Source organism: Lissotriton vulgaris, chromosome 11 (assembly GCF_964263255.1).
Source record: "Lissotriton vulgaris chromosome 11, aLisVul1.2, whole genome shotgun sequence".
Taxonomy (NCBI): Eukaryota; Metazoa; Chordata; class Amphibia; order Caudata; family Salamandridae; genus Lissotriton; species Lissotriton vulgaris.
The window spans coordinates 1111639665-1111711753 of record NC_141699.1 but is presented as its reverse complement, the minus strand read 5'-3'; positions in this window follow the sequence as shown (position 1 = coordinate 1111711753).

The window sequence follows — 72089 nt, the reverse complement described above, 5'->3', positions numbered from 1 at the left end:
GTGTCAGTGACTTATGAATCCATACATGGACAGGGGTTTGACCTCATGGTCACAGGTGCGTCAGTGACTTACGAATCCATATACGGACCTTGGTTTGACCTCTTGGTCACAGGGGCGTCCGTGACTTATGAATCCATATATGGACCGGGGTTTGACCTCATGGTCACAGGTGCGTCCGTGACTTATGAATCCATATAGGGACCAGGGTTTGACTTCTTGGTCACAGGTGCGTCAGTGACTTATGAATCCATATATGAACCGGGGTTTGACCTCATGGTCACAGGTGCGTCAGTGACTTATGAATCCATATATGAACCGGGGTTTGACCTCATGGTCACAAGTGCGTCAGTGACTTATGAATCCATACACGGACCGGAGTTTGACGTAATGGTCACAGATGCGTCAGTGACCTATGAATCCATATATGGACCGGGGTTTGACCTCATAGTCACAGGGGCGTCCGTGACTTATGAATCCATATATGGTCCGGCGGTTGACCTCATGGTCACAGGTGCGTCAGTGACTTATGAATCCATACATGGACCGGGGTTTGACCTCATGGTCACAGGCACAAATCCTTGTCGTTCCACTGAGTTGGGTTATAGTAACACAGTCACTACCTAGAATGCGATTGGTAACTGTGTTTTTCACTCTATTTTTCAATGCAGAATGGGACTTTTCATCAAAAGTTGACGAGGATGGAGTTAGAGCTAAAATCTAGTGGCGAATGAGGGATTGTTAGTTCATGCAACTTTGGTGGAAGTTTACACACCACTACCCCTTCCTAGAATAAAAAAAAAAAACATAAACTACAGTGAAAAAGCATCGATCGAAACTTCCTAAGAGCCAGAAGTAGAAATGTAAATAGGTTTGTGACGCACAAATGCGCCACCGGGCGGACGGGCCAACTCCTAAGGCAGAACGAAAACAGAGAGGAGGCGCTGGATAAACAGGAATTATTACAAAACCAGAAAGATAATCCCCTTATACAATAAGCAATCTTGTCACGATGCCAGGTAATGCCTCTGAGGCAAACGGCAGCCTTGTTCCCAAAATACAGCTCTATGTTCATTGAACGCTCAGGTGCAACTCGGTGTATTAAGCGCTTTACAAAAAGGGCCCTAACTCTGTTTATTGTTTGTTTGAGTAGTGCTGTTCAGACTCTAACAGTTGTTTCCAGGCACTCTGGAGCTGGTGTTTGTTGGAGGTTTGGAGGCTTATGGAAGTGCTTGGAAGCTGGTGGAGTGTGATAGCGCTTTTCTTGTTCTTCATTTTTAGGTCGAGCATTCGAGACCTCTTGTATATACTTCTTTAGTATAGGCTTATATGTGTTTCTACTTTGTGGGCTCTGGAGATGAGCCCCAGGACTTGTCTGCTTCTGCTTAGGGACTTTTTTCTGTTCAAGTGTCTCCATTTAACTGTCTTGATCAAAAACTACCAGCAGAGGTCAGTAAACTACCAGAATCACTTTAGCATTCTCTAGATTCCAGTCCATGGAAACTGACTTCCAAGAGCACCCGTAGACAATAATATATTTTTCAAATCTTGTATTTTCAATGATGTGACCCCCGAAGGCCCCGATTTTTTATTAAAAACAGAGCTTTGGACTATACCATTTCCAGCTGAAAGGCAATATTTCTCTCCATGTGCTCCCATACCTGGCATGTCACGCAGTTTGGTTCTTACTTTACCTCCATGTTAAAGAACAGTAGGGGACAGATTTACGTTTCTTAGTGCATCCCTGCAAATCAGCAGGGATGCCACAGGAAAGATGTGTGACGTAAGTTTACCCTGGCGCCACCACCGATGCGCCGCATTTACAATGCAGCGCATCATGGCCCAAGGATAAACAGATGCGTGTCGCATCTGCCGGCGTAAGGTTGATGCTGTGCTGGAGTTGTGTTGGGGGCCCGACGCAGCTCCAGCACTGGTGCATCCTGGCCTATCCACAACATGGTGCTTCACTCCTTACGCCTGCTTCCAGCAGGCGCAAGGTTTTGACGCAGCAGCATTGGAAAAATGACTGAGTGAAATCTTGTAGATTTCACTCAGGCACTTTTCTGAGGCGTTCCTGCGATGGAACGCCCCCCCCCTGCACCAGAACGCCCACATGAAACCTGACGCAGGTTTCATGTGGCGCAGGGCTTTACAACGTGACGCATCTCCCTAGGGCGCATTGTGATGCATGGTTTATGCCACCGCTGCGTCACAGAAGTGATGCAACGGCGGCACAAATGTGGCACACAGGGCTTGTAAATCTGCCCCTAGAGGTTTCAGCACCCAGGCTAATGTTCTGCATAGCTGAATACACATAAGGTTCCAAAGGCTACACCGATTGCATTGCAAATGCTTGTTTAATCTTTGTTTGGAGTCTTTGAGACATCTGGGTGTGAGATTGGGTCCCGGGGCCTGAGGTGAATCCGTCTAATCGATACTTGGTATTTTAGGAGCAAAAAACACAGTTGATGGACAGAATGCAGAACAATGTCTTACATTCACCCCAGTACAAAGATCTGGGCCCAAATCCATCGTTTTTTTGCACTCCACGCCACCCTAGGTCAGACACTGGCTATATGCAAATCAGCCTTGACCCTGTGCCTCATGGGAACAGTCCAGCCCGAACTACCAAGTGGAGTGGTGTGGCTCACTGGTTAGAGGCAGCAGACCCAGAAGCAGAGAACGGCCCGGGACCATGGTTCAATCCCTTACACGGCAGGGTTGTGAACCAAGGTCAGCGGACTCGATAATTCTCGCCTCGGTGCCTACTCTAACCAGTGATCACACTCGGCAACTCTGGGCATTAGCTTGCCTCATCTCTACAACGGCCCCCCACAAACGCCGGGGATGCCTGGTTTCACCTTGGAGATACCCAGGAGGGAACATCTCACAGGGAAAGCCAGGACGGGTTCCCCAGCGGTCTATAGCGCCAGGACGCCTCCGGGTAGCAGTGCACTTTACAAAACACACACATTTACATTTACATGTCTTTCCTAGACTGGAATCAAGCATCCAAGGACCGGTTTCTGGCTATCAGCCTTCTTCAGCCTGGATAGCTTGACTCTAGTGATGTAGAGAGCCTGTGACTCACGTCTGAGCATACCCAGCCTGCTAGGGGTGAAAATTGCAAAAAACACAGTTGATGGACAGAATGCAGAACAATGTCTTACATTCACCCCAGTACAAAGATCTGGGCCTAAATCCATCAGTTTTTTTGCACTCCACACCACCCTAGGTCAGACAATGGCTATATGCAAATCAGCCTTGACCCTGTGCCTCATGGGAACAGTCCAGCCCGAACTACCAAGCCATGTCTTTCCTAGACCGGAATCAAGCATCCAAGGACCGGTTTCTGGCTATCACCCTTCTTCAGCCTGGATAGCTTGACTCCAGTGATGGGGAGAGCCTGGGACTCACGTCTGAGCATACCCAGCCCACTCGGGGTGAAAATTGCAAAAAACACAGTTGATGGACAGAATGCAGGACAATGTCTTACATTCACCCCAGTACAAAGATCTAAAGAACGGTGATGGATTAAACCCAGATCTTTTGACTGGGTGTGAGTGTTTGATTGATTCAGATTCTCTGTCCATCACCACCCCCTTTTGTACCGCTTTTGGCTGCCATAAGTGTGGCAGGGTATGCTCAGACGTGAGTTCCTTGCTCACTTTGCCACTGGATTCAAGCAAGCCGGGCTGAAGACGGCTGGAATGCCAGAAACCGGTCCTTGGAAGCTAGTTTCCGGTCCAGGGAAGACATGGTTTGGCAGTTCGGGCTGGACTGTTCCCATGAGGCACAGGGTCAGACTGATTTGCATATAGCCATGTCTGAACTGGAGTGGCAGAGTGGGCTAAAGAACGGTGATGGATTAAACCCAGATCTTTTGACTGGGTGTGAGTGTTTGATTGATTCAGATGCTCTGTCCATCACCACCCCCTTTTGTACCGCTGGTATTTTAGGAGCGCGCAGTATTCGCCTCAACATGTTTCTCTCTCAGCTCACCCCTTCACCACCCTTTGACCTTGGGCTGAAGGCTCTTTCTTCCCAGGCGTGCTTTCCACGTTCATTGGCCGCCAGCACCTGCCCTTTCAACAGAGCTTCGCCTGAGGCTGCTGTCCTCTAGCAGGCCTCTCTGCATCCAGGAAGGCAAGCCTTGGGCACTCAAGGTGGCTAGACGGCCCTCCTTGGCCAGTGACGTGTCTGGGAACTGCGCCAAAAGGACATTCTCAGCCCAGCCCTCGCCAGCTTGATGCCAGAACTCAGCTAGAGCAATGGTGAGCGTTGGTAATGGACAAAGGTGAAACCATTCTTCAAACTAAATATGTGTTGAGGGACCTTTGATCCTGCCTGCGGGTAGGTCACCGCCCCAGCCGCTACACGGTCCTCCTGCGAGGCCGTGACGCTGTCGCCTTGCTCCCGCTGCCTGCCTCGTGCTGAGTGAGTCCTTCTGGTCTCCTTTGGTAACCTGGTCCCTCCTTGTTTTCTCCGCTGCTGACCCTTGTGCCCTTGTGTTCCTTCCCTCGTTCTCTCCATGTGCCCCTTCTCTCACTTATTGCCTGGTTTCACCCCCTTGTTTTTCCGACGTTCTTCCTCTCTGTGCCCCCCTTCCCCCGTTTTGCCTTCTGTGTCCTATTTCTCCCCCCTCTCCCTCCATTCCATCTTCCCGCCACTGCGTCCCTGCGGCCCCGCCCCCCGCCGTCCCATTCACCACAGCGCTCAGGCCTCCTAGCTGCTCCGCCCTCCCACAGCCCCTCTTATGGAGGCCGCGCAGCAGCCGCACCGCGGCTGTGCCGAGGCCGCGCTGAGGGCGCGCCTGTTAGGGGGCATTGAGACTTCATGGGGCACAGACGGCGACATAATGGCTATAAACTACATTTCCCAGTATGAGGTGCGTCGCGCACGACATGATCGGATTGTATCCGGATCACGTGGGCGGAAACGCATATTGCTGGTGGAGTCGGGCAGGACGTTGCCGATTATTCTTGCCCTGCGGTCCCCGTGATGTGCGGCAGAGTTCCTGGTGCGGTAAGGGTGTTGATACACCGAGGATCCGATATATCTATTACCCCTGAGTCGGCATCAGCTGGTATCCGGACTTCAGTTGTGTGCGCCAGGATTGGGCACGGTTGTTTAGTATTGGATGCTGTCGGACTGTTTACTCTGCAATCTGAGTATAGCAGTCTGAACTATACTCTAGTCTTTCTTTTGGAAATTTCGAGACTGCGTCGGGGGACAGTGAAGTTAATACCAGGCATCTAGACGCATCAGTGTTCTTGTTAAAGGAACATAAAGGATATGTACATTGGATTCTTCTAGGTGCCTTCTTTCCCTTCATTGGCGGGCTTTACAAAACCGGCTGGTATGTGAAGTTCATGTGAGGGAGAGAATCGTGGTCGCAGGTTATGGTATTGACTTTTAGCCATCACTGATAATTTGAAATAAGCTTGATTATTATTTCTGAATTGTGGGTGAAGAAAATGTTTACCTCTAAATTGGCATGGTGCACAATGTCTTAAGAAATGGTATCAAAGTAATAGAGGTTTTGTGGAGGAGAAAGTAGATAAAGGATTTCTCTTTTTTAATCAGTGAGACAGATCACATGGTTATGAACAAATTGAATTTCAAGTGAAGCTTCATGCTCTTTGTGGCTGAGGTCAACGAAAAGGTGTTATTCCTACATACAGTTGTTTTAATCGTTGCCTGCTGTTTTCTTTTCTTATATGCAGGAGTGTGTATGGATAAAGAGGTTTCTTTCGGCATGAAAGGTATTTGGGTTTCTCTATCAGTAAGGATATGTGCTAAGAATCTTATATAGGATCCTTACGTATTCTGTTGTTGTTTCAGCTTCATGACCAGGAAAGATACTATGTACACTCCTTCTGCATAATTGATCATTGTATTTTTCTTTACAGGTTAGTAAGGGAGACCACAGTTCTGCGACACCATCGCCGACCTTGTCAGCACCCACGACCTCGCCTCCACGGACTACATCCTCCTCAGGGACCTGAACTTCCACCTCGAGAACAACAACAACGCCAACTCCACCGCCCTGATCGACAACCTCGCCAACCTCGGACTCAAACAGCTCGTGATGACACACACCCATGCCGCTGGACACACGCTGGACCCCATCTTCTCCACAAGCCCCCACGTCTCTTTCAACCACACCACCGAACCCCACTGGACCGACCACAGATGCGTCCACTTCACCTTCAGGAAACCCGCCACACACCACCGCACCCAACAGCTACGACGCCGTTGCTGGGGCAAGGTCACCACGGACCAACTGACTACCACCCTCGCCCTGAGACCACCTGCCCACCCCACCGACCCAGACACCGCCGCGACCAACCTCAAACAGTGGATCAACGACTGCGCCGACACCCTTGCCCCTCTCAAGACCTCCACAACCACACCAGCAAGAAAGCCACCTGGTTCAGCGAAGACCTCCGGATCTCCAAGCGCACCTGTCGGAAGTTGGAGAAGAAATGGCTCCACGACCGAACACCAGACAGCCACACAGCCCACAAAAGTGCCACCCGCAGACACCACCAACTCATCAGAACCGCCAAGAGGACCGCCTTCAAAGACCGCCTAGACAACAACCCACACAACACCAAAGAGCTCTTCAGCATCGTGAAAGAACTCTCCAACCCCAGCTCCAACACCAACGAGATCCCACTTTTGCAAGACCCGTGCGACTCCCTGGCCACCTTCTTTCACCGCAAGATTGCCAACATCCACGACAGCTTCAACTCCGACACTCCCGCACCCACTACCGAGTCCACCACCCCTGCGATCACCACCCGCACCAGACGCCTGACCGCCTGGCCCCATGTCAGCGACGAAGACACCATCAAAACCATGAACTCCATCCACTCCGGATCCCCATTGGACCCCTGCCCTCACCACGTCTTCAACAAGGCCAGCACAACCATCGCACCCCACCTCCGGAAAACAATCAACAGTTCCTTTGAGACAACAACCTTCCCAGAAAGCTGGAAGCACGCCGAGATCAACGCCCTTCTGAAGAAGCCCAAGGCGGACCCCAAGGACCTCAAGAACTTCCGGCCCATCTCCCTGCTCCCGTTCCCGGCAAAAGTGATAGAGAAGATTGTCAACAAACAGCTAACCCGCTACCTCAAAGACAACAACATCCTGGACCCTTCCCAATCCGGATTCCGCCGCAACCACAGCACCGAGACTGCCCTCATCGCCGCCACTGACGACATCAGGATCCTGATGGACAAAAAAGAAACAGCCGCCCTCATCCTCCTGGACCTATCAGCAGCCTTTGATACAGTCTGCCACCGAACCCTATCAGCACGCCTGCATGACGCTGGAAGAAAGGCCCTGGCCTGGACCACCCTTCCGCTCAAAAAACACCGAGATCTTCTGCGGCGTCTCACACGGATCCTCCCTCAGCCTGACGCTGTTCAATATCTACATGGGACCGCTCGCCCACGTCGCACGACAACATAACCTCAACATCATTTCCTACGCCGACGACACCCAGCTGATCATATCCCTCACCGAAGACCCCCACACCGCCAAAGCCAACCTCCACAGAGGAATGAAGACCGTTGCTGACTGGGTGAAGGGCAGCAGACTGAAGCTGAATTCAGCAAGACGGAGGTCCTCATCCTCGGACCCACCCCATCTGGTTGGGACAACTCCTGGTGGCCCACATCGCTAGGCATAGCCACGGAACCCATAGACCACTGACGCAACCTGGGGGTGATCCTGGACTCCACCCTCTCCATGACCAGGCAAGTCAACGCTGTCTCCGCGTCCTGCTTCAACACCCTCCGAATGCTCTGTAGGATCTTCAAATGGATCCCCCCGACAAGAGAAAAACCATTACCCAGGCCCTCATCACCAGCAGACTCGACTACGGGAACGCCCTCTACTCAGGAACAACAACCAAGCTCCTGAGATGAGTACAAAAAAACCAGAACGCCTCAGCACGACTGATCCTCGACATCCCCTGATGCAGCCACATCACACCCCACCTAAGAGGCCTGCACTGGCTCCCTGTCAACAAGAGGATCACCTTCAAATTCCCCATCCACGCACACAAAGCACTACACAACACCAGACCCACATACCTCAACAACCGACTCAGCTTCTACACCCCAACCCGAAGCCTCCGCTCAGTCAACCTCGCCCTCGCCACAATTCCTCGTATCTGTAAAGCCACCGCCGGCTGCAGATCCTTCTCCTATCTCGCCGCCAAGACCTGGAACGCTCTCCCTACCAGCCTACGACAGACTCAGGACCTGCTGGCCTTCAGGAAACTTCTCAAGACCTGGCTTTTCGATCAATAGAAAAATTTACAAAAATAACTACAACGCTGAAAATGTAACATACATGGCAACATAAAAATGGTACAATAAAATGAAACTAATAAATGTAATCAGACAGAAGAGGAGACATGAGTACGTGCTCTCATTCAAACAGCAAAATCAAGTAAACATGGTGGACGTTTAACTTCCCGCCCAGACCTAGTACTAGATTGCATTCCAACTTCTGTGTCTTTCAAAATCACTCTCTTCACTCAGAACAAGTCTTGATTCCTACGTCACCCCTCGCACCCTCCGCGTTCCAGATCACGATAATCCCTGCGCCGGTGACCCCATCCACCAACTCCCTCAGCCTACAAACTCCCTCCCCTCCTGCGCTCTTTGCCTCTCACACACCGATTCATGTTCCACACTCGTCCTTCACTCAGGCTTGCTGAATTATTGAACACTTTGAGGATTTCCAATTTACTTTCACCTTTCGTGACTCTCTTGGGCAACTTAACGCGCACCGTCTCCCCTTTCCTTAGCACACAATCTTAGCTCCTCTTTTCCTACCCGCATACGCTTTGTATATGTCCTCTGCCTTCTCCATGTTTTCTTTCAGCACTTCTGGTGACCACTGACGTTATCTGGAGTTCAGCCATCCATCCTTGGTTATCCTTCATAAAAGGCTCTCTGCCCCTCATAATTGGAAAGGGCTGTACCCTGTGACAGATGGTGAGGCGCGAAACATCCACACTGTTTTCATAATGCCTACCATCCAATCAAAAGGTTTAATTCTTTCCAATTGCATTGCTCCTTTCCCTACACAGTTGAATCTTTCTACTTCACCATTGTCACTGGGATGATACACTGACATAAACCTATGTTCAATCCCACTGCGGCGAAGGAAACTTTCCACGATCTCTCTTCTAAACTGTGAACCATTATCAGGAATGAATTTTGGGGGTAAACCCTCTCTTTGAAAAATATCGTCCAATAATGGTAGCACATTCTCTGCATCAACACAATTTACAAATTCAGCTTCTGGCCATTTAGGGAAGGAGTCTACAGCTACCATGGCGAAGCGTGACTCACCCGTTTCTGGTTCAATTGGCCCCGTGACGTCTACTCCCAAAGGTTCCCATGACATTTCAGGACATGGCACAGCTTTCATTTGATGCATCAACAATACCTGTGCTTTATCTCCATCTACAAACAAATCACATTATCAAACTGTGTTTTTCAATCTCTGCATCTATGCCAGGCCACCCACAAATCTCTTTGAACCTCCTCTTGCTTTTTACAATTCCTAAGTAGCCCATCATGGCACAAATTGATGATAGAATCTCTTAAATCCTTGGGCGGAACAACTTACGTTCCTCCCATGATGTTATCTTTCATTACTCTTAACTCACCACGCACCTCCCAGAAATTCCTGCAACTGCCATCCAACATCTTCTTTCCATGCCCCCTTCTAGCACAAAGTTCTTGAAGCCCTCCGGGGTGATATCCCTTCTATACGCGCCCCACCACTCTTCCCCAGAAACAGTTTTATCCCTTCCATCACCCAGCCTACACTCACTTCTTCCCAAATGCCAGTGAAACTTCTTCTAGTGGTAAATTCTACCTTATTTATGACTTCCAGGATCTATTGTACGTAGTACCTATAACCCAATAATCATATCAAAATCCTTGTGAACTTGGGTGTGGCATTAAATAATCCTCCTGAAGATAACACTTTTTTTTTGCAGAGTTTTATATAGCACAATCTTGACCCGAATCTGGTATCAGAGCACTTTACATAGCACCAGTTACGTTACATGAGGACACACATTCATTTTTGTTAGGCACGGGGAGATTAAGTGATTTGCCCAGAATCACAGGATGTTCAGCATCATTGCCAAGACTCGAACTCAGTTACCCAGATTGCTGCTGTTAGAAATGGGGATTTCCGGTTGGCTAAGGCTTGCGCCAAAGCCAGGCAGAAACCACCATTCTACATCAGGGTAAGGAAGTCACCCATCAAGATAACCCCTGCTCACCTTCTTGGTAGCTTGGCACGAGCAGTCAGGCTTATCTCAGAGGCGATGTGTAAAGCGTTTGCGCGTGCACCCAGTAGCAACACCCAAGGCCCACCACAAAGGAAACTCCACACAAGGTTATATATAAAAATAGCCTTTTTATTATACCAAACACATTATATAATAAACACACACTTTACAATGTGCCATAGGCACAGGCAGAATATACAGGGGATATATACACCGGATGGGGCCCCATGGACCACTGTCAGGAATAAGCACTTTTAGATCTAGCACTTTGTAGAAATAACACTTTGTAGGAATAGCACTTAGAACATAGTGCACTTGTAGCACCAAATAACAAGGGTAGAACACAACCAGTAACCACTGGTAAACGGGTAAGTACCACCTACGCAATCCTAAACACCTTAGGCAAATATCACGCAGGGAACCATGAACTCACTAGCATAACCTATACTAGGGAAAACAACCTCCTAAGCATGAAAACACATTCAGAGGTATAGGCAGGCAATCACAAATTGCGCAAAGATCACATGGGGCAAAAACATGTACCCCACGCAAGGGCCCAACACATGAAACTGCCCCCAGGCCAACTGGCCTCTCAGAGGCTGAAACGCCCTGTGTCCAAAATGTTAGTGCAGGCTGTGCAGGCAGTAGAGAAGATTGCACAAGAGGGGCAAGCCTTAACGAAGCAGCTGCCCGCTAAGTGCTGGGCAGCTGGGGGGGGGTCTCCTCTGGGCTTTCTGGAACAGTAGGACCCAAGAACAACGTGGGAGTCTCCTGGGATCAGGCACAGCTGTGCCCCAACCACACGAGAAACCAGATGCCCCTTGGAGCCTCGTGGGCTCGAGAAGTGATGCTGCCTACACTGGGGGGAGCGGCCCGCTGCCAGCTGGGGCCGCTCTACCACTCTAAATTCCCCTTTATCGTTGAAGTCCCTCTCGGGGGACTCGAAATCAATAAATGCCCCTAGGAGTGATGGAGCCTCCCAGGCTCTGAATACAATGGGCCCGGGAATCAACGTTGGAGCCTCGTGGGCTCTAAAAAAATGCCCCGAAATAGTTGGAGTCCCCCTTGGGGGATTCCAAATAGTAAGATGCCCCAGGAGCCTCTTGTGGGCTCTGAATGTCCAGGAATAAACGGGTGGCCTGCTGCAACGTGGGGCCGCCCGGGAAAACTCACATGGACAACCCAGAGCCCCCACCTTACCGGGCTCCTGTCTCCAGGCGTCCTGGGCCACTTGCGGTGATCCTCTCTTTATGCAGGGGTCTCTCTACACACGGGAGCCCTGCTCAGGAAACCGCCCGTCGTCCTGGATTTCCCGGGTGCACGCAAGTGCGCGGGGTAGGCTCCCGCTGCTTCCTGCTTCTTCTCCGGGCCCCGCGCTGCTTCCTGGGTGCGCGTGGGGAAGCCCTCGAGGTCCGGCCAATCCCTGCGCGGCCCCAGGATGACGTGGTGGGAACCCTGACAGCCGGGGACCAATCCCGGCGCGTCTAGGAGGCGGGCCCAGCACTCTACCCGGAAGCCCCTGGGCCGGCGGCGATGAAGTTTCTTGGGGCAGGCACCCTCAATAATTAAGTATAAAGTCCCTGGCGGGGTGGGCACCGGGCACCTGCCGGGGGCAACAAGGACTCGGCAAGATCGCGGGGTGGCACCCGCAGGGGTTAAAAAGTACATTAAGATAATGGGGTATAACCCCAGCAAGGTCAAAGGACCTGGGTATCAGATAGTATAGAAAACAAAAGTGGTCCGAGGCACAATTTATTCAGCACATTTAAGTGTACTACTCATTATGAATCTGAGTTAGTTCTTCTGAAATAATCCTGAAAAATAAGGAGAAAAGGCAACAGAGAAAACCAAATGCAATTCCGGTTTTATGGATGATACCCAAAACACAAAAATTCAGCATACAAGAGTGTATAGCAATTAAATTCACAATTTATTTCATATACATATATACAATATTTATTAAAAATCAAGGGGCTGGGAGAATTCTGCCAGGTGTAGTAGAAAGTGTAAAAGTATGTGCTCAAGTGAAAGAGAGAGAGTAAATGAAACAAAAATCCAATGATTAGAGAAGCTAAGGCACTATTCCCTTAGGATTACGCCTGCCCCATGTATATCAATCATACGATTTGTTCATAGTCTTTCAGGGTGAGGATGGGGAAGGGGTGCAGGCGTCAAAGATAGAGGGAGATCGTTGACGTTTCGACCCTAACGCTGCAGAGGGAGGATCAACACCTCAGCTACAGGTCTTCCTCAGGACGGACAGAGGGTGGGGTGACTTAAACTTCAGTAAGAAAAAACGCCCAAGAAATGAGGTTGGTCACCAATGAATGGTGTGCTTCAACGTTCCAAAATTAATCAACTGGTCAAAGTTTCATCCATGAATGGAGAAGTCACCAAGCGAAATGTATTCCACTCGCAAAAGGTGAATCTTGTTTCAGGCAACCCAAAGGGGATGTATGTATTAGCAAAAACATCTGGTCCTTGATTCCATGGTGTGGTTCTGTACAAAGTAACGATCTGAATCCTAACGGGATGACGGCATACTCGAGTATACCATCATCCCATTAGGATTCAGATCGTTACAGAATTAAAAGCAAAAAGTTTAGGGGTGAACCTGTCAGAAGGGCCAAGTCCAACAACCACCCTAGCCGTTAGGCCAACTCCTCTCTCCAAGTTTAAGCAAAGGTTTGTGGTCACATTGTTCTTCAACTTCAAATCCCCACACAAAATTTCTAAAATACTCTAAATCCCACATTATAGCAAGGACTTATTTCTCTATAAATGAGCATTGCTTGTCTGCTGGCGATAAGGCTCGTAATGCGAATCCTGGAGTGCACTCTTTCCCATCTGAATCTTTCTGACACAACACTGCCCCAAAACCCTTATTGCTGGCTACAGTGGTCAAATTACATTTAAGTTTTGACTCAGAACCATGCAAATTCTTTGCTTTACTAATATTATCTTAAATCTGTTCAAAATATCTCTGTAAGGTATCTGACCAACTGAACATTACCTTGTTTTTTAAGAGCTGGTGTAAGTTGTACGCTTTTTCCGACAAATTCTGGAAAAACTTAGCATAAAACTCCACCAGCCCTAGAAATGACGCAACTCATCTCTATTTGTGGTGCTGGTGCATCGCTCACAGCTTTAGGAGCTCTTTGTTAGGTTTCATCCCGTCTTATTTGACATCTTGTCCTAAGCAATCTAATGACTTCACCCCAAACCTGAACGTAGAAAACTCATCCGTTAACCCATTTTCACAAAGCATTTTCAGTATCTTACGCAACCTACAGTCACCCCGTTCCTTGTTTTCACCCCTAACCAAGATGTCATAATGAAAACATTTTGTCCCACCATGTTCTTGAATAATGAACAGAGAAATATGGATGAAGTGGTATAAAGATGTTCAGCACATCCAAAGACACCAGATATGTAAACAACGTACAAAGTAAAGTGTGCTCATTGGGCCGGAAACACTATGTCACCAAGCTAGTGTATGACATACACCATAAAGGATACTCCTTCATAGAGCTCAAAAACATTATTAAACCCAGAGCACTATAAAAAGTCTTTTGTTGCTCTGCTTATGAAGCAGTTCCAATTTTTCTGCTGAAGGGTTCAAAGGCCCAGCAGTGGTTGCATTGTTTGCACATTAGAAGACAGCTGACGTGTTTCATCTTAAATGACTTTTTCAAGACTGTTTATTGTGGCTAGCTGGAACGGTCAAGTCGCTTCACGAGGGCCCAAGGGGTACACCTGAACACTGATGCCGAATGAGTTAACAAAAGTTGTGTAACTAAGTGCTGGGCTAAAGCCGGCCCGTGAGTCTTGACCCAGATAAGTGTCCTTCTATGCTAAACGATTGTGTTCATTGCTCCCAATATATGAGACGTACTCAAGAATAAATCCGAGAACAACTGGTGACAAACAAAGTTGTAACTTTATTTATATTTTTAGAAACCAAGAAGTCCATTCAACAGTGAAGAAATTCTTTGTATATCGATTTTTATCCAAATGCAGTTTAAGACACAAATGCTTATGAGTTTCAAGTAACAATGGTCGCTACCGTCAGGAAGAGACCATCACAGTCAGGAAGGAGAAAAGCAAAGGTTTAGATAGCAAAGAACCACCAACACATTTACCGTCGTGGTTGATGGAAGCACCACTCTGCCATGGAGTTTTAAGGACAATGGTCGCCCAGAGTCCAGGAGAAGTTCTACTCTAGGGGAATCAGAGTTTCGGAAGTCCTAGGGCTCGGGCACTGCAGGCAATTCTTGGTTACCCGGGTGAGAGGTGCCAGAGGACTTGAGGTGCAGAATTGTTTTTCCACTGGCGACGTTCAGCTACCAGTGCGGTGACAGCTGTCCATGGCGTTTGTGGCAGTCGTGCCGAAGGTGCTACTTTCATGCAGTCGCACCACCAGAAAGTTGGTACAGGCTCACAGGAGCGGGGATGTTTCCACCATCGAACACAGGTACTGGCTGGTGGATGCGTTGAATGGGTCGTTACTGTACTGGTAACCAACAATCCTTGGCTGCCGCAGCTTTTGGTTCACGAGTTTAATCGCATCAACACGGTATGTGCCGATCTCAAACTCTTGGAGGTCTTTAACGGCGTTGTGCCGGGGGCTAGTACCATTAGTCCATAGGGAGGTCCCAGTCAATTGCAAAGGCTGGCTGGGCCCCCTGGCTCATGAAGGCTGCACAGGTTTGAGGTAAGGACCGCAGACCACGGTTGTCGAGTCCTTTTGTAGTTTCCCTGGTTCAGCAGCACATCTTCATCCATTGTCTTCTTTTGGTCCGTGGAATCTGAGGTCAAGAACTCGGAAGCCACCTAAATGATGAATTTAGGGACGTCTCAAGGGGAGACAGGTAGTAGCCAATGGCCTACTTGCGTTTAAGGGTGTCTACACCCTATAATGACCGCTTCCTGTGGGAAGGTGCACTACCCTAACCCTGATTGGAGTTTTTTTCACCATCTCAAGATGGTGTCATTTCAGGGGAGGGGGCTCATCTCTCCTCCCCCACCGTGGGGGTGGTGCAGGCTGAGGGGGACCCTCCTCCTCATCTAACTAATTATCCTGCCTTTCCTCCCAGCAAAAGTGGAGCATGAACGGTGGCTTTGCTCCCCCACTATCTGGGGTTCCTGGGTAGGATTTCAAAGGCGGCTTGGCCTTTGAACCACCCAGGAAGGCCATCCTGTCCGGGAGGTGCTATGAAACATCTCTTCCCAGGGCAGGTATTGTTTCTGTCCTCTGAGAACGCTAGCTCCCACCACATGAGGGCAGAAAATTGTCTGGTGGTGGCAGGTTGGGGAAAACCAGCCAGAGAACCATCTAGTGTTTGGTTAGGTTTCAGGGGACACTCTAAAAGAAGTATCCTATGTGAATTTATTAATAAATCCAACACTGGCATCAGAGGGGATTTATTAAGACGAGATGTTTTGTACCAAACATCTTAGAAATCAGTGAAGCCGTCATGGAGCTCAGAAACTCGTGTTGACAAGTATTCAGCAAATGTACTCTCTATGGCTACCCTGGTCACTTACAACATCTCACAACGGACGGGACATTGCAGGGGCTTGTCTGCTCATGCTGAATTGCCCACACACAGGATAAAGGGCACCCTGCCTTAGGGCTGAAGGCCTGCAGTAGGGGTGACTTACCTATATCTTATGCAGTGCATGGGCGGCATGGCAACAGGGCCGTGTGACACCTTGATTCTTCGGATTTCTCTGCCCCAAGACACACAGCCTGCAATGGCAGAGTGTATAGCCTTGGGGAGGGGGCCCTGGGGTGGTAAAAACAGTGCTGCAGCCCCACAGGACCCTCTTCAGTCCCCATGCCCTAGGTAACAGGGGTAGCACTTACTAGGGACTAACAGGGGTAGCTGAAGTTGTGCCAATTGTGGTACAGTATTTTTGGAAAGAGATCTGGCTTTGGGGACCTGGTTAGCCGGAACATAATGCACTTACAGTTCGAAATCACATTAGGCATTAGGCAAAAAGTGCGGCTAACCATGCAAAAAGAGGCACTTTCCTACCGATACCAGCACACATTTATTATTTTGATAACTAGATTGTGATCCTGACATTTCCGATTTGGACTCTAAGTCCGATCCTTCCTTAACTCTAGACGCACTCTTTCTTGATTCCCCTTTCCTACACACCCTTTAATCCCGCACTCCTCACACCTCTGATCTCTTGAAGGACAATTTGCACTGTAGAGCAGGTGGTCTTTGTTACCAGGCCTACAGCACTTCCTTTTTTTTACTTAGCGATGGCCTTTTTATTGTCTTCCTGAAACTTGAATTGGCTCCTGCTGCTTTAAACACTTATTAGAAATGTCAGCCTTCTTTGCCACAGAAAAACATCAATCAAAGATGCTTCCCATATATCCATTACCTCTCTCTAATATGTTCATTATTCACAATGCTAATTGTCTGGTCCCGTATGAGTTTGTCTAGTAATTTGCCAAATCTGCAGATTAGGGCCGGTTTATTCAGAGCCGAGACATATTCTTTGATGGGCTCCGATTTATTCTGTTTCCTGTTAAAGAAAGGGCGTCTGTCGATTGCAATACCCACTGATGTTGAATAATGTTTGTTGCAATCCTCCAACGCATGTTGAAAAACCTGAGAATCATCGGAGCTGGGAGGTTTCTGTTCCATGGCATTATACACTATGGGGCAGATGTACAAGCCCCTGGCACCACTTTTGCATCACTTTTCCCTTGTTAAAAGTGACGCAAAAGTGGCGCAAGGGGCTTGTAAATCTGCCCATATGAGTCCTTGAGGACCTAAAGAGTCTAACAGTATTTTATTGTAGATCAGTCATCCAGCTTATAAACTGTTATAAAAATGCTTTGCGAATCAAAAATGGCACTGAATTTTACATAAGCTTCCATTAATTCATATTTTTCATTCATTCTGCATCAGGTACTTTTAAACAAGCCCTGCGTAAAATATTGGATATTCTCTGAGTGTGCAACCTCCCTGGCTTTGATTACATTCAAACTGTGCTGGGTGTCTGGGCTGGTCCTATCTGTGGCCCCAAATGAAGCTGCCACACTGTTCGGCCTAAACCTCAATAAAGCTGCTCTTTTATTCCAAGTAAAATGCGTAAGAATGCCCGACCAGGAGCCATAATTCAGGCATTAATGGCCACCAGATGTAATCCTAGGTTTGAAACGTGTCAAGATGAGCTCGAGCTCTTGAGGGCCAAAACACTGCACACCCAGTCCAGGCGCGTTGCAGTAACAGCCCTGCTGGCTGCGTTTACTTCCAAGCGCCTTGGGATGTGTCAGACCCAAGGCTGCTGAATCTGTCCATTGGTGGGAGAGCCGAGCCTCACTGTTTCCGCTTCCGCTTGCTGTGTCAGAATCTCAGGGACAAGTAGCTGGCAGTAGCGTCTGGCATGACTTGCGGGTTGGGGGGTCGCATGGGAGTTCACGCTGGGGTAAGCGGGGAAATTTAAAAATAAAAAATACCTACCTTACCGGGTCCCGTGCTGCCTCTCCTCCTGGCCGGGTCCCTCGTTTTTCTGCTGCTTTCCTGCTCTCCTGCCTCCGGCTGGAACAGGGAGCAGGCAGCCTCCCTCCCCTCCCCTAAGCCAATCACAACGCTGCAATGGTAGCATTGTTGTTTATTTGGATTTTTGTACACAGCTACATTTTGTATTATGATGTGTTATTGTTGAACCTGTCGTTTTTTAAAATTTCAGCCTTTTATATATTTTGTGGATTTCTATCTGAAATAAATGTATTGAATGTATTGATTGATTTATTAACTGAGCCAAAAGACTAGCAGCCAAGGGTAAACCTATTGGCTTTGCAAATGCTTGTTCCGGATAGCCTTAGTTCCTCTCATCTCAATGATTCCTCCGCACATAGAGGATCAGAAATAAGATGTGCGCTGCAGAGAGGCGTCTCCTGGCTCTGAGGTCTTGAGCTGGGCACAGCCAAGGACACCTCTCTCTCCCATCTGCTGCCACTGTCCATGGAGGGGAGAATACACCTGCGCGCAGTACCCCTAATAGACACGAGAGGGCGGCAGAGACTGTACAATGAACGTGAACGGAGCTTTGGTTCCACCTGCATCTGCAGCACAAACCCAGGACCCTGGACGACGTATGTGGCAGAGAAGGACCGACGGATGCAGCTGGGATGAGAAAATTGTGCGGAGTCAAAGGCCAAATAATGCAGCATAACGCGTCACATATTTTGACAGTATTACTTCGTTTTTTGCCATTTTTACACCTGGCAACAGGGACTTAGTAAATAATTCACCTCAAGAAACAGACACTGGCACTGTACAGAGAGAATCAGACACTGGGACACAGAGATACAGACACTGGGACAGAGAGATACAGACACTGGACAGGGAGATACAGACACTGAGACAGGGAGATACAGGCATTAGGACAGGGAGATGAAGGCATTGGGACAGGGAGATGAAGGCATTGGGACAGGGAGGTGAAGGCATTGGGACAGGGAGATGAAGGCATTGGGACAGGGAGATGAAGGCATTGGGACAGGGAGATGAAGGCATTGGGACAGGGAGATACAGGCATTGAGACAGGGAGATACAGACACTGGGACAGGGAGGCACAGGCATTGGGACAGAGAGATACAGACACTGGGACAGAGAGATACAGGCATTGAGACAGAGAGAATCAGACACTGGGACAGGGAGATACAGACACTGGACAGGGAGATACAGACACTGGGACAGGGAGATACAGACACCGGGATAGGGAGATCAAGGCATTGGGACAGGGAGATGAAGGCATTGGGACAGGGAGATGAAGGCATTGGGACAGGGAGATGAAGGCATTGGGACAGGGAGATGAAGGCATTGGGACAGGGAGATACAGGCATTGAGACAGGGAGATACAGACACTGGGACAGGGAGGCACAGGCATTGGGACAAAGAGATACAGACACTGGGACAGAGAGATACAGACACTGGGAGGAAGATACAGGTATTGGGACAGGGAGATGAAGACACTGGGACAGGGAGATACAGATATTGGGACAAAGAGATACAGACACTGGGACAGAGAGATACAGACACTAGGAGGAAGATACAGGTATTGGGACAGGGAGATACGGGAATTGGGACAGGGATATACAGGTATTGGGACAGGGAGATGAAGACACTGGGACAGGGAGGTACAGGTATTGGGACAAAGAGATACAGACACTGGGACAGAGAGATACAGACACTGGGAGGAAGATACAGGCATTGGGACAGGGAGATACAGGAATTGGAACAGGGATATAAAGGTATTGGGACAGGGAGATAAAGACACTGGGACAGGGAGGTACAGGCATTGGGACAAAGAGATACAGACACTGGGACAGGGAGATACAGACACTAGGAGAGGAAGATACAGGCATTGGGACAGGGAGATACAGACACTAGGAGAGGAAGATACAGGCATTGGGACAGGAAGATACAGGAATTGGGACAGGGAGATACAGACACTGGGACAGAGAGTTACAGACACTGGGACAGGGACATACAGACAATGGGACAGTAAAATACAGGCATTGGGACAGGGAGATACTTACATTGGGACAGTGAGATACAGACACTGGGACAGGGAGATACAGGCATTGGGACAGTGAGATACAGACACTGGGGCAGAGAGATACAGACAGTGGGACAGGGAGATAAGGGCATTGGGACAGGGATATACATGCACTGCGACAGGGAGATACAGGCATAGAGACAGACACTGGGACAGGGAGATATAGGCATTGGGAGTGGGAGATACGGCCATTGGGACAGGGAGATACATACACTGGAACAGGGAGATACAGGCATTGAGACAGGGATATACAGGCATTGGGACAGGGAGATGAAGGCATTGGGACAGGGAGATACAGATACTGGGACAGGGAGAAACATGCATTGGGACAGGGAGATACAAAAACGGGGACAGGTAGGTACAGACAGTGGAACACGGAGATACGGGCATTGGGACAGGGAGATACAGACACTGGGACAGAGAGATACAGACACTGGGACAGGGAGATACAGACATTGGGACAGGGAGATAAAGACCCTGGAACAGGTCGGTACATGCATTGGGACAAAGAGATACAGACACTGGGACAGGGAGAAACAGACACTGGGACAGGAAGATACTGACACTAGGAGAGGGGGATACAGGTATTGTGACAGGGAGATACAGGAATTGGGACAGGGAGATACAGACACTGGGACAGAGAGTTACAGACACTGGGACAGGGAGACACAGACAATGGGACAGTGAGATACAGGCATCGGGACAGGGAGATACTGGCATTGGGACAGTGAGATACAGACACTGGGACAGGGAGATACAGGCATTAGGACATGGAGATACAGACGCTGGGACAGGGAGATACAGACAGTGGGACAGGGAGATAAAGGCATTGGGACATGGAGATACAGACACTGGGGCAGAGAGATAGAGACACTGGAACAGGGAGATACAGGCATTAGGACAGGGATATACATGCACTGGGACAGGGAGATACAGGCATTTGGACAGGGATATGCAGGTATTGGGACAGGGAGATAAAGACACTGGGACAGGGAGGTACAGGCATTGGGACAAAGAGATACAGACACTGGGACAGAGAGATACAGACACTGGGAGGAAGATACAGGTATTGGGACAGGGAGATACAGGAATTGGGACAGGGATATACAGGTATTGGGACAGGGAGATGAAGACACTGGGACAGGGAGGTACAGGTATTGGGAAAAAGAGATACAGACACTGGGACAGAGAGATACAGACACTGGGAGGAAGATACAGGTATTGGGACAGGGAGATACAGGAATTGTGACAGGGATATAAAGGTATTGGGGCAGGGAGATAAAGACACTGGGACAGGGAGGTACAGGCATTGGGAAAAAGAGATACAGGCACTGGCACAGGGAGATACAGACACTAGGAGAGGAAGATACAGGTATTGAGACAGGGAGATACAGGAATTGGGACAGGGAGATACAGACACTGGGACAGAGAGTTACAGACACTGGGAAAGGGACATACAGACAATGGGACAGTAAGATACAAGCATTGGGACAGGGAGATACTTGCATTGGGACAGTGAGATACAGACACTGGGACAGGGAGATACAGGCATTGGGACAGGGAGATACAGACACTGGGACAGAGAGATACAGACAGTGGGACAGGGAGATAAGGGCATTGGGACAGGGATATACATACACTGGGACAGGGAGATACAGGCATTGAGACAGGGACAGACAGACACTGGGACAGGGAGATATAGGCATTGGGAGTGGGAGATACGGCCATTGGGACAGGGAGATACAGACACTGGAACAGGGATATACAGGCGTTGAGACAGGGATATACAGGCATTGGGACAGGGAGATACAGATACTGGGACAGGGAGAAACATGCATTGGGACAGGGAGATACAAAAACGGGGACAGGTAGGTACAGACAGTGGGACACGGAGATACAGGCATTGGGACAGGGAGATACAGACACTGGGACAGAAAGATACAGGCACTGGGACAGGGAGATACAGGTATTGGGACAGGGAGATAAAGACACTGGAACAGGTCGGTACATGCATTGGGACAAAGAGATACAGACACTGGGACAGGGAGAAACAGACACTGGGACAGGAAGATACAGATACTAGGAGAGGGGTATACAGGTATTGTGACAGGGAGATACAGGAATTGGGGCAGGGAGATACAGACACTGGGACAGAGAGTTACAGACACTGGGACAGGGAGACACAGACAATGGGGCAGTGAGATACAGGCATTGGGACAGGGAGATACTGGCATTGGGACAGTGAGATACAGACACTGGGACAGGGAGATACAGGCATTAGGACATGGAGATACAGACGCTGGGACAGGGAGATACAGACAGTGGGACAGGGAGATAAAGGCAATGGGACATGGAGATACAGACGCTGGGACAGGGAGATACAGACAGTGGGACAGGGAGATAAAGGCATTGGGACATGGAGATACAGACACTGGGGCAGAGAGATAGAGACACTGGAACAGGGAGATACAGGCATTAGGACAGGGATATACATGCACTGGGACAGGGAGATACAGGCATTTGGACAGGGATATGCAGGTATTGGGACAGGGAGATAAAGACACTGGGACAGGGAGGTACAGGCATTGGGACAAAGAGATACAGACACTGGGACAGAGAGATACAGACACTGGGAGGAAGATACAGGTATTGGGACAGGGAGATACAGGAATTGGGACAGGGATATACAGGTATTGGGACAGGGAGATGAAGACACTGGGACAGGGAGGTACAGGTATTGGGACAAAGAGATACAGACACTGGGACAGAGAGATACAGACACTGGGAGGAAGATACAGGTATTGGGACAGGGAGATACAGGAATTGTGACAGGGATATAAAGGTATTGGGGCAGGGAGATAAAGACACTGGGACAGGGAGGTACAGGCATTGGGAAAAAGAGATACAGACACTGGCACAGGGAGATACAGACACTAGGAGAGGAAGATACAGGTATTGGGACAGGGAGATACAGGAATTGGGACAGGGAGATACAGACACTGGGACAGAGAGTTACAGACACTGGGAAAGGGACATACAGACAATGGGACAGTAAGATACAAGCATTGGGACAGGGAGATACTTGCATTGGGACAGTGAGATACAGACACTGGGACAGGGAGATACAGGCATTGGGACAGGGAGATACAGACACTGGGACAGAGAGATACAGACAGTGGGACAGGGAGATAAGGGCATTGGGACAGGGATATACATACACTGGGACAGGGAGATACAGGCATTGAGACAGGGACAGACAGACACTGGGACAGGGAGATATAGGCATTGGGAGTGGGAGATACGGCCATTGGGACAGGGAGATACAGACACTGGAACAGGGATATACAGGCGTTGAGACAGGGATATACAGGCATTGGGACAGTGAGATACAGACACTGGGACAGGGAGATACAGGCATTAGGACATGGAGATACAGGCATTAGGACATGGAGATACAGACGCTGGGACAGGGAGATACAGACAGTGGGACAGGGAGATAAAGGCATTGGGACATGGAGATACAGACGCTGGGACAGGGATATACAGGCATTGGGACAGGGAGATACTGGCATTGGGACAGTGAGATACAGACACTGGGACAGGGAGATACAGGCATTAGGACATGGAGATACAGACGCTGGGACAGGGAGATACAGACAGTGGGACAGGGAGATAAAGGCATTGGGACATGGAGATACAGACGCTGGGACAGGGAGATACAGTGATGGAATCCAAGATCAGAGGAGGCAACCTTAGAGACCAGTGATGGCAGTGGTTTTATGTCTGGCCTTTGAGGTAGGTATCACTTCATTGCCAAAGTATTATTCTTCCCTAAACATTATACATAAAAACACAGGTTTTTGGTCAGCTGGCTTCATCCATTGGTCAATTTAATTGTCTTTCACATTTTGCCTCCAGCCGCTACAGTACTGCATGGGGTGGGGGGTTAGCCTACGTCATCTATTGGCTCCTGTCACTTTAAGTGCACATTGATGACATCTGCTTAAAATAGTTCCTTTCTCTTCAGTTATAAAGTCTGCTTTTTTTAATTAACTGATAAAAACCGAACATTTATTTTGCCTGCATTTATTCTTAAGGTTCAATTTATAAAGGCTTTAAGCGAGTTTGTAAAATCAGAGCGTCCTGTGAATTGAGTGCAAGGGTAGGCAGCGTTTATTTATTGTCTCCTTCAAAAATAATAATAATAACATGCATGGCGCAGCTGAAAGCCTTTTGTTTAAACACACCGCTGGTAAAAAAAAAAAAAATTAAAAATGCTTCAGGAATGTTTTTGAAATATACAGTTTATACAGTTTTTATTGCAAGCATATGGCGGACATGCTTGGGTAACAGCAACGTTTTTTTTTTTTACCTTTGTATTTCTGTGACATATGCTTGCCCCAGTGTGACAAGGCATGGACTATTGCCTTTACTTGTGCTTGTTAGATACAATGAGATGTAAGCTGTAATCTCAAAAGTTACCAGAGAAAACCTCTGCATCAAATATAGAAGTGTAAACCTGATTCAACCAATCCAGCTCAGTTCTAGTGTGCCCTCTGAAAATTTAACTAATAATGCCTTTGACCCGAAGAGAGGTTCATTTTCTCAACCTCGGAAGGATGACAGGCTGCATCAGCTCACTGACGATTGCATACAAGTTTCTGCAACAGGAGTTATAACCTGCATGCAGCAGGGACTTCATCATGCCCAGATGCATCAAAAGAAATATTAGTATTAAATAAAAAACAAAAAGGATAATCAGTTAAGTATGAACCGCCTTTATTCCAGCCCCCCCCCCCTCAAGCTCCTCCTGTCGACACATTCAAAAACAACCTTCCATGCATCCATTCTCACATGAGCACAAGTTATCTTTCTCACTGACACACACTCACGCGGCAGTCTGCACAGCCACACACCATATCACACATCCGCGAGACCACCTGCAGCCGCCCCCACACACCCCCGGTGCACACTCCTCTGTGTAACACAGCGGCAGGAGACACAGCTGTGTCACGTGGCATTGAGCCTCGTCTGCTATTTGAGAACAGAAGTCCTCCCTCTGCTCTCACCAATCAATATTGTAAATGTTCGAATCGATCATGATGCATCCTCTCCTTTACACACCATCTCTTATTTCCTTCTCCCTGTAGGTGCACCACCATCATTCCCTGGCATCACCACGTGTCACCACCTAACGCGCCTGGCATGCCAGGGTAAGGAAGGGTACGCCTGCAAAGCACTTTAATGGGAGCCCAGCATGTGTTTCCAGTCCGCCCTTCCTGTTGCATCACCTTCCTGGACCCAGCAGCCCTCTCTTGGCGCTGGCACGGAGTATCAGGATCTTACCAGGAGGTCCTTGTAGATTGCAGAACAAGTGATCTATTAAGTTAGAACTAGCAAAGCCATCAAATGTACATTCCTTGTAAGAGGAGCTGTCTGCAGAATCCTGGAATAACTGGTAATATTTATGAGCTGCGAGGGTTTGGTTGAGTTCCGCACTGTCTGAGATACTTAATTCTATTTGCTAGGTTATGATATGTTATATTAATTTATTTTACACAACACCTGTATAGTGCTCAAGAGATAATGTAATCGCATGGTTGCAAAACCGTGTGGTTGGAAAACCGTGTGCCTGTTGAACTGTGTGGTTGTAGAATCGCGTGGTTGTAGAACTGTGTGGTTGTAGAACTGTGGGGTTGTAGAACGATGTGGTTGTATAATCGTGTGGTTGTATAACCGTGTGGTTTTAGAACTGTGTGGTTGTAGAACCAAGTGGTTGTATAATCGTGTGGTTGTAGAACGGTGTGGTTGTATAATTGTGTAGTTGTATAATCGTGTGGTTGTAGAACCGTGTGGTTGTAGAACCGCGTGGTTGTATAATCGTGTGCTTGTAGAATGGTGTGGTTGTATAAAATGGTGTGGTTTTAGAACTGTGTGGTTGTATAATCGTATGACTGTATAATCGTCTGGTTGTGGATTTGTGTGGGTGTAGAACTGTGTAGTTGTAGAACTGTGTGGATGTATAACCGTGTGGTGGTAGAATCATGTGGTTGTAGAACTGCGTGGTTGGACAACTGTGTGGTTGTGGAACTGTGTGATTGAAGAACTGTGTGGGTGTAGAACCGTGTGGTTGTATAATCATTTGGTTATAGATTTGTGTGGTTGTCGAACCGTGTGGTTGTAGAACCGCGTGGGTGTATAACCATGTGGTAGTAGAATCATGTGGTTGTCAAACCGTATGGTTGTTGAACCATGTGGTTGTAGACTCGTGTGGTTGTAGAATCGTGTGGTTGTAAAACCTTGTGGGTGTAAAATCGTGTAGTTGTTGATCACCTTTGTGAGAAGTTGAGGTGCGTGAGGTTGTGGCACATGGCCTGGTCGTGCTGCAGTGAATTTGATGCTGTTCGTACCTGTGCTCATGTTTGAAAGTTATGTCAAAGAGTTATTTTGTGTGTAAACTAGATCTGTATGGGTCTGTTTGACTCATTGGCCTGTTCCACACTGCAGTTACTACTTTCATGGATGACGGTAGTTCCCTTGAAGTAGTTGGAAGAGCCATGTTTCCACAGCCTTCTGATGAGCACAGTGCCCTTCTAATTTGCATATCTGGGTGGGCCAGAGTTCCACCCATTGCTGGCATGTACCTAGAAAGAGCGCCCTACAAGTGGCATTCTGTTGCTGCCTCTTGTCCGCTGTGGGACTCTGTTGGATCAGAGATCAGAGGCGTCTTTTCATGGGCTGGATCAGAAATGTTTGTACAAATGTTGGTCTGATCCATACAGTGCTTGACGAGCTGTGGCCTGGGAAGGTATCGCAGTGTGATCCAGCGATCCAGCAGGGCAGACCTCTGATGGCAGAGGGCAAGCTTCGAGCAGCAGGGCAGACCTCAGAGGGCAGAGGGTGGGCTTCAAGCACCAGGGCAGTCCACTGAGGGAACAGGGCAGGCTTCAATCACCGGGGCAGTCTTAGAGGGCACAGAGCAGACTTCAAGCAGCAGGGCAGACCTCTGAGGGCACAGAGCAGGCTTCGAGCAGCAGGGCAGACCTCTTGGTGCAGCAGGTCACAGGCTGCATGGCAGTCCTCTGAGAGTCCATCAGGAGGCCCAGAAGTGAACTGAAGAGTGGGTCAGAGGGTCCGAGCTTTAAAGCTGGGGCGACCTTCGAGGTGGAAGAAATGTTTGGGGTTTTCCCCCACAGTATTGTCTCGGATATCCGGCCGCCCTGCCTAAGTCCCAGGATGTCTGAGAGCAAAATAGGCTATTGTGACGTTCTTTGTGTGTGCTGAGGGGGCTGATCATGTTAATGTATGCACTGGGCTGTCGATGTTAATGTACACACATTACTAACAACGTTATTACATACACTGGGCTGACCATGTTAATATATGCATTGGGCTGACCATGGTAATGCAAGCACTGGGGTGACATTGTTAACGTACACGCTGAAGTGGCAAAGCTAACCTAATGTTCCACAAGCACCTTTGAAAGGGAAATCGCGACCATAGTAACACCACACTAGCGGCACACGCAAAAGGACGGGCGGAGGATACTAATCCCCCAGAACCCTCCACCAGTATTGGTCCCCTCGTTCCCTTTTCAAATAGATTTGCACCACTGGCAGTGACACATGACACCGTCTTAGATTAAGTACCCCAGCCACCAAGCACACTCCAAACAGAAGGTAATGAAGAGCAAACCCCTGCACCACATGACATCACTCAGCTTATGAACACCCTTGGGTCTGAGATACCAACCACGAGACACAGGATCAAAGATCTCACCGCACTGGTCGAAACCTTATTGCTCCACTCGGACATCAGTATGCGAATCAATTAACCCAACATGATCAAAAAAACTATTAGGCAACCAAGATGCCTCCCACCGGAAGGGCCACACCAAGTGGTGTCGTCACTGTACCCCTAAAACCTCCCTCAGATTCCATCTCCCAAGCTTTCAAAGTCGACACCATCACAAGTCAAAGGCCAACACATCTACAGACCCTTGCAATCCAAAGGCCTATATACCTAAAGATCGTTGTAACCATGCTCGCTCCACCAGCACATTATTGAGAACACACCCTCCAGCGAAACCTTTCCAGCAGACCTATTATCCATGCACCCCCCCCCCCGCCGCATGGCCCAAACATTTTCATGTTGAACGTCCCTCAGCTCGGGCCCAAAGAATGCCTATGAAAGTGATGACTCTCTAACAATCAAAGTCATACACTGGATTCGCTGCATCAGGGGTAGCCGCTCAGTGATACGTGAGGACATGTTTGCTTCTGTTCTCCAACTACCACCGTGGGGAGAGGGCGTCCCTCAGGGGGAATGAATATTTGGGTGGATATTGCTCTGGGCTGCTGAATCATCATGCAGCCAATCCTGAGTAGCGATATCCTGAGACTTACCATCAAGGGCCCTAGGGAAGGAGACACTTTAGACTTGTTCAATGTTGATATCAGAGGGACTAGGGGGGCGACCCGTCGCCCACTGTCACGTTATTAGAACAAGCTTCCAACTAGCTGCTCGCACCACGCAAGAATTCTGGTTGCAGGCGACTTCAATTGTACCTTTGAGCCTTTGAGCTCAGAGGACACGCTGGGGCTTGAGGGAGATGATAGTAAATGGGCTGTCCCTTCACTTAATATGAGCCCTGTGAAAAGATGGACCCACTTAGCAATCCAACTTAATGCGCTCAACATGGAGTTCGGCCTAAGGGCAGCCAATGGTAGAACTCCTTCAGACATCCAGGGGGCAAATACTTTTAATAAAGTCAGCTGCCCCTCACGCATTGACTACATCCTAATTGATGTACAACTTTGGGACAAAACGACTGACCGTTATCACAACCTGCTATGTATGACTATGAAGATCCCGTGGGATTTACCATCTCACCCTCAGACCATTTGGGCCTCAAACTCTACCACCTCGAACTGCAAAAGGTACTTGAAGTGGCAGAAGGTTTCCTTGCAAGATACCACAATAGCGGGCATCCAGGAGGTCCTGCCAACAAACACATTAGAGCTCCGGCCGCACTCGCGGATACAGGTGAGTGGGTCGCAGTCCCTATCATCCACTCACACACAATAGAACATCGAAGCTCTTACTTTCAAGCACCTAGCAAGCATAGAAACCCGTGTGTCCCTCAAAAATACCACCATCTATGGTACACCAGTGACTGCAGGCTCAAAACGCAGGCCCTCGCCCTGCAATCAGAAGCAAGAACTGACCCTTGGTCAACACGGCTAGGAAGGAATATAGTGCTGCCCTGTGCAAAGCAAAAATCGAGTGGCACGAATCGCACTGGCAGGAACTGAAGAATGCCAGCCTTGGAAAAAACACGTACCAATTTTTGACATTAGTGAGCCGGGGCAACAGCAGGGAATCAGGCACTCCTTCCAATCACATCATAAGCCAAGACTGGAATGAGCATTTTGGAAAATGTATTCCGCTACAGAGGAAGGATGTCTGGAGGCCCGATAGACATCCCTCCAGTAGGGAATGCTAGCGAACCCTTCTCTCTGGTCAAAATAGAAGCAGCAATTAAGAAGATAGTCCTACCAAAAGCCCCTGGACCAGACGGCCTCCCAGGAGACTTATTTCTCGCTGACCCCAGAGGTTGGTCACGGTACATCCAGCCACGGATCACTGCTATAGTCTTAGGGTGCCCAGTCCAAGAATTCTGGAAAGGCGCAAAGGTGGTCCTGATCTACAAAAAGGATGCCAGGGAAGACCCCATAAACTATAGGCCGATAAGCCTGATCAACATAATGCAAAAGGGGCTAGGTATGGTGCCCTTACAGAGAATCCAAACGTGGTCCGAAGAGGAAGACGTCCTTTCCCAAAACCAGGCTGGCTTTAGGGCCAGCACCGGAACATCAACCAGGTATTTAGGCTACTGCTTATATACTGGAAAGGATTGGTAGATGTTAAGGGCAGTATTTACCTTGCATTCATCAACTTAAAGACTGCCTTCGACCTAGGACCAGGCTGTGGCAGACCCTTAAAGATATGGGCATTCCCCACCTAATCCTCAACTTACTGATCCGTCTTCATGAGGGAAAATATGCCCAGGTGAGATGGGGGACCCACGGTCAGCTGATGGAGCAGATCCCTGTTGGCAGGGGAGTCCGCCAGGGTTGCGTCATGGCCCCCACCCTGTTCTCTTCATATGTGAATGGGGTGGTGCGTTTCTTCCAAGAAGATCCTGCTGATGCCCCAATCCTGGTGGGCGATAAAGTGCCGACGTTCCTATTTACTGACGACACCTTATTGGTGTTGAAGACCCCACTTGGGCTACACAAACTACTGAATAGATATCTTGTGACTGTCGTGGCTTAGTCATCAACACCTCGAAGACAAAGCTCATGGTATTTAGTCCCCACAGATCTTTTAGGATCAACCTCACACAGAACGGTACCCCCGTGGAGAGAGTCAGCACCTTTGATGATCTTGGCATCCGACTCTCAGATAAAATGCTTTGGATTCACAAATGCGTGGCCGGAGCACTAAGCAAAGAACATCGTTTCTCGTACAGCAGGTCAGTTGCCCCGGCCCTTGTAGTCTATGATGCTAAGGCAGTCAGCTCAGCTCTATATGGAGCTGAGCTATGGGGGTTTGATAATGTAGGTGATATCAGTAGATATGAGCACAAGTTTTTGAGGGATTTAGTGATGCTCCCACGTAACACCCCACTAACACCCCTAATGTATGACATGGGTAGGCGACAGTTTAGAGGCATTGCCAACGTATGCCCATTGCTCTTTTGGGCATGCCTAAGGCGCACCCCAGAGCTCACCAAATATGCCACAGCACTAACGGAGGTGATGAGCCTAGATGTGGACCATAGGGTCAAATGGATATTAAATGTTAGGAAACGATGACCTTACAGGACATTGAAGAATCATGGGATACCAACCCCCCCCCCCCCCCCCCCCCCGAGCAAGGTAGAGCTCAAGCGCTTATACTGGGACTGGATAGACAGCCAGGAGCTCAGCAAGCCAAACGCGGGGAGGCTAACAGAAGAATTTCCAAATTTCAAACAGAACAGAAGCCTCGAGCCTTACCTGATGTAATCCAGGTCAAACAAGATAGGGATTTGTACACTCAATTTAGGCTTAGCTTGCTCTCAGTCCATGCACTAACATCAAAGTGGCTCTCACCCGAGAATTCAACAGAAGGTTGCCCCTGTTGTGGAGCTCCACTGGATGGTGTTGCCCATGTTATGTTTGCTTGCCCAGCCTATAACAAAGCAAGGTCTAAAAGGCTAACACCGATCTGCTGACACATGGGCACCCGCGACCATCGGGCTACTTTGCGTTTCCTGAAATCCAACTCAAGTGTCCTTTTTTTCCTGTGGGGTGGATATGTTTCTAAGCCATGCTTGGATAGTCAGGCATAAAGCCCTGCATGGGATGCCTTAATTATATGCCTTGGGTGACCCTGGAGGTAGGCAAAAAGCCTTGAGGGGGATGCCGCATTTATTAAAATCCAGACAACACCGGGACGTCACCTTAACACAAGAAAGTCTCTTTAGAATGATAAAGCGCTGGCACTTTGTATAGCACCGTTGGGTGGAACTGCTATGTTTTCATTCTTTCTTTTATACACTTATTTTTAATTCATGCATGATTTTATGGTATGAACTTGCAAAAACTCGTCTGCACAGCTTTTAAATAACTGTTTTTTTATGCTCTGCGGTGCAACATGAAGTCTAAAGACACTGAGTAAGCACAATCTCCAGTCAATTATGTATCAAAGAATGATTTCCATCGAATGACTCGCTTTCATTCACTGTACAAATGCTGCACAGTGCTTTGATGATGCAGGTTATCCAAGTAAAGCAATTGAAGTTCTGAAGTTATGTGTTGCCAGAAATGATTGTGCCCCCACTTACCCGTGGACAGTTAGCTCAGAAAGTGCTAACGGTGCAAGGGTTAGGGGTCGCAATACTTTCTTTTAAAATTTTGCACTCCTAAGAAAGTTGCGCCCTCGGCAACTGCCCCTGTGACCCCACTCTACGCCGCTGAATGCAAGCACTGGGCTGACCTCAGAGCAAGGTATCTGAACGTTTATGTAACCAGGTATAAGAGCCGTGGGATTAACTCGAAGTGGTGATACCAGTTTTATCAGTCTCATAATCCATCTTTTGGGGCTGCTGCCAAGGACCGGAGCCAGGCGTCATTCGTTTTCTCAGAAGTGCATTTAACGCGTGAATATTAATGCTTTCAGAGGCCTCTCGACTTTTAACGGATAAATGAATGAAGTGCTTAAAAGGGCGTCAGTAATCACAGTGACACACACCCTCCACCTTACATAAGCCAACAACAATGGGTTGTATAACAGAAAGGGGTAATTACACGGATGTCAAAAATGATTTTCAGTGACCTGGAGTGGCGATTTGTGACATGCATGTGTGCGCCCTCTTTCGCTGTATATTCGCTGTACATTTGTTTTTCACACTACAGCGGATGTACATGGGGGGCACTGGATAGTGAATAGTTTAATTAACTATTCCAACTCCAGTCCCCGTGGATAGTAGGGAAGGTGTTGGATAGTAAATTAAACTATTACCTATCCTAGAGCGCCCCCCAGCGCAAGTCGTTGTAATGACTTGTGTTGAAAAACCTGCGTTGGAAAGGTACTGCGTGGTAAAAGTTGCGTCATAAAGGATGTTTCCCCACTACAGCTCATGTTGCCTGATTCAGGCTGTGGTAGTCTACGGTGGCCATCTTGGGGGTTGTGCTACTTCCGGTGTGTGTGAGGCTGGTGCATCACCATGGGATATCAGCAGGGCTGGTACCAGTCACGGCGTCTATCAGGACAGCCCCAGCCATGAGCCGCAACGAATGTGTCATGGGCCCTAGGGCATGGATCTGCCCCCCCCCGAGCTGGGAGGGGATGTGAGTAAGGGGTGGACTGGCGGTCCGCCGGTGAGAGGGGCTATACCCTCCCCCAAATCGACAAACACCGGTTGGCGAGGGCCACCGGGTAGGTTGGCTCATCAGGTGGGCAGGTGGCGAGGGGATGCCTGCCCTCGGATCACCCGGAAGATAACCCACCATGTTGGCATATTTGTTATGCAAATAAACCTGCAGCAATTTTCTCCACTAAGAATGTGTTGTGTCTGATTATTTCTCTGAAGTATTGCTGTGGGAGGGATGGGGAGTGTTGCCGATATTGGCACTAAGCCCCAGCCATGAGCCGCAACTAATGTGTCATGGGCCCTGGGGCATAGAAGGGTAGGGGCCCCAGCTGTGGGTTGAGTTGTGAAATACAGCAATAATCAGAGTTCAGTGGGCCCAAGGTTCTGGGCCCTGGTGCCACTGCACGTTCTGCACCAATGGAAGGTACGCCTCTGAGCTGACACTGTGACGTATCTGACATGTCACTGTGTTATGGGCCCTAGAGCAAGGAAGGAAACGGGCCCCTGACTGTTATTTGAGATGTGAAATACAGCACTAATCAAGATGTGATGGGCCCCTCACGCTTCTGGGCCCTGGTGCCACTGCACATGCTGCACCAATGGAAGGTACACCTCTGTCCCGACACAGTGATGCACCTGGAGTGTCACTGTGTCATGGGCCCTAGGGCATGGAAGGGTAGGGATCCCTAGCTGTGGTTTAAACTGTGAAATACAGCAATACTCTGAGTTTAGTGGGCCCACAGCTCTGTGCCCTTGTGCCACTGCATGTTCTGCATCAATGGAAGGTACGCCTCTATGCACCTGGAGTGTCACTGTGTCATGGGTACATGTGCAAGGAAGGAAAGGGTAAGCATGAGCGAATTTTGCGGATCTCGCGTTCGCGAATTTTGCGGATTTGCGGATTCGCAATCCGCAAAATCCGCGAATTCCCGCGAATTTGCGGATTTTTTTTTTTTTGTGTTCGCCCGTGTTTCTGCCAGTTCGCGAGGGTTTTTACAATTTCGCAATTTGCGAACTTACCTGTCGGGTCGCAAGTTTTGCGAACTTGTTGTTTCTACGTGTCCAACCTGTTTGGGACACTCTTCTTCATCACTGCCACTCTCTGTCACCACTGCCACTCTCTGACTACTCATGCCACCCTCTGGCCCACCCATGCCACCCTCTGTTTCATCACCACACCCTCTGGTTGTCCAGTGTACATTATTTTCGGCAAAGCAAAGCACACCTTCCCTGCCTCAAGTGACCTGAATTAATTTGGGGCTGATTAATGTGTCACAGAATATTTTTTTAGCTGGCACCTGCTTCCTTAGTGCGCCCTGATTAGTGATCTTTTGCACTTGCTAAGTGCTTTCATTGTTGCAAAATTAGTTACAACACCTGCCCTGCCCCAACTGACAATAATGAATTAGGGGCTGATTAATGGATTTTAACTTCCAGCCTGGCTCCTGCTTGTCTCCCTTAGCTGTAATTCATGACCTTTGTGGCATATGTGTAACTATTCTGAGGTTCAGAGCAGGGTCACATAATAGTTTCAACTGGCAACTGAACTCTGGAGGGGCCCCTCAGGAAGCACTACAGGAAATGGCTACTAATGATGTGCCTGAACTTTTGAACCTGGTAAGTAGTTACTTTCAGTTTTGCTTAGATCGTATTTCTGCAATTTCGCACTTATTCGCGGGGCACGAACTCACGCGAACAGTGCGAGCAGTGCGAGCAAAATCCGCTGCTCGCGGATTTGCGGATTTTGCAGGAAATTCGCAAATCTCGCGGATTGCGGATTTCCCGAAAATCCGCAAAATCCGCGAGCGGAACGGATTTTCCGCCCATGCCTAGGAAAGGGCCCCTGTCTGCTGTTTGAGCTGTGAATTACAGCAAAAATCAGGATTCACTGGGCCCCTGTGGCCCAAGTACCCCTGTACCTGCAGCACCAATGGAATTTAGAATGTATCACTTAATTATACATGAACTAAAAATCATTATGATAACACATCACTATTACACAGAATTGGGCACACACATAGAACTAAAATTAAACTTCAGACTTCTACTGAGTGGAAATTATATTAAAAGATCTAAAGACATGAAATGCTCCAAGAGGTGATGCAAGATCAGACTCTGAACTAAAAAGTGGCGAGCACTTAAAATTGAGATTACATAAAGTGCTGTCAGTTCGATACAATACCTCACCTAAAAGGGGAGTCCACATGGGGAACTATTAAAAACAATCTAAAATGCTATCAGAGCACATCCTGTTCAAAGCAATGCAACTCACTACTGTGAATGAGACTGTTATTTGGGGAGAGGGACCTGAAAGCAGAGCTCGCTCCTTGGAACTAGAGACTACATTCAGATGCTACCAGGACCAGATGTTTGAAGTGCCACCAGTGTTAAGTTCAGAAGCTACCGGGAGCAGATGTTTGAAGTGTCAACAGTGTTAGAATCTTCTTTAAGATGCTAGTGGACCAGATGTTTGAAGTGCCACCAGTGCTAGAGGCTGTGATCAGATTCTACCTAGACCAGATGCTTAAAGTGCCACCAGTGCTAGAATCTACATTCAGACGCTACCGGGACCAGATGTTTGAAGTGCCATCAGTGCTAAAGTCTAAGTTCAAATGCTACTGGGCCCAGATGTTTGAAGTACCACCAGTGTTAGGATCTTCTTTCAAATTGTAGCGAACCAGATGTTTGAAGTGCCACCAGTGCTAGAAACTGTGATCAGATTCTACCTGGACCAGATGTTTGAAGTGCCACCAGTGCTAGAGTCTATAATACCAGCATTTCTATAGAGCGCAGCTACCTCAGCGGAGGTATCCCAGAGCTGGGGGTCATTAGGAAGATTAATCGAGCTATTACCCAGATTCATAAGGTGCTGGGCTAATATGCTGCTGGGACCAGATGTTTGAAGTGCCACCAGTGGTAGAATCTAACAGCCTGATTCATTAAGGTGAATAGCGCTCGCAAAGGGCCAGATTCTGAGAATCTGGCCCTTTGCGAGAGAGATTTTTGCATTTGGGATTCATCATCCCAAATGCAAAAATCGGTAATAGCGTTTTCGCAAATTTGCGATGGATTACATTTAAGGAATCTCTATTTGAGATTCCTTAAATGCAATTCATCATCCATTTACAAATTGCGAAATCGCAATTTCGGGCCGCTATTTACCGCGAGGTCAAACCTCGTGGTAAATAGCGAAAACTCAGAAAAATGCTTTTAAAAGCATTTTTCTGAGTTGCATGTTGCACACACACATGTCCTTTGGACATGTGTGTGCGCAACCCCTGCTCATATTAGCATTTAAGGGGTGCTACAGGGTGTCCTTTGGACACCCCTGGCACCCTTTCAATCGCTATCTTATTTGCGATTAGCTAATTGCTAATCGCAAATAAGGAATACTCCCCATTCATTCCTATGGGCCTTTTGGCCCATAGGAATGAATGGGGAATTATTCCTTATTTGCGATTAGCAATTTGCTAATCGCAAATAAGGAATTAGTAGGAATCGCATTTTTTTTGCATATTCCTACATGAATCCCGTTTTGCAAGCCTGTAATAGCGATTCCTTATGAATCGCTATTAGAGACTCGCAAAACGGGTCTTTCCTGAATCAGGCCGTAAGTTCAGATGCTACCAGCCCAATAATTCACCTAATGTTCTAATGTAGACCCAGGGGTCAATCATTTCCCTTTGCAGACCTCTGCCAGATGCTTCAGAGCCCTTATCTCACTTCCTGTGCCCTGTGGGTCCCACCCCCTTCTCCCTATGTCCATCTTACTCTGAAAATAGTAAAATTCAAGGAAAATCACAGGTCTCCTGGTGGACTCGGGCTTCTGCGTGGCCAAAGCAGATATTGTAGCGACCGTTCAAATATTCAGGAATAAAAATGGGGACCATTAGGATCGCGGACGGACTTGCGTCTGTCTGCGACCCCGGAGTAGGAGGGAACCTCCACATGGCCTGCGGGGTTCCCTCCTGTGAAATTAGGATGTGACCGCCACCCTGGCGGTCACATCCTCTATTTTTACCATTGCGGCGGGTACGGCTTCAAGCTGCACCCGCCGCAATGGTAAGAATGCATGCATTGCATTTGTATGCAGAAAGCGGCAGGCACCGCACGGTATTACTGCATACAAATGCAGGGGGGTAACATAGGTACCCCTCATGTGCACCCCCCACCCCTCCTTCACCCAGGGGGCCCACAACGGGCCCCTGCAGTAAAGTTCCACATGCTTTTCCACGGCTGAAATCCCGCCGCGGAAAAGCATTTTTTAAAACCCATCCTAATATGGCTGGCGGTGTCTGAGAGACACCGCCACCATATTAGAGCTTTTCTGCCGTGGTTGTAAGCCGACTGCGGCGGAAAAGCAGTGGACTGAAACCAGGAACCACCAGCCATCCTAATGTGGCGGTGGGTCTTTGGTGGGTCCGCGGCGGATTTTCCGCATCCTCCGGGCCGGCGGAGGATGCGGAAAATCCGCTATCCTAATGAGCCCCATAGTTCAGGCGTTGGTTTCTGTAGGACCTGCCTTTGGAATGGCTGAGCTCAGCGCCAAGCGCCTGTTTCTAGGCACGAGTATCAAGAAACAGTGGCAGCCCAAACCTCCTGCAAATATAAACTCTTTTCAAACAAAGGCTCAGAGGGGAACAAGCAGCGGAACACGATTTAATCAACTTTCAGTCATTAATAAAAGAAACCAATAACGAGAAAGAAGTGAACAGCCCTTGAGGCCTCGCGAGGGTCACAGCTGCAGCTTCACAGAAAAATGTTTTGTACAATGCTGAGCTCCTGATGACGTCATTCTTAGCCTGGGCCCCGGCCGCCAATCAGAGACGTGCGTGTCTAGAGCTGACTCCTGGCAGCTGTTCCTGACTAACTTTTGGGACCTTTATTTACAATGTTGAAAGGATAGCTAGCCTGTTTTTACAGTGATCCACTTGCAGCTGTTACTGCATCTGGAAGGACTTTGTCCTGATAATGACCTTTAAAGCCCCATGAGTTGAAACATCTTTGATGGATATGGAATTCGGAATTTTATGAACTGTTTGAGTACTTGAGTTTTAGGGGCCGACTTTTTGTGCAAACAGGAGAATTCCCGAATTGTTGCATCTGTTTCAATCTCTCGACTGTGGCTGCATCTCTCCCACCTACCGTGTGCCCACCCGAGCATTGTGCACCTCTCAACGCTCCTGCAAATGCAAACCTGACTCCAGTCAGCAGGTGCTCATCAGTTTTCTTTCACATTAATGATGGAATTGATGACGTCGTGCCTTCATGACTGGTCCACTCTGAACCTTTGTCATACATGTGTTTCTGTGCTTGACCCATCCGAGGTGCGCACATACACCTCGGAAGTCCCCGGAGTTGGTGCAGGCATTATAGTGCCCACACCGCCATCACTCGCTCCACTTGTACCCACTACATTCACACCAAGAAGACTCATGAGACATACTTGTGGGAAAACGGTGGTGCAGGTTTATTTGCATATTACAGCAGATAGGTGGGTCATCTTACAGGCGATCCAAGACGGCAGCCCCTCGCTGACCCGCCTGCCTAATTAGCCAATTTGCACGGTAAGTCGATGCTCTTGACGGTGCAATACCTTTAATAGTTCTCGTTTACTCCCGCCCCCCCTGTCGGGGCGGAGCGATGAGGCACACCCCCGGTCGGTTTAGGCCCCCCGACCGCCCGAAGGACTAACGGGGCGCCGACGTTGCTTCCTGGAACCCCCTCGGCTCCAGGTTCTTGGCTCGGGCACCCCTACTGTGCCAGGCAGAGGTATTGCTGTCTCCTTCTGCCGCAGAGGTACCCTTACTGTCCATCTGCTTCCAGATCGCCCTGTGACTCCGCCTGCAACACAAAAAAGACCATTATTTGTTCACACCAACCTGCTGCTCTGCCGCTGGGTCTGGGCCAGGGCGGGAACAGCGCAGAGCAGTCCAGCTAACACGCGGCGGAAAGAGGAAGTACTGAACCGGGCTGGCCTAGATAAAGGCCCTAAGCCCGCCCACCACCTACATGCTCGCGCCTGCATTGGCCACCTAAAAGGGGGGGGCGGCGCCCTGCTTGTCGCGCTGGTGACGTTTTGCTCGCGAGGCATGTGTCACTAAGACGCTGTCTCGCGTTATCTCCCCTTCGTGTCGCGCGGCCAGCGGCATAGTGCCCACACCGCCATCACTCGCTCCACTTGTACCCACTACATTCACACCAAGAAGACTCATGAGACATACTTGTGGGAAAACGGTGGTGCAGGTTTATTTGCATACTACAGCAGATAGGTGGGTCATCTTACAGGCGATCCAAGACGGCAGCCCCTCGCTGACCCGCCTGCCTAATTAGCCAATTTGCACGGTAAGTCGATGCTCTTGACGGTGCAATACCTTTAATAGTTCTCGTTTACTCCCGCCCCCCCTGTCGGGGCGGAGCGATGAGGCACACCCCCGGTCGGTTTAGGCCCCCCGACCGCCCGAAGGACTAACGGGGCGCCGACGTTGCTTCCTGGAACCCCCTCGGCTCCAGGTTCTTGGCTCGGGCACCCCTACTGTGCCAGGCAGAGGTATTGCTGTCTCCTTCTGCCGCAGAGGTACCCTTACTGTCCATCTGCTTCCAGATCGCCCTGTACTCCGCCACAGCTCTGGCTGAGGCCTCCGCCGATGACAGAGTCCCCCACCACCTAGCACCTTGTACTTAGACCCAGCACCCGTATCTCAAACGCAGCCTGCTGCCGCTAAAGTTTCCCGTAAGTCAAGGAGAAACACATCCATCCCCGTCTCAGACAAGTGAACCCCATCCTTTTCATAGTAACCCACAGCCCTGTCCTGTATTAATGAATGCCTAATAAACCCCATACCCCTCTTTTCGGTGAATTTCTGCATAGCCCTGTTCACCCTTCTCCTGCTCTGCTCGATGGCAAGCGGTGACCGCGCTCCTCTCCATGTCCTGCGTGGGACAATTTCTGACCATACCAATTCCGTTGCTCCCAACTCGTTCGCTATCGCCGTGAATTCCCGCTGCATGGTGTCCACTAAGGCTCGCCTCCCCATGGTTACCAGGTCGTTACCACCCAGATGTACTACTAAAATGTTGGGCGGTCCCCCCAAGGCTCCCACACCCTGCGCCAGTCTGCGCTGCAGCTGCTCCCACTTCATTCCAGGTGAGCCCATCCATACTATCCGGGTCTTTGCAAAGGCCAACTCCCATTTCCTGAATGCAGCCCATCGCTCGAGTCTGGAGACATACGAATGCCCCATCACCCACACGCAGACGCCGACTGTAAGAAAAGACACAGTTGGTATAACGCTTTTATTCTAAGTTTCACTGCAAGCAACAAACAAACAATAACACACAAGAACTCAATTGGATAATGACAGCTCGGCATTGCCTTGAAGGAGCAAATGGTCACAACCCTATATTCAGGTCCCCAACCCGGATATGCAACGCCCGCATTCAAGTTCGATGCCCCAATATTTATGGGCGTACATATCTTTGGTAACATGCTGATGACCATCTCCCCACTCTTTTGACCCCTTCTTCCCCCAGGCCCGCCTTGTATGCTGCTGTGGCTGCCCCAATTCTGAAAGAATGGCTGGAAAATTTTTTGCCATCCCCAGCTGCTGCCAACCCCGCCTTTGCCAACAATTTCTCCATCACCTTTTCAAATTGGAACTTAGTTAGAGGCATGCCATCTGCGTGTATCAAAAAAGGTCCCGCCAGCAGAGGTCTAATTCTCAAATATTCCCGCACCAAAGACACCGGGCAATATCTGGGGTCCTCAAAAGCATGCAATGTTATCGCTACTCCCCTCCCAGCCTGATCGGTCTTGGATTTGCGCAACCATAAGACCAGGGAATCCCTAGCATTCACATCTAGCATGTCCAGTGCTCTCCCCGACCTGTCGTTTTTGGATCTGACTACCAGCTCACTGGTCCGGAATGCCCCAAAGAAGGCCAGGCAGAACGCTGTTGCAAACAGGTGAGCCTCAAAGGCCGAACTGGCCACCGCAGGCACTGTGTCTACCATGCATTTCAAGGTAGGAAACTCTATCCCGGCTCTCTTATCAGGGCTCCTGATCTCATCCCGCGCCCAGCCCTTCAGTGCCGCCCTAATCCTAAATGCCCCCGTGGGGTCGTCTTCACCATTCAGCTTAGTATCATGCCTGAGTGCGGCCAGGTGGCTGCACACCCAAGAATGGGATTTGCCGGATTCGTTCGCCCAAACGACAAAACCTTCAACCTGTCCCTTCAAGCCCCCCTCTGTTGCACCAAGGTACTTCGTCACTGTTCGGAAAGTGTCCAGCTAGGACGCATATCTCCTCCTTGTCGATAGCGCCAAGGAACGCTGGCCCATCTGCTTTAAGCGTTCCCCCACCAAAGGAGTCGCTAGTACACTGCTGGGAACGGTGTCATCTCCTTGCTTGCCTGCGGCCATGCCTCCCTGAAACGTGACAGCTGAAAGCGAGAGAGAGCGTCAGCTGCCACATTTTTGACACCTTCCACATGTCTAGCTCTAAACTCTATGTTGTAGCGTAACCCTGCCCTGACCAACTCTCTCAGTAGGCTAAGAACCAACGGGCAGCTTGCACTCAGGCCGTTAATCGCCTGGACCACAGCAAGGTTGTCAGACCAGAACACCACCTTCCTGTTGCCCAGTTCTGCCGGCCATAGGTGCAAAGCCACCACGATGGGAAAGAGCTCGAGGACAGTGATATTCGCCGTCACCCCTTTCTTGCGCCATGCATCTGGCCATTTCATCGCACACCATTTCTCACGAAATATTACGCCAAATCCTACTCTCCCTGATGCATCAGAAAATAAACAGATGCCTTGGCTGCTCTCCCAGGGGGCCCTCCAGATAACTGTACCGTTAAAATTACTCAGAAATTCATCCCACATGGTCAGGTCAGCTCTCACTCCGGGCCCCAGACGAACTAGGTGGTGCTTCTTTACCATCCCTGCTGTAGCCTTAGCCAACCTGCGTGAGAACACCTTGCCTGCCGGTATAACCCTTGCGGCAAAGTTCAGCTTGCCTAACAAGCTCTGCACCCGTTCCAGTGTTGCGCTGCCCTTGCCCAGCATTGCACGCCCGCCCAAACACTCCACGAACCTCCGATGCTCAACCCGCCGCCATATCCCCGCGCTCCCTTAAAAATACCCTAACCCGGCCGTCAAGGTGCTACGCAACCCCCCCCCCGTGGACAAGCCACTGGGCCCTATCAACCTGGTCATGCCCAGGGACGGGGCCAGACCGGTAGCACGCATACCTCGGAGAAGAAATCCCTCGACGACAACAGCGCAGAGCAGTCCAGCTAACACGCGGCGGAAAGAGGAAGTACTGAACCGGGCTGGCCTAGATAAAGGCCCTAGGCCCGCCCACCACCTACATGCTCGCACCTGCATTGGCCACCTAAAAGGGGGGGGGCGGCGCCCTGCTTGTCGCGCTGGTGACGTTTTGCTCGCGAGGCATGTGTCACTAAGACGCTGTCTCGCGTTATCTCCCCTTCGTGTCGCGCGGCCAGCGGCAAAGGCATCACTGCTCAGAAACAGCGAGCAGCGCTGGGTCTTTCTGCTCGTGAGGTCTGCGGAGTGAAAAGCCTGCACGACCTTGCCTGAGTAGGGTTTAAAGTATGCGCTTTCGACGGTGACGCACATGAACACTAGCGGCACCTTCGTTCTGAGCCAGCACAGCTCTTCATGATACAGGGTCTCTATCTCAGGTTAAACTCCAGGGGCAGATTTACAAGAAACAAACACATCTCTGCGTTATACTTGCGTCATGCAAAAAACCCTTGCACCGCCACGGATAGGTCACATTTACAATGCAGCGCACAAAGGCGTATGGACTGACCACGCATCTGTTGTTGCAAAGTCACACATTACTGGAGTTGTGTCGCAAAGCATGACGCAACTCCAGCAACGCTCAGGAAGGCCTATGCCTATTGGGTTGCGTCACTCCTTATGCCTCCTTCAAGGCGGCGTAAGGTTGTGACGCAGTGGTTTCGTAGAAGTGGCGCAGTGAAATCTTGTAGATTTCAGTGCGTCACGTTTTCTAGGCTTTCTTGCATCTGAACGCCCACCCTGCATATAATATACCTGGCACAGGTATAATGTGGCGCAGAACTTTACAACGGGACGCACCTCTCTAGATGCGTCACGTTGTAAATGTGTTGCAACGTGATGCAGGGCTTTACAATGTGACACATCTCCCTAGATCTCATGTTGTAAATGTGTCAGAACGTGGCGCACTGTTCATGCCGCGGTTGGATCACAAAAGTGAAGCAACGGCAGCGCAAAAGTGTTGCAAGAGGCTTGTAAATGTGCCCCAAGTCCGGGCAGTGGGCCCCATTTTTTCATTCTTGAACCCCTGAGTTGGGGACAATTATACCGTGGTATAGCGCTTGTACGACGAGGGTCCTTGTTCTGCGGCACCAAAGCCCATCACTGCAGGGCCCTTCTTGGCGCATTAAACCTTGGACTGACTGCTGACGTCACCCTGGCACCTCTCCTTGCACATAAGACAAGGCTAACCAGCAGGAATGGGGAGCGCCACTACCAGGAGGGGTTCACCCCAGGTTTCAGCAACAAGAGGCTGACGTAAACAGTGAGTGAAACCACCACAGATGCCACGCCAGTGTGTGTCTGGGAGGGTGAGTGACAGCGCTTTAAAAGGGCTCGGATTTAAGGCAGGGCACCCGAGACGGGCCTCATAAGCTCTTTGTAAAGTGTGGGGCTGCGTTTGTCTCATCAGCCTTGTGCAATGCACCCCAAACTGCATCGAAACCAAATGCATTTAAGTCCCTGTAAGCCTGTAAGAGTCGAGGGCCCGATTTACAGAACTAACTTAAGACAAAATTCTAAACTTACTACCATTTGGTATTCACAGAAGGCACTTACTCATTTTTGTATTCACAGAAGGCACTTACTCATTTTTGTATTCACAGAAGGCACTTACTCATTTTTGTATTCACAGAAGGCACTTACTCATTGATGAGTAAGTGCCTTCTGTGACTACCAAAACCATGCCCAGGCTAGCTGGCCACCACTCAGATGATGGACTTGGCCCTCTCTCTTGCTGATCGCCTGATAGCTCTGAGCTGCAGACCGACCAGGGCTCCAGAGAGGGGGACATGGGAAGCCGAGCTGGAGGGGTCTCCAGACCGCCTGGTGGGATCACAAACCCATGGGAGGGTTTCACTGGGGGCTGCTGCTCAGGCCCATAATTCCCACGCTGGACAGTAAACTGCCCTAAAGTGCACCTGTTATGGTCTCTTTACGGCTTATTTACTGCACAGCGAGGGAAGCCTTCGAGTACATTTTCTGTACTGATGCTTTACCGCCTAAATCATGTTCAGAAACGATGCTTCGTTAATGAGGTTTTCAAACCCCGACAGCAGACTCTTTGTAATGTGAAGCATTGATATGAAAACCTCGATAAAGATGAGTGGGGACAATACAATGATTGCAGAATCACAAACCCCGAGCTTTGCACCAAATATTACAGATTCATAAGCCCCCAGTTTTGCAGCAAATGTTACATATTCCTAAACCCCTAGCTTTGCATTAAATGTTGCAGATTCACAGATCCCTAGTTTTGCACCAAAGTGTTACAGATTTAGAAACCCCTAGTTTTGCACCAAATGCTTTGCAAACCCCTAGTTTTGCACCAAATGTTACAGAACAAATGATGGACGCAATGCTGTGCAATGTTAAACCCCCATTCCAAGTATAATAGATCTGAGCCTAAATCCATCATTCTTTTGCTCCCCATACCATTCCAGTTTGGACCCAGCCATATGCAAATCAGTCTAGACTCTGCTCCCTATGGGAGCAGTCCAGCCTGGACTGCCAGGCCAGGTCAGGTCCTCCCTAGACCGCAAACAAACATCAGAGTGGCAGACCTAGGAGCGCGAGCTCATGGTTTGATCGCTGGCAGCAGCTCACCTCAGCATCACGTGACTCTAGGCAATAACCCACATAACTTCCCCAATGGCCCCCAGCACCTGGATACCCTTAGGGGTGATAAGTTTGTGCTTTACAAATGTGGAATTATTATTATTGTCTGAAGTATCAACCCTCATCATTCAGGATGGCTTGACTCCTGGGCATGCACGTCCCACTTAGAGTGACAAATGCAAAAAAGAGCTCGAGGCAGATGCTGATTGTCGATCTTGCGACTTTGGTCAAGCAGACAGGCGTTTGGAGTCTTCTCAGCGAGGGAGAGTATGAGCTGGACGCCATCGCCATAGGATATGACGTGGGTGCAGGGGATGCGGGCGAGTGGGGTCATGCAAGCATCGAGAGTGGGGCTGAGTGAGCATTCTTGTGTTTCTCCGCAGATGAGGCTGATGGCTTCGGAGGTGAAGGGACCGGGCTGGCTGACCCGGTGCAGTCCCCCGCTTCCAAAGAGCGACCTCCGGTGGCAGATCGTTCTCCCACCTCGCCGCCAATACTTGGAACACCCTCCCTTTCCACCTAAGGCAGACCCAAGACCTGCTGACCTTCAGAAAACTCCTCAAGACCTGGCTTTTCGAGCAGTAGCAGCATTCCCCACTACAGTGCCTTAAGTCCCTCGCGGGTGAGTAGTGCGCTTTACGAATGATATGATTGATTGATTGATTGTAAGGAAGGAGTAAATCCATTGCGGTGCGGGACCTTGGATGCTGGTTTTATGCAGTTGTTGGAGAAGGATGGGCTGGGGTTTGATTTGGAACTGCACCAGGACCCATACACAAAGACAGCCCGTGCGCCCTCATTGAAACCCTGACTCCCCTCATGTTATTCCCCCCAAAACTTGTAATCCTCGATATTTTCCTGCTACTGGTTTTAACAAGACTCTCAGCAACCGTAGCTTCGAGTTAGAAAAAAGCAGAGACTTTAACAGGCCATTCGTAAAGAGGGCCTTAAAGGTTATTAAATCCAACACTTTGACTTATTGATAGGGCTTCGAGTGCAGCAATTAGAAGTATGATGGGAGAAAGCCGGCAAGTTTGCATAGGGTTTTAATGCTTTCAGAATTATGTAACAGTGGTGGTGCCTAGAGTGAAAAAATTGAACTCTGTGTGCGCCAAGAAACATATAAATTCTCTCACTGCATTGTCCGCCATCTTGTCTCATCCTCATTATCCACTCCCACCCATATTTAATGTAATGTAAAATGCTGCTTTTGCCGTGACCCCTCCATCAATCCTTAAGATGAAGAGTGTCCTACTCTTACCATGACCTGCAGGGTGGTCTGGGTGGCGAAATGTTTGTGTTTTAGAACTCAGTTAAATAAACACATAATCTGAACACAGTAAATTGCCCTGCACCATTAAAAATGTAGACAATGCAAGATTAAATTCCGTCCGGAGCACGCGAGGGACCCTAGATAGTGTTGGTACAATATTCCGACTGGTGTCTGTTATCTTTAATAACTCCCTCACAGATATCTGACAGATTAATACGTGATTAAAATGATCAAAAGGCTCCGGCCACGCAGATTTGTGATTGCGGTCAAAATATCATATGAGCCCGAATGCAAGTATTATTTACAGGTGACGCACGTCCGTAATCATCTGAAAGAAATGAGTTGTTCTAAAGAAGCAAAAGCAGTAGTGTGTAGCTACCGATGACACCCCTGGACGAATGGAGTCAAAATCCACTCCAGTCGTTGCAATCAAATTAGCCTCGTATTGCGGCGGCCATAAATAAGCCTGAGCCAGCAGTAAAAAAAGAGCAGCAAGCACCCTGAAGCTTTCCCGGCATTTTGCTGATATTTTGACCGCAATCTAGGGTCACTCACTTGCTCCGGCCGGAATTTAATCTTGCATTGTCTACATCTTTGAGCTGACCATCGCCTTGATTCTTCAAGTGGGACTTGTTCAATACAGAAATCTCTTGCCCTGATGAAGTTCCTATAAAAGGAACGAAACGCGTTGGCTGTTGTCCTGTTGTTTTAACCTAAAGAAGAATAAAGACATCTGATTAGAACATATTGGCTAATGTGACTCCATCCCTGGTGCTGCCTCCATTTTTGGTGCTGCTTCCATTTTTCATTCCTTTTGTGCTTCTGGATTCCCAGTGAGACCCAACTGCAGCAGGTCCCGGAGGCTACTGGCACAGGACTCTAACATATTTTGGACGCTATAATTGAGGTCAGCTGCAGTTTCGCTATATTTTAGATATCAGATTATATATTCAAATTAATAAATTATTAACATGATTTTCTTTGCACAATTATAAGATTACATTTGGAAAGAAAGGTCTTATGAAAATTGTTCCGCAAGAAAAGCTGCAGGGTTAATCACAATGTTGCCCATCCAATTTGGGGTTCATACATTTAGAGATCAAACTTCCAGAGCTGCCGATTAGAAATCAGAGAGACCAAGTAATTCCTGCCCTCCAACCATTTAGCAAACATTTTATACGGCTTTGTTTTTATGTCAAATGAAGGCGATAATAATAGATTGAAAAGATATTTCTGGATACAAGAGGTAATGGCTAGTAAGAGATATGGAAAAGCAATAGGGACTAACATTTTGTCCCACCAACATGGACAGTGGGAGATTGTTATATTTTGAGCTCAGCATTGCTTTCCTGGGGCCTCATTTATGAAAAGTGACGCATCGCTGCGTGAAAACAGGGATGCGTCACTTTTCACTGCGCACTCCTTGCGACACCAATGGTGCGTCATATTTACAGTATGACGCATCATGGCGCAAGGAGTTACAGATACGTCAGTATTTCGGACGTATCTGTAAGCGCAAAAGTGACGCATTGCTGGAGTGGGTCACAAAAGTGACGCAACTCCAGCAATGCGTCCTTTCACATGGGGAAAACCCCATGTGAAAGGGCTTGCATCAGTCTTACGCCTGCTATGAGGCAGGCGCAAGATTTTGACGCAACAGCGTCCTAAAAGTGACGCAGTGAAATCTCATAGATTTCACTGCGTCGCTATTACGAGGCATTTTGCGGGGGAACGCCTCCTCTGCATACATTATACCTGACGCAGGTATAATGTGGCGCAGGGGTTTAAAAAGTGACGCATCTACCTAGATGCGTCACTTTTTAAATATGGCGAAAAAGGCGCATATTTTACGCCGCTGGTGCGTCACAAAAAGTGACGCACCGGCGGCGCAAAACTGACGCAAGGCCTCATAAATAAGGGCCCAGGTGAGAGGTTTGGTATTGGCTGTGCATATTGTTACAGAACTTTGATGCACTTTCTCCATCAGATCTTCAAGGATAACTGATGCTGTAAGCTAGAGAGCTTCTGGCAGGCTCTTCTGCTTTATCTCAGACATAATGAAGAAGGGGATTGGAGTCACAAAAGTAACATATAGAGCTGCTTCACTAGGACTAATAAGAGTTTCTCTATAAAGCCTGACTGGTGCTGATGAGAGTGGGCATCACTGACCAGTGTCCTTCCCGGCGGACGGTCAGGACAGGATATAGTCACTGCAGAGTCCAGCAGTGGTCTTGGAATGTGCTGTTTCAGTTGTTGCAATAAACATGGGTGGGTGCAGTTAGATATTTGGAGCTCGGCCACAGTTCACTCTATCAAAGGACTTTTCAGTGTCAAGAAGACTCTCCGCGATGGCAGCGTGTCAGCGCTACCAATATCTCGTAATATCAGGTCTAGATCGGTCATCCCATGACGCTGAACCTGTGCTGCTTCCTTGAGACAAGAGCAGTTTACAGCGGACTCTGGGGGCTTCAGGATTTTTGCACAGATCTTCCTTTCAGTTTTATGCAATTAAATCGGTTGAAAAAATGAGCAGATATTTTGGTCCGTGCTTTTTATCGTGGACAGTGCCTTGTTAGTCGTGTTCTGTGTCACAGGGTTAGGTTTCCTGGCCCTGGCTTTTAGCAGTGCTGCTGCCACTACATGCTGGAAAGGCATGCAGGATCTAGGTGACATCTCCTCCAGCATTGGTTCTATTTATCCCAGGGTATTTCAACTATCTGAGTGACCCGGGCCATCTCCTCTGGTCTTTGCCTCTTGGGTGGTACAACTGATGGTTACCTCATCCAGTGGCTAGCAGGAGAGGACCTTCAGGTAACCGTAGCAAAGGTTCCCGTCTTGCAACCGTGAGAGTGGAGAAGCATCCTTTGCCATGTGACTTGTGTCTGTGAAGCTGTAGGACCGGCATCTGTTGAGGCATCAGCTCTCGGTGCACTCTGTGGTCCAAGCTCGGCTAGCATGCCCATGAAGAGAGAAGTCTATCCGATAAGAGACTGCCTGGGCTCTGGGGAGGATGCTCACAGGTTTAAGATATTTTACCACTCTGCCCTGTAAGCACCTGTCCTTGCAAGGATGACGAGATGCAGGTCTGGTGAGGCCGTAGAGCAGTTGCTGTCGAACATATACCACAACATCAAATCCGCTTACAACGCATGTGATTACAACGCAGTCGTTACAACAACTGCGTTGTTAGATCGCAGTACATTACAACGCAAGTCGTTACAATGAGTTGCTGTGGATGGGGTGCTGGACTTATGAATAGTATAATTTACTCTTCCAACTTCAGTGTGTGCAACAGTAGGGAAAGTGTTGGAATAGTAAATTACACTATTCCTTAGTTTAGAGCGCCATCTAGAGCAAGTCGTTGTAAAGACTTGCATTGTAATGTACTGCGATGTAGCAACGTGGTCGTTGTAACAACTGCGTTGCAAAGGTAACGCAATGTAATTACCGCGTTGTTAAGGTTGTTTCCCGCTGCCTTGTTCTAAAATCTGCAAACAGAATAATCATTCCTCGCAAGAAGTGGTGAAAGGTGGCCGACATCAAGTGTACCCAGTGAAGTTCTTAATGCGCAAACGCAGAAGCCGGGGGGTGCTTTGTCACAGTTAACAACCGGAAAATACATGCTATCCTCCACAAAGGTTAAATTCCCCACAAGAACATAGATCAATCTAGTACATGGAAATTAGGACACATTTTAAAGAATCTGAGAGCAGATGCCCCGACCTCCTTCAAAATTAATTTTGAAACAAATGACCCCGTACTCAAGCACAATAATCTATATTGTAACATGGAGAGGGGGGATGTTTTTTTAAAAATTGCCCAGTTAAATAACTGTAAGAACACTAGTTTCATTTTCATAAAGAGAAGTAGAAGAGAAGAAAACAAGAGGCGGATAGAAGATAGGAGGACTATCTAACATACCGTTTTCTATCCCTTTGAAATGTTTTAAGAAAATTAACTCTATTTTATCTTCCTTTTTGTGGGGACATAAAAAGTCTCGTATGTCTTTGTCCAAATTAATGCGTTCTAAAAGAGAGGGTGGGGTAAACTTTCCGAATTTTGCCTTATATCATAAATCCTTTTTATTGAATCAAGTGTCGAACTGGATTACGGATTCCGCATCATCCTCTCCTCTCTGGTTGGCCTTAGAAAAGTCTTTTATATCCCCCTTTTCTTTCAAAGAATATCTTATGTTTTCTCGTAAACCTCAATCTTTATCTACTCCTATTCTTAAGTATACCTCCAAAATCCTTCCTTCCTTTCCCGTTTCGTCCTTTTTTGATCAACCTATTTGGCACAATACATCTATATTAATTAACAATAAGCCGATTTTTTGGAAATCCTGGAGATCACGTGGCCTTATCTGGGTGCATCAATTGTTTCACCAAAATCAGATCATCCCATTTGCATTAGCTGCTACTTCTTTCAATCTACCTCCCGCTTTTCGAGTTAAATATTCATTATTGTCACACGCATTACAACTTGCCTACGATGCTTCTCTTGCTGCACCTCCTCCATCAAACCACTTATCCTCCGTTATATCTTCACTGAGTTCTTTACTTCTTAAACAACCTAAAGCTTCAAAAATCGACGCTTTGCTTCAATCTCAGTCTTCATCTCGCACGAAAACCATAACTGAAGAAACCTGGGAAAAAGACCTAGAAGTCTCCTGGCCTATTGAGCTATGGGACAAATTATGGCTTAAGATTCGTAGATCTTCCAGAGCTGCTAATACTACTCAAACACTATTTTTTATTTATAATCGTTTATTATTTTCACCACTAGTTCTTAGTAAACAATACCCAGATGCTTCTGATAAGTGTTGGTCCTGCTCCTTACCATGTGCAGATCTTTTCCACATGCTTTTTAGTTGTTCCCATGTTCATAATTTTTGGCGGCAAGTTTGGTCTCAAATTAACAAGATTTTTTCCTCTACTCACTCCTTCTCTTTATCTCACATTTTCTTAGGGAGTGTTTCCCCCATCTGGGATCATTGCACTTTCAGGGTTAGAATAATTGACTTATTGTTGGCAGTAGCTTTCCAGCAAATAACAAAAAATTGCAAGGATTTTACCAAAATATCTTATCAGGCTTGGTGGTATGCTGTTTGCTATAATCACAGGTTAGATACGACTTTTGTCTACCCCTTGGCTTTAGCTGCCAAACGAAAAGAATTGTGGAGTCCAGTCACACTATTTTTTGATTTAAGTGCTCAGAATTCTCTGCCTTTGTCCCCGTTACAACAAGAAGTTCCTAAACCTCCATGAATTCCTGTATTTTGTTAAACATATTAATATTATTTTCGCTTTTCTTGTAATTACAATGTATATTTAGTATATCTTTTATTGCCTTATATAATACCAGTTGCCAATTTTGCTTATATTTATTCTCAATTTTTGATGTTTCTTTTTGTAGCTTATATTAATACCTTTAATTATCTTGATGTATACTTTTGCTTGTTATTTTCTTTGTCTTACTTTGTAAGCTTATGTCATATTCTTTCAATAAAAACATTTCTGAACTTAAAAAAAGAAGATAGGAGGAAATAGAAGTTAGAGAAGAGAGGAATGAGGGGAATAGAGATAGCTTGAAGTGGCCATATGATTTAACTAAATATTGAAACTAAAGATAGAAATAAAATAAAAACAAAGAAATAAAGGTGAGAAAAATAGAAAATTACTGCATCGCTCTGTCTGTGTTCTAATCCAAACCCACACTTGGATCCCTGGCACACACTATTGGTGATTCACAACAGTGACACTGAACAAAAAAAATCAGATTAATATTATTTGATAATAAATGTAATTCAATATCATTTTCTTGCCAAAATGAATGCTTATAATGGACTTATATCTATGACATATGTGTGCTGGTGTTGTGCACAATATTAACTGTGTCTGAAGATGTGTCTGTGTGTTTTCTTTACATTCAAGAGCAAAGTATGTCTCTCTGAGAACATAGGGGCACATTAGGATAACAGGCGGATCGTCACCGCACATATGGTGGTGGCGATCCACCCGCCAAAAACCTCCGCCCGCTACTGATTTCCCCCCGCCACATTACCATGGCAGGGGGACCCCGGCGGACGGAAAGACAGTCCACCGGTTTTCCGCCAGTTGGCAATCCGCCCGATTGCCTAACGGGCGGAAAAGCAGTTTATATGGTGGGAGTGTCTGGTAGACACTGCCATTCATATTACTATTCAGGCGGAGACATGCGTTGCCGCCACAGAAAGGCATGCGGTGTTTGACATTGGGGGCCCGTTGCGGGCCCCCAGGAACGGTGGGGGGTGGGAGGTGCACATGGGGGGTACCTATGGTACCGCCCAGCAGTTCCATGCACAACATGGCAGGCTACGCGCAGTGCCGGCCATGTTGTGCATGGAAGTGCATGACAGGCCTTCCTGGCTGAGTGCACCGCCCGCCACAATGTTAGGAATGCAGGATTCGGCCGCCACGGTGGCAGGCGCATCCTAATACCACCAACATGCTTATAGATGATACAAAGTTCCCCGACGAAGGGCGATGCGCCCAAAATGCTTTGGGCTCAAATGTGAACAAATTTACAAATTTCCATTTGAACAAATGGAAAGAATATGATTAAAATAGTCACTATTTTATAACAGTACAAGAAACTATGAAGAAATAGACACGCGCAAACAACTCTTTTTCCGAGATCATTTGAGTACGAGGCTGGTGATGTGTTTTGGATCTCAGAACATACATATCATTGTACCACAAATGATTGCCTCATTATTGTGACTCACAGCTTGTTTCACATTTGTAAACAACAGGTGAAAAAGCATAGAGCGAGCCCTGTCCAGGAACTGCAGAAAAGCATCTTTTCCCACTGAAGGAAGGAAGGAAAGAGAAGACAAGAAAGACAAGAAAAAAGAATGAAGGATATAAAGGAAGAAAAGAAAGACAGAAAGCAAGTGAGAAGGAATGAAAGCAAGGAAGAAAGAGAGCACAATAGAAAGAAGCAAAGAAAAAGGAAGAGAAAAAGATAGCAAAAAAGAAGGGAAACAGAATGAAGATAAGTGGTAAAGAAGGAATGAAAGCAACGAAAAAGGAAAGGGGAAGAAAGAAAGCAAGACCAAGAAAGAAAGAAGAAAAAAATGAAAAGAAAAAGAAAGAAAGAATAAAATAAAGGAATGATGGAAAAAAGGGAAGACAAAACAAAAGAATGAAAGATAAAAGGAACAAAAGAATGAATAAAATGGTAAATGAAAAAAGAAGGAAAGAATAAATGAAAGAAAAAGGGATGAAGGAATGGAAAATAAAAAAGGACAGAAGAATTGAAGAAATAAGAAAGAAAAAGAAGGAAGGAAGGAAGAAAGAAAGAAAAGGAACAAAAGTGCTACAAGTGCTGCAAATTAAACATGATAAATGGCGTCCGAGTCTGAGCGAAGGTGAAGCGGCAGGAATATTTTCCCGAATTCAAGGGCCACGGAGGCGAACGACGGCAGACCGAATACAGCAGCGGTATAAGACGCCTGAGACACAGACAGCGCTACCGCTTCATTAAATAATAATATAGCGGAGCATCAGTATCTAGTACAAACGGATACGATGGAAGAGATATATTGTCCACACAGAGACTGGGGAAACATACTTTTAAGCAGCATTGAAAAACCACATCAGATCAGTAAACGAGGTGAAAAGAAAGATAGTACTGTACATCAGAGTGTCTGGCTAAGGAAGTAAGACAGCATCGGTTCTCTAAAAAAACAAAGGATTAAAGAGAAGGACTATCAGGAATATAAGAAAAAGAGACAGGATTACTTTTGGTCTTGATAAAGATGGGAGTATAAACAAGATACCATCGAAACGCGTCGACACTGGGGGTCACACAATTCAAGGAACAACCTTACCTGATTGAATATTAACGGAATCAAAACATTGATTAGGTGATTTTCTGTCAATGTTCCAGAATGTGTCTTCTTCTTTTTATGCTGGTCATAAGAAGCAATTGGATAGCCATTGTGGTAGAGTGTTTCCATGTTAGAATTGCAATATATATGGAATGACACAATTTGATTTTATGATAAGTATAATATGAAATGTTTTTTTAAATCTTTTTAAATTCTTTCTGTGTATCTTTCGCTTTTTAACTTTTGAATAAATGTAACAATTATAGCAAAATTTTATTTTAGTGACAAATTAATTCATTTGACTACTGTACTGTTAATTGCACTTGAGTCAAGGGAATTACATTTTTCAGTTTAGGTTTGTACCTTATTTCCCTTGACATTTGTAAGGGGTCCTTCTCTCATTTTCTAGACTTGGCTCAAGCTTCATCATTCTTTCTCTCAAATTTGGTAAAACTCCAACATTACAAGATCCAACCTCTGTAAAAGCTAACGCACCATCATTTCTAATATAACTTGCCCAATACTCTAACCAAACACATGTATGGGAACCATATTTCGACAACATATAGGATGCAGGCGTTTTCGGTAGAGGAAGTAATTTTCCCTCTCTTGTTACTATCGCCTTATCCTTCACAAACACATTTTTCAATTTCTTAAACCATGAATGTTTCTTCTAATCCATTTTTCTGTAAATTCCCTGTCTTTCAAAAGATCGCTTACTTTTCTCTTTGATGTTCCGTAACACCAACCTATCACAGTGCGGTTTACACTAGCGTACCAATTAGAACAAGATACGTCTCCTTAGTGCTTAACCAATAGCTTCGCTGCTTTTTGTGATGCACCAATCAGCCCTTATTCTGTCTTGGTCACAAGGACCAATCCCTGCACGACACTTTTGACGTCACCAATGCTCCGGCTTCTGAAGCGCCGACTGACCCCTCCTTTACAAGGTTTATCGAGAAGCCGTATTTACAAGATATACAACTGAATCAGTTAGTAACTTACACAAAACAACTCCATTCATCTGTTTCGCTAAAACAGAGTGATACATTTTCAATCGTTCAAGTATTCTGTATAGTTACCACAGAATTTTAGACCCTCCTATAAAGTAGCACAGCCCTCTACCTTCCCCCTCTGTCAAACAATAACAAACCCGTTTCTCTAGGAATAAGACACATACAGATACCTCAATGCTCCTTAGAGTCTATCCCAGAGTTTCACAAGAACACATATTGCTATTTCTTTTACACACATTCACACGGAAAATCCCTACTCATTCATAAAATAATTCTGTATTTCCAGTAGGCAGTGCTTACCTCTACCCTACCACAGAATTTCTCTGTCGTTAGTAAAGTAGCACATCCCTCTACTTTACCCTTCTTACAAGCTCGGGTTAAGTCCTGCTACTCTCCCAGCGATAAGTTTAAAACAGAATACGCAATGATCCCTATACTTGAAAGCTAAAATTTCATAGACTGCCCTCCCTATACATTTGTCCTTTCACACCTAATGTCCCTAAACTTGTGATGTGCGACAACACCACTTGTGATATGCGCAAATACCACTGTAGTATACGACGATACTACCCTTTGAAACAGACTATGCAATGTGCGACTTCACTTGCCACACTTCCTCTGCCTGCAGACAGAGTAACCAGCTTCCCACAATCCTTGGAAGCCTTTTCAGGACTACATATAACGTAATACAAACTTAACAGATGTTTCTGTACATAAAACCCTTATATCACTTTGTACATAATCCTAGCTAATTCTATAGCAACCAATGCTCTGCTACCAAGTTATAATACTGATGCAGCGCTACTCCGGAAATAATTTCTAAACCGTGTCACCTTTCCCTGAAGTACAAAATCCATACATCTACTCATCAGTGGGGCCCATAACACTGCGAGTTACTCACGCCCCAAGCCTCTTACTGTATGCTGTGAGGGGCGGAAGCAAAATGTGAATGATTCTACTGCAGACCAATGGGAGAAAAGGTCTGGCTCCTAGGCGCGTACTGTATGCTGTGATGGGCAGAAGCAAAATGTGAATTATTCTACAACAGACCAATGGGAGCTGAGGGCTGCCTCCAAGCCTCGTACTGTATGCGGTGAGGGGCGGAAGCAAAATGTGAATGACTCTATAACAGACCAATGGGTGAAGTGGGCTGGCTCCAAGCCGCATACTATATGCTGTGATGGGCAGAAGCAAAATATGAATGATTCTACAACTGAGCAATGGGTGAAGAGGGTTGGCTCCAAGCTGCGTGGGAAACATCCTTTACGACGCAACTTTTACCACGCAGTACCTTTACAACGCATGTTTTTCAACGCAAGTCATTACAACGACTTGCGCTGGGGGGCGCTCTAGGATAGGTAATAGTTTAATTTACTATCCAACACCTTCCCTACTATCCACGGGGACTGGAGATGGAATAGTAAATTAAACTATTCACTATCCAGCACCCCCCAACGCAAGTCGTTGTAACGACTTGCGTTGAAAAACCTTCGTTGTAAAGGCATGCGTGGTAAAAGCATGCGTTGTAACAACGTACATCCAAGCTGCGTACTGTATGCGGTGATGGGCAGAAGCAGAATGTGAATGATTCTACAACAGACCAATGGCTGAAGAGGGCTGGCTCGAAGCCTCGCTGTGTATGCTGTGATGGGCGGAAGGAAAATGTGAATGATTCTACAACAGACCAATTGGTAAAGAGGGCTGGCTCCAAGCCTCGTACTCTATGCTGTGATAGGCGGAAGCAAAATGTGAATGATTCTACAACAGACCAATGGGTGAAGAGGGCTGGCTCCAAACAGCGTCCTGTATGCTGTGATGGGTGGTGTTGGATTCCACTAGCCCAAACACTGCAGGAACGTAGTATGGCCCAATCCATTACCCTGACTCAAATGTCACTCATGAAGTATATAACAACGAGATAACACCGGAGCCTAGGACAGGGGAAGGGAAAACAAAACAAGGGAAGGAGACGTCAGAAGGCTTCACCCCAACCTGGACTGCAGACCAACACTCGCCACCACCTCCACGCTTCTGTACCTGAAGAGTAATACACACAATTACTTTACAATCCCCGCTACTTACTTAACAGCCTCCCTCCTTCTCTATAACCACACTCTGCCATATACATGACCCAAACTCCTTACTTGTTTGCAATACAGGATCGGCTTCGGGGAGGTCCTGGTAGCATGGAGAACAAGGCGTCTGCTAATGTGCTTCTTAGTCCAGGTGAGTTTCCAGAAAACGCTCCCTACCTAGGGACTTACAAAACAGAAACGAACTTCTAGGGGGAAAAAGCCTTACTAAAGGCATAAAAAAAACCCTAGAGACAATGTTGTTGTGGAATATAGGGGCCAGGGACGAAGTTGACACAAACAGAACCAAAACACCGCTTCCGGCGCCAAAGGCGCTCGTCTGTATCGTCTGTGTCTTCAGCGTCTTCAGCGCGTCAGAAAACGCCCAAACTTCCCACATCAACGAGGACTGGCCAACTACACGCGGAAGTCAAGGGCGCTGCTCGGTCTCCTGGCGGCGTCTTCCGTGGCAATCCTGCTGTGTCTCCGGAGACGTCCAAAGGCAACACGCTTCTTCCTTCGGTAAGCGTCCGAGGGGGCTGGAGCCCCAGCAGTCCCTCGACGATAAACAAAAACACAACAACTCAGGTTCCAAGGACAAGGTCCAATGCAAGGAAGGGAGATGCAAAAATAAATACGAAGAGGGCAGGGATTGGATATAGGCACCAGGGAATAGAAACCAAACAAAAAGGGAACGAAGGGAAGGAAACTAGCAAGGGAACACGAGCCAGTGAACCCTACCAAACGGGATTCAAATACAACAGCCCAGAACCTGGAACCCCAAACTACAAGATACCAAGCACTGTTTCATGGGTTGGGCCGGTCCTATATCTCAGCAAGGCAGGTCATGTGATGGCAAAGCATGGACACAGAAAGCAGACCGGACCTAATTTCCTAACAGGTGGAAGCAAAATGTGAATGATTCTACAACAGACCAATGAGTAAAGAGGGCTGGCTCTAATTCTCGCACTGTATGCTGTGATGGCGGAAGCAAATTTTTAATGATTCTACAACACACCAATGAGTGAAGAGGGCGGGCTCCAAGCTGCGTACTGTATGCAGTGATGGTTGGAAGCAAAATGTGAATGATTCTACAACAGACCAATGGGTGAAGAGGGCTGGCTCTGAGCCTCGCACTGTATGCGGTGAGGGGCGGAAGCAAAATATGAATGATTCTACAACAGACCAATGGGTGAAGAAAACTATCTAAAAGCCCTCTCAAATAAGTATAGTGTACATATATATTTTTTTAACATCAAAAGGTGTTGGCTAATGCTAAACCTAAAAATGGCGGTTGTAAAAATGCAACAATTGAGCTGTGCACTAGAAGTCAACAATCAAGCCTATTTACTGCAGTTTTGCCCACAATCTGAATTTGTCTTATCATCAAGCCATTGTCCCTCCTTAAAGTCTTATGGTCTACTGGGTGTCACACTCCTTTACCATTCCTTGCAAAGGGAAATTTTTGTGTGTTAGAAAATCTATTAATTGAATGAATACCCCAAATACACAAACTGCATTAGTCTATGAAATGCAACGTACTCTCAGAGGGTCCCCAACAAAATGCACATTCACATGATGGGACTCATTACGATGCAGTTCAAAGCGCAACCAACAGCTCGCCAGTTGCGGGCTGAACAGCATCTACTGCTGCTGTCTGACCGACGCATTAGAACGGGTGCTATTGCAGGCAGCAGTTGGCGGAACTGACTGACGCCTTCCGACGGGCTCAGGAGCCAGTCGGTTGGTCAGAAGCTCCTTATAACCCCTTCGGGACGGCCTTTCCGCCGTCAGAAATATGATGTTTGTTTCTCGCAGCCTTTCCATGTCGGCCTTTCCAACATGGAAAGGCTGTTGGAAAGTGATTTTGGGGGCCCCTATCAGGGCCCCTTACCCCCTTGGCCCTCCGCATGTGGCCCGGGGGGGCTCTTATGGTTCCCCCCTTTACATCCCTGTGCACCGTGTGGTGCTTGCCACACGGTGCAGGGATGTTTAAAAACTTAATTTTTCAATGGGAGCTTGTGATGCGAGTGGTTTCAGCCCTCCGCGACGGCACCATGGGCAGTCGCATCCTAATTGCGGCGGTGGAATGCCGACCTGAGGTTGGTCAGTTCCCAATCTACATCGACGTCGGTCAGAGGCAACTCCAACCGACATCGTAATAAGGGCCAAAATGCCCAAAGTAACAACGTGTGACCTCAGTTTGAATGAACGCTGTGGTCACATGGTGAGGAAAATGACCACCTACTTTTCTAGAGTATCAGTGCAGTAGTGTGAAAGAGAGAAGGCACCATCTGAAGATGCAATCACGTGATATCAGTGCAGATTTGCCGGACACCTCACTGCGAGTAAAGGATCAAATGCAGCTGGCAACATTTTATCTCTGAAACATGTGTGCTGATGAGTGACCTGTCAACAAGGGACATTCACCACGTTAGCTCAACCCTCCAGCATCCTATTAGTGATGGCCACTGTAGCGAAGAAGAAACTGTCTGGGAAACTTTCACACACATTGATGGAGGTCATTCCAGGGCAGATAGAAAACCAGAAAGACAAAAGCCTTGAATAAGAATAAGGTAATCCAGCTACTAATTCCAAGAAGCATGCATTATTAATCGCACAGACTGCATTATGTGACGGTAACGCACACCCCATGAATATCGTTTACGAGGTGACGGAGACAGTGGAGAGTAATTGTCCTAAGACTGGCTAGGATTAAAGGCGGAATCAATGCCCCACCTCTTGTTTAATCCATTTAAACACCATGTGCCACATACATGTGCCCTAAGCTGGTGCGAAGGTGGCCCATGGAAGAGGACTCTATTAAGGCTGCCTAATCATTTTAGGCGTGATTTTATTGGTGCCGGCAATCAGGGTTTCAAGCTAAACATATGTCGGCTTGACGAAAGGTTACGCTGTTGTTTATCTCTCCCGCCCTGGGCCGATACTGTCAAATTGAGCTCCCATCTGGCTGCTTGGTAATCTGTGTGGAATGAGTGGATGAGCTGAGCACATTCCCCAGCAAACCGCTCCATACTTCACTCAAAAAAGACATTTTGCAAACAAATATCCAGGATATTTGTAGCACTGTAGACAGCTATGATGTCTTCACCAGTGATTATAGGACCTCTTCAGTGTCAGAACCTAGATATAGACAAGATGGAGGAGCAGGCTGCACCAGTGGGTATGGATCTCATCATGTGTCATTGTCTCTAGCTACAGCAAGGACCAATGAGCAGGCTGCACCAGTGGTTATGGATCTCATCCTGTGTCATTGACTCTAGCTACAGAAAGGACCAATGAGCAGGCTGCACCAGTGGTTATGGATCTCACCCTGTCATTGACTCTAGCTAAAGCAAGGACCAATGAGCAGGCTGCACCAGTGGGAATGGATCTCACCCTGTCATTGTCCCTAGCTACAGAAAGGACCAATGAGCAGGCTGCACCAGTGGTTATGGATCTCACCCTGTCATTGACTCTAGCTAAAGCAAGGACCAATGAGCAGGCTGCACCAGTGGGAATGGACCTCACCCTGTCATTGTCCCTAGCCACAGAACAGACCAATGGGCAGTCTGCACCAGTGGTTATAGATCTCAGCCTGTGTTATTGTCTCTAATTACAGAACAGGCCAATGAGCAGGCTGTACCAGTGGTTATGGATCTCAGCCTGTGTCATTGTCTCTAGCTACAGAACAGACCAATGAGCAGGCTGCACCAGTGGGAATGGATCTCACCCTGTCATTGTCCCTAGCCACAGAACGGACCATTGAGCAGGCTGCACCAGTGGGAATGGATCTCACGCTGTCATTGTCTCTAGCTACAGCAAGGACCAATGAGCAGGCTGCACCAGCGGTTATGGATCTCAGCCTGTGTCATTGTTCCTAGCTACAGAACAGACCAATGGGCAGACTGCACCAGTGGTTATAGATCTCAGCCTGTGTCATTGTCCCTAGCTACAGAACAGACCAACGGGCAGGCTGCCCCAGTGGTTATAGATCTCAGCCTGTGTCATTGTCCCTAGCTACAGAACAGACCAATGAGCAGGCTGTACCAGTGGTTATGGATCTCAGCCTGTGTCATTGTCTCTAGCTACAGAACAGACCAATGAGCAGGCTGCAACAGTGGTTATGGATCTCATCCTGTCATAGTCCATACCTACAGAACAGACCAATGGGCAGGCTGCACCAGTGGTTATGGATCTCATCCTGTGTCATTGTCTCTAGCTACAGAAAGGACCAATAAGCAGGCTGCACCACTGGTTATGGATCTCAGCCTGTGTTATTGTCTCTAGCTACAGAACAGACCAATGAGCAGGCTGCACCAGTGGTTATGGATCTCATCCTGTGTCATTGTCTCTAGCTACAGAAAGGACCAATAAGCAGGCTGCACCACTGGTTATGGATCTCATCCTGTCACTGTCCGTACCTACAGAACGGACCAATGTGCAGGCTGCACCAGTGGTTATGGATCTCATCCTGTGTCATTGTCTCTAGCTACAGAACGGACCAATGAGCAAGCTGCACCAGTGGGTATGGATCTCATCATGTGCCAGTGTCCCTACCTACAGAATGGACCAATGAGCAGGCTGCACCAGTGGGAATGGATCTCACCCTGTCATTGTCCCTAGCCACAGAACAGACCAATGAGCAGGCTGTACCAGTGGTTATGGATCTCATCCTGTGTCATTGTTCCTAGCTACAGAACAGACCAATGAGCAGGATGCACCAGTGGTTATGGATCTCAGCCTGTGTTATTGTCTCTAGCTACAGAACAGGCCAATGAGCAGTCTGCACCAGTGGTTATGGATCTCAGCCTGTGTCATTGTCTCTAGCTACAGAACAGAACAATGAGCAGGCTGCACCAGTGGTTATGGATCTCAGCCTGTGTCATTGTCTCTAGCTACAGAACAGAACAATGAGCAGGCTGCACCAGTAGTTATGGATCTCATCCTGTGTCATTGACTCTAGCTACAGAAAGGACCAATGAGCAGGCTGCAACAGTGGTTATGGATCTCAGCCTGTGTCATTGTCTCTAGCTATAGGGTCTTGCATGGACCCTAATCCCAATTGCTCAATTTTTGCCATGATCAGGCTCTACTCACAGCTCCACAGTAGTAGCATATCATAGGCACTCGCTTTTTCATACCCAAAATGGCCGCCGCAATTGACGGTCTAGCTCTCCTTTTCACCCCCGCATTATCCCGTGCTATTTAAATCGCTGGTCTTCGTCCCACACAGCAGCAGCATTGAGCTATTGAGCTCTTTCCAGACGGTATCATACTGTCCTTGGACCCCCTGCCATCGGCACCGTCGCATAATTACGCATTTTGGGCATGGGCCCAATACTCCATGTGCTTTTTAGCCCGCACACTGCACTATGGAGTTTATAACTTGCTTATTCCCATCACAAGCAACCTTCCCCACCAATAGTCATCCTCCCAGCGGCAATCTATTGCCCTCCAGACGGTATCGGACCGTTGTCGGACCCCCGGCCACTGACACTGCTGCATATTGACCCAATCTAGGTAAAGAACCCTACGCTCCTAGCACTTTTTTGCCCGCATTGTCTATTACATGCCTGACAAACTGCTCCTTCCCATTACATACTAACCTCCCCACCTATGGTCATCATCCTCATGGCCACACCGTATAATCCTTGGCACCTTTTGACGTCTCCGGTGAGCCATTGAGCTCTGCATGGACAGCCACTGACCGTCAGCCAATTCCCTAATACCTGCACTTCCAAAAAGGAAAGGACCTCCAGCCCTTCCCCACGCCGGTTCCCCCTTTTAGCTAACAAGCTCCCAAACCCCGTAATCTGACTACGATAGGGCGCCATCCGAGGGCGCCATCCCAATGAGTCTTCTCTGCGCAGCGGGCACACCCGACTACTGAGAGACACATACTTTCACCTTAATGATGCGTGTTCACAAAACACAGTTCCTCCACTCCCCCTTGCATCCCACCGTTCCACCATTTTCAGCACCTTGACCGGAAAGCTGCGTAATCACAGACATTTCACAAAAGATCTTGTACTGCACCGTCTGCACTTTGGGTAATTGGGGATCCTCCCTTACTAATCAACATACTCTTTTCTTCCTTCCTTTAATCCTTTTTCCTATTAAGATGTAATTAATTGTACAGTCCATATGTTGTTCAGGCATTGATTGTGTGTTCTGTCCTGATGATGATACCAGTATCCCTATAAACGTGATCGAAACGTCATCGACCTTTTGAACACCATGCACACAAACTATCTATATGCCATGTGTTACGGTTGTGTCTACTATCACGCTTGTTTTACTTTTCATATTTAATAACAAGCCTCTCCTCGTTTTCCCTGAATGTTTCGTTTAGTTTTTTATGTTTTTATCTTACTAATATTTTTTCTCACAAACTGACTAATTTTTATGCCTTTGGATACAGGAATGTATTCCACCGTAGATTGTCCTGTGTTTTTGATACCTAAAAATAAGTTTGATTAAATCCTACTATCCGGCTGGATAGTAACTATATAGAATTGATTCTGTTCTATATTCATTTCTTTTGTTCTATCTACTCCTGACAAGGACCACTGTCCGTGATAATAGTTGATACTCAAGGTCCTTGCTTACCTAATTCGGTTCCCTTGTTTTTTTTTAAACGTAAACGATATTTACAACATAGGCGCTCAATACAATGGCCATCCAACAGCTCGTTGGTGGCAGGCCGCATAACATCTGAGGCATCAGTCTGATCGCCGTATTAGTAAACAGGCTGCTCAACCGATGCCTGCGGGGGGGATCCGCTCCACCTCCGACAGGCTCAAGGAGCGTGTCCGGGCAGCAGGCGGATTGCAATAGCCAAAATAGAGGAGGTGCGTACTGAGGCACCGCCATGGAGATTACGATACACCTTTCCGGCAGCCTTTTCATGTCGGATCTTCAGCGATGAAAAGGCTGGTGGCAAGGGTCATTGGGTGCCCTAGCAGCACCCTTGTCCCCCCAGCTGCACCCCAGGGCCCTAAGGGTCCTAGGGGCACCTTTGGTGCCCCACCAAATATTCATGCATTGTGGGACAGGCACTGCACAGTGTCTGCCACACTGTGCGTGGATAATTCAAAAGTGTATGTTTCCTATTGCGGCTTGTGCTGCAGCCCGCAGCATGAAGCCACAATAGGAAAAATACTTCCTCCGACAGCTGTGAAGGCGGTTGAATTGAAATGGTGGTAGCTGGACCACCGACTCCTTGCCGGACTGTCCAGTTTCTGCTACGATGCCGATCAGACCCTCGTCCGACCAGCATTGTAATGAGGGCCAGAGATATTTTTGTAAATGAAATTAACAACATAGATATTTTTGAAATCGATATTTCTTACCTTAGAAAATCAATAATCTTGTCAGCTACGTTACTGCATCACAATATTTGTATATCACAATATTAAAAACTCAATATTTCAACATATCGATATTTTTATTTCGAAGCCATGTTGCAGGGTGGAATATTATGTGGTACGGCTGGGGGGCCTCACCATGCAGTGTTCTCTCAATACACAGAGGATGGTCCTTGGATTCAACAACAATAATCCTTAGCTCAATCCTGATAGTGTGGCAAAGAGCAGTCCGGCATTACTGAAAGAGCATGTGCTAAGCATTTTACAGTACCATTATGGCACATAAGTAATTGAGACAACTCGAAAGAAATCAGACAATTTATAAAAATAGAGTGCATTTTTATATAAATATAGACGCCAGAACAAACTTTGTAACATACATACAACCGGAGTTGTAAGTCAAACTGGTCCCGTTGAAATGAATAGTGGAAAACACAGGTGACACTCGCTCACATGCAGGGTGAGTTCAAATGAACCCTTTTGTGCATAAGGTCATGCGGGCCCCTAGATCAAGTTCCAACAGTCCTTACTTTGTTCCCCTGCCCAGGAAGTCCGGTGCAAAGGTGCTCTGCTGTCCTTGGTGCTGAACAGGATCCGCAGGAGCTGTCAAACTTGCAGCACACTTGACAAAACCGTACTTGGAGATGGAGTTCCACTCTACCCATGGACAGTGGATGCCTCTGGGGTCCTAGGACCTGGGTTCAACAGCTGGATTTCTTCTACCTTGCTTGATGGCTCATGGTGCAGAGGTAGCTGGCAGCTGTCATTCACTGGGGCTGGTCGCGCCAAAGATGCTTCAGCACATGCTCGACGACTCCATCTTGAGCATGCATGAACACAGCAGCGGGTTTGTTGCCGGCATCAGTCGCTGTGAGGTGCTCTTGGGCTGGCAATATCGTTCAAGGGGTCGATCACCCCACTGGCAATCACCAAGCCTTGGCAGCAGCAAATGTGATCCACTGTTACTTTGGCGGCGGGGGAGCACCAGGAGTAAAGTAATGGCTAGAGACTTGGTGTAAGCTTAGCTACCAGTTCTGACTTGCTGGACACCATTTCTCTTTGGGCTTACTGTTGGCAGGCCCAGGGGGTTGCAATTCTTGTCACGCAGCATGCCAAATTTCCTGGATGTATGACGGTAAAATGCATACATTTACAGCACGGTACATTACATAGCGGTTTTTACAACGCAGGGCGTTACAACGACTTGCGTTGGAGGGCGCTGGACTTAGGAGTAGTATAATTTACTATTCCAACTGCAGTCTAAGTACAGTAGGGAAGGTGTTGGATAGTAAATTATACTATTCCTTGTCCTAGAGCGCTATCTAGCGCAAGTCATTGTAACGACTTGCGTTGTGAAAACCGCAATGTAATAGCGTTGTGATGTAATCCTCACGTTGTAAACAATGTTTCACAAATTTCCTACAGCTTCAAGGTCTTGTTTCAGTGATGGCGTCCTGTTTGTGCCTCCTCTTGGATTCAAAGTCAGAACTGAGGTTCTGATGTCAGGGGAGCCCCTTAAAACCTAGTTTAGGGGGCCGTGAGGGTGTGAGGGACAGTGGCCAACGGACTACTGGTCCCTGCAGCTAATCCGCCCCTAACGTGACAACATTCTGTGGTTGTACCTCGACTTTCTACCCAGAGTCCTCTAATTTAAGGTCTTCCAACAAGGCAGAACCCTTCATTGGCAGTGCAGACCTCCTAGCCCACCCACCAAGGTGTGGCTAGCCTCTTGGGGATGAATGCCTCCTGAATAACAATTCCTACTGGACTGGAAAGTGTGGGACAAGTTCTCCTGCATATCAAGGGCAGTGAAGTCTTTGAGGCTCACACCTTGATTGCTGTAAATACTAGTCTTCCTGGGAGGGAGGATTTATGGCCTTCTTCTTGCCCCGGCCATTATCGTCATCCTGGGGACGTGCTAGCACATCCCACCAGGAGGGCAGACTCTTGTCTTGGCTGCAAATGGCTTGGAGAAGAACGACAAGGCACTGGATCACTACACCTATTGTAGGCACCCACACAAGGTGGCACCTACATGCAAGCCAGCTCACCCTTGACTCGAGAATCATGGTGTTTGACACCAAGCATGACAAAATGTGGTTGTTTCATAATGGAGCTGGATATCTCGAGTTTGCCCGGTAGCCAGCCCATATTACTGTATGGACCGCCAGTCTCTTACAGAAAAACCTTGCTTTACAGGGTTACTGTAGGGCTATATATGTATACACCTATGTATCCCCACATTGACTGTAATTCACTCTTCCTCCTGGGCAATGGAAGGCTACTTACATTAAGGCAGCGGGTGGCTCTACAGCACATGGTGTGTGCAGAGTCCCTCTCGAGCAGACATGCTGCTCGTGCAGGGCTGCAATGGCAGACCTGCAGAAACACTTTTACTTGGGTCACAAAGGGTGGCTGTGGGCTTTCGGGTGGGATGTCCAATAAACTCACTGATACGGGGTTGCGAGGCAAAGAAGGTTTTATTATTTTATATAACCTCCTCTTTTGAACTGGTACTCGATAGAATGGCAAAGGATTGTCAATGTCCTCTTTCACTTGTTTGGCAGTTCCCAGTCTCCGACTTTCCCGGTGCCTTCTGGGCGTTGTAGGCCTTGCCTCCGCCGTCTTGTCTCTCGTTCCAGATTTGACCCCAAAAGAAACAAAAAAGTAAAGAAACCACTATTAGCTCGCGGTTTTGGGGTGTTTGTCAGGGAAGGGTAGTGAGGGACCACACGTGCTCGTTGTTCTCAAAGTGCCGGTGAGGTGAAGGGAAGGTAACTGTGCACTGAGGGTCGGTTGCTCGGTTTTACGGTGGTTTACCCCACTTACGTCCCGCCCACCCCGTGAACCTTGACCGTACCTGCTCGAGCCACACTTCGTGTGAAGTGTGGCTGGGCGATGCGCCTCCTCGTTGGCCTCCCGGCTTGTCGCGGTCGTCACGGGTCTTTCTCCCCTCGGTTTCCCAGGTCCGTGGTCCGCTGTCTCCGTTGTCACTGGGCTCCTTCCTCCGATGTTCCTGTAACGCCTCCTCTCTCCGCTGGTCCGCTCTCCAGTCCGCTCCCGGTCTTCTCGGCGGCGCACCCGCCTCCTGCCGTTGCTGTGCTTCGCTTGCGTCCTCTTCCGTCCTCCACTGCTCACACGCCTCCTCCAACCGATGTTCCGGGCTTTCTTCGTCTCTCGTCCTCCACTGCTCACTCGTCCGGTCCACTTGATGTTCTTTGCTTCCGTCGTCTCCCGTCCTCCACTGCTCACACGCCTCCTCCTCAATCGCGATCTTCGGTTCCTCGTCTTCGGTCCTCCTCCACTCTGCTCCTCGCTCACGCCACCACTCTCCACTCCCTCCGGGTGTACAACACACCTGGGATCCGTTTGGGCGCACCTTTACCTCCTGTTGATGGGCGGTCTCCGGCTCCAGCTCCGCCCAGTTAAAGAAACACGGCTCCTCCGGTTCCTGGGACGGTAGGGGCCAGTCCGTTACGGGTTTCCAGGCGTCTGCATGCTGGGTGACAAAAGAGGACACAGGTAAAGGTAAGCCGGGAGGGCCCGGGTCCGGGTCCTCCTCGTCACATCCCTCCCCCCTACGATTCTCCCGATCGGGGAGAGGATACCGTGATAAATAGTCCGCATTGGCGTTGTCCTTCCCCTTACGGTGACGGACCTGGAACCGGAAGGGTTGCAGGGCCAGGAACCACCGCAGGACACGTGGGTTGTTCGAGATGTTCCGGCTCATCCAGGTAAGAGGGGCATGATCAGTATAGAGGATGAATGAATGCCCCTCCAGGTAATATCTCAATTTGTCAATTGCCCACCTGATCGCTAAACACTCTTTTTCTATGGTAGGGTATTTAACCTCTCTTGGGAATAATTTGCGGCTGATGTACAGTATGGGGCGCTCAATGTCGGATTCGGATTCTTGGGACAACACCGCCCCAATACCGAAATCAGATGCGTCCGTGTGCAGGAGAAAGGGCTTGTTGAAATCCGGAGAGGTAAGGACGGGACTGGTCGTGATGGCACGCTTCAGTGTTTGAAATGCGTTCCACATGGCAACTGTTGGATTCTGTAGAACCTGACTTTTGGTGTGGTTCTTCAACGTGTCAGTCAAGGGGGCGGCTATATCCGAAAAGGAGGGGATAAACCTTCTATAGTAGCCTACGAGGCCAAGGAAGGCTCTCATTTCCTTCTGACTGGAGGGAAAAGGGGTATCTGCAATTGCCCTGACCTTCTCAAGTTGTGGCTCAATGACACCATGCCCCAGTACATACCCCAGATACTTGACTTTTCGAAATCCTACTCGGGATTTCTTTGAATTGACGTGAAGCCCTGCTTCCCTCAGTTGCTGTAGTACGTTTCGTAGATGTCTCAGGTGTTCTTCCCAAGAAGGACTGAATATAATGATGTCATCCAGGTAGGCCGAGCTATATTCTTGATGATTTCTTAGTACTTCGTTCATAAGTCTTTGAAAAGTGGCCGGAGCCCCGTGGAGGCCAAAGGGAAGGACGTTAAACTCGTAGAGTCCGTCGGGAGTGGCGACGGCCGTTTTTTTCCGATCTACCTCTCTGAGAGGGACCTGCCAGTACCCTTTAGTTAAATCAAGGGTACTGATGTATTTTGCATTTCCTAGTTTCTCAATCAGTTCATCAATGCGGGGTATTGGGTAGGCGTCGAATGATGACACTGCATTCAAGGCTCTAAAATCCATGCAGAACCTGCTGCTACCATCTGGCTTGGGCACCATTACGATGGGTGAAGACCATTCACTGCGGGAGGGCCGGATGACCCCTAGCCTCAGCATCTCTTTCACTTCATTACTTATTGCGTTTCTCTTGGCGGCTGGTATTCTATAGGGTCTTTGTTTTACTGTGACGCCCTCGGGGGTTTCTATCCGATGTTCGGTAAGGGTAGTGGCCCCTGGGATGTTTGAAAAGATCCTCTTGAAGGGACGTAGGGTGGTTTGTAGTTCAGCTTGTTCACTATCGTATAATTCCTCGCTTATTACCAGTTCGTCCAGTGTGGTGCTCTGATTGTTATGTTCCGGGATGGTCACCCTCGCGACCAGAGGAGCTGGCCCCAACCATTTTTTTAGGAGATTGATATGGAAAACCTGGTTTTTCTTCCTACTCATTTGTAACCGGTAGGTGGTTTTCCCAATCGTCTCGATGACTTGAAATGGGCCATGCCATTCATTCTGGAATCTTTTTGACATCGAGGGCAACAACACCAATGCCCAGTCACCTACTGCTAGATGTCGCCACTTCTTTCCTTTGTTGTAGTGGGCCTGCTGTCTCTGTTGACTGGACTCCAGTTGGGTTAAGGCCAGCTCTCGTATTTTCCCAAGTTTATTCCTTAAATTCTGGCTATACTCCAGCAATGATCTTGTGTCACCGTCGCTCTCGTTCTCCCATACTTCTCGGGTCATCTCCAGCAGGCTGCGGGGTTGTCGCCCATATAACATCTCAAAAGAAGAACAGCCTAAGCTGCTCTGCGTTTGGCCTCGTATAACGTATAATGCCAATGGCAACAAGAGATCCCATTCATTCCCGTTAACAGTGAGCATTTTCTTCAGCAGGGTTTTCAGGGTACCATTGTACCTCTCCACCAGTCCGTCGGTCTGAGGGTGATACACAGACGTTCGGATCTGGTGGAGGTTCAGGAGTTGACAGACTTCCTTCATGACTCGGGACATGAATGGGGTGCCCTGGTCCGTTAGGACTTCTTTAGGAAATCCTACCCTGGAGAACAACTCTAAAAATTTCTCGGCGATGTTTTTCGAGGTGGGTGCTTTTAGGGGAAATGCCTCTGGAAAGCGCGTGGCATAGTCCACGATTACCAGAGCGTATTGATGTCCCTTCCGGGTTTTGGGTAGAGGGCCAATCAGGTCCATCCCGACCCTCTCAAACGGGGTCCCTATAATGGGGAGCGGTTGTAGTGGTACTCCAGCTGGTCGATGGGTATTTTTCCGCTGACAAATGTCACACGTCTGACAGTGGCTTTTTATGTCTTGGTATACACCCGGCCAGTAGAAGTTACGGAGCACATTCTGAGTTGTCTTCTCACTGCCGGTGTGTCCTGCCAGTAGGTGTGTATGGGCATAGAACATTATTTGGTCGCGAAAGCAAGTGGGTACCAGGAGTTGTATTGGGTCGTCTGCTTTGGCTTGTCGATACAAGAGGTCATCTTTGATAAGGAATCTGGGGTATCTCATGGGTAGGATGTCTTGTTCCGCATGGGCCTTTTCCCACGCATTTAGCAAGTTGGAATCATTCTCTTGGGCGAACTTGAAGCTCCTATCGTTTTCCCAGGGGTCAGGGGACAGCAAAGCCGGGACAGGGGTTCTACTCGGGGATTTATTTTTCCTTAATTGGTCTTCGAAGAGTTCTAGGAAATGGGGATTGTCGGTACCCAGTATGAGAGATTCCGGTAGAGAACTCATCACCCCCACTTTCACTACCAAGGGACCCCTGTCTTCTAAGTCTATGGGGACGTATGCCACCGGATACCCCTTCACATCCCCATGGACACATTTTATGTACACTTGGTCGTTGGGCATTACCTGGGGAGGCATAACATAAACATCCCGCATGACTGATTGCTTACACCCTGAATCCAGCAGGGCCTGGATTACAGTCCCATTTACGGTCACACTCACGTGATATGCGCCTCCCAGTTCGGCGGTGTACAGGACGGCTTTTGACATATATCCCACTTCCATCGGTTCTTCCTGACTGCGTTTCTGTGGGCAGAAGCGGGCTATGTGGCCCCAGGTCCCACAATCAAAACACTGTGGTCCTCGGAACGGAGGAGCCTCCGGGCTCAAGAAGCGGGGGTTTGGCAATCCAGGAGGTGCTCTGGGTCTGCGTTCTGGTCTAGGGATTGCCTTGTGAGACTTTTCTGGTTCACTGGGGTGTAGGCGGGGCTGGGCCCGGACGAACGTGGTAGCCATCTCCATGGCTTGCTGGGTGGTTAGGTTGGAATGCTGTCGCAACCAGCGTTGTGTCCCGTATGGCAGTGCCTCTAGAAATTGCTCTAGATATATCTTATCCATAATGTCTTCTTTGGAACTGGTAGCGGGGGTCAGCCATTTATCGGCTGCGGCTTTCAGGCGGAAGAATAGGGTTTTAGGATTGTCCCCCCCTTGACCCCGTTCCTTCCTAAAGCGGACGCGGTATGCTTCCGCATCTAAACCAAGATGATCTAATATGATCGTTTTGATTTGTCTATATGGCGTCTGTCCACTGCTGTTGGCCACCTGATAGGCGGCTTGGGCTTCTCCCGTCAGTAGGGGTGCCAAAAAGAATGGCCACTTCTCAACTGGCCATCCGCATGCCAGTGCCACCCTTTCAAAATTCAATAGAAAGGCATCCGGATCCTCTCCAGGGGTGTACTTTTGCAGGGAGATGCCTGCCGGTGTGGGCGGTGGTCTGGCTTCGCGCACAGGGTTACTCCCGGGATCATTAGTTTGTTGCAGTCCTTCTAGTTGGGTTACTACTGTGGAGCGGAAAGTGTCCCGGTCCAGTTGTGCGGAGGCGAGCTGTTGCTCCACAGCCCACCCCAGCTGTTCTTGACCTTTTACTAGGGCTTGCAATATCGCTTCCATCTTTGTGTCCTGGATGGTTTCTTCTATGCCCGCATTCTCCACCACTTGTGGGCTTTCGGGTGGGATGTCCAATAAACTCACTGATACGGGGTTGCGAGGC